Source organism: Heteronotia binoei, chromosome 21 (assembly GCF_032191835.1).
Source record: "Heteronotia binoei isolate CCM8104 ecotype False Entrance Well chromosome 21, APGP_CSIRO_Hbin_v1, whole genome shotgun sequence".
Taxonomy (NCBI): domain Eukaryota; kingdom Metazoa; phylum Chordata; class Lepidosauria; order Squamata; family Gekkonidae; genus Heteronotia; species Heteronotia binoei.
The window spans coordinates 165,552,808-165,624,896 of record NC_083243.1 but is presented as its reverse complement, the minus strand read 5'-3'; the positions used below and the strand labels follow the sequence as shown (position 1 = coordinate 165,624,896).

Genomic DNA, 72,089 nt, shown 5'->3' with positions numbered 1-72,089 from the left:
GAGAGAGAGAACAAAAACAAAGATTTTAGGAAACACAAGCTCTTACCGCCCACATGTTCCCCTCATCCAGCTGTGTGGAATGTTTGCACAACTGGCTTGAATGTTTTTTACCGGGAATCCTCAAGGGATCCCTGAATCTAAAGATCTCCAGTTTCAAAGAAGGGATACAAGGGAAGGAATACAGCATTATATCATAGTCAGCATGAAATAATTTACTTTCACTACAAAATAAGTACAGGGAAAAGGACTGACTAAAACTAGGGAGGGAAAAAAGAGCAAAATACAAGAAGAGATTGGCTAGGGTTCAATCTGATCATGCAGATCTGGTTGGGGAGAGAAGGGGAGAAATGGTGAGGTTGGGGCTAGAGTAGGGTTCCCAATCCCCAGGTGGGAGCAGCGGATCCCCTGGTTTGGATGCCCTCCCCCAACTTCAGGGTAATCAGAAACTGGGAGAGGGAAGGAAATGTCTGCTGAGCACTCCATTATTCCCAGTGGAGATTGATTCCCATAGGGGATAATGGAGAATTGATCTGTGTGTATCTGGGGCTCTGGGGGGGGCTGTTTTGAGATAGAGGCACCAAATTGCACCATAGCATCCAGTCCCTCTCTCCAAAATACCATCCAAGTTTCAAAAAGATTGGACAAGGGGTTCCAATTCTATGAGCCCCAAAAGAAAGTGCCCCTATCCTTCATTATTTCCAAGGTGTGTGGTCCCTTTAAATGTGATGACCAGAACTCCTTTTGGAGTTCAATTATGTTTGTCACAACCTTGCTCCTGGCTCCACCCCCAACGTCTCCAGGCTCCACCCCAAGACTCCTGGCTCCACCCCCAAAGTCCCCAAATATTTGTTGAATTGGACCTGACAACCCTAGGCTAGAGAGAGAGAAAGGACTGTTTTTCAAAGAGCCGAAAGTGATTTGATAGATGAATTTTTATCAGTAGTAGTAGTGTACATACCATTTATATCTGGTCAAACAGGGTTAGCATGTTTTTGAAACTCCATTAAAACTAGCCACATTGAGAGAAGTGCATCCCCTCTTCAATATGTATGCCCTCTTCAATACTAGAAGTGGGGGGGACTGTCTCCAGTTTAACCATCCCTGGCCTCACTTGAGAGTCTTTTAGGATTTTACCATAGTGCCAAACTCAAAGCTAACTTGGATGTTGCTACCTATCACAAGTCATGTGCCTTCACCAGCAGCTACAATTAACCAGGGGAATCTTTTCCTATCTGGTAGATGTCTTTCACTCAACTAATTAACCAAGGCAGAGTAGAGAACAAACAGTGAATGGTCCTTTCCATGTGCTGGTGGACAAGAGAAATGGAAGTAATGGTATATCTTGTAAAAATATACAAGTTTTTCTAAAGGGCTTCTTTATAGTAACAAGATTTGTGTTATACCATCTGAAAGCTAATTTAGGCAAAGACATAGCTGTATTTTTCCTACTTTATTTTCATAAAATATATAAATGGAGCTGAATAAAAATACCCAGATAACTTTGTAAAATCTAGATGGAGATTAAGTATGCATCTGAACATTCCCTTTGGCAAAGATTTCTGAAGCTGATTCACCAGCCTTTGTCTTGGACATGCTTTTGACTCTGTGTGCCTAACAGAGTGATCATTTCCCAGCCATTTTTCAACTTGAGCCTTGTGACCCATTAATGACTAACAGATTTACACTGCAGACTTAAGCAGAACCATACTCTTCTGTTGAAGACAAAGGAATTAGAAGGGTGTAACTCTGCTTACAATTGCACTGTTATTGTGATATATAGGATTCTGTTGATTAGAGTCCATTTCATCATATGCATGAAGTGCCACATATAAGTTGGGCATATGGAAACAGAGCCAGCTCACGGTATTTTGCCACCCCAAATAGTGTGGGTGACAACATGCATACAAGCTGTGTTATTGCCACCTCCCAGCCCCCACACCATGGTCAGCTGGGAGCAAGATGAGCGGCCAGGACTCTGGAGTTCAGCTTTGGGGTCAGAGGTGGCTGCATGGTTATGAAGCAAAGCACAGGGGGATCACCACACCCATCACCTTGTTCCACCTCACTTGTACCCGAGATCAAGACAAGCTCCAACCAGCTGCATATATTGTTGAACTGCAAGGACAGTTAGGTTGCTTGAGGAGAGAACCAGCGCTGTACAAAGAAGAAACTTGTCAACAGGACCGTTCTGCACGTAGAAATGTCACAGACTGAGCTTCTTTCATTTTGTGGCTTTTTGACCCCACTCAACATTCTCTGTGTGTGTGTGTGTGTGTGTGTGTGTGTGTATGTGTGTGTGTGTGTATGTGTGTGTGTGTGTACCAGCTGAAGATAATTCTTTGTGCAACTGATGAAGAAAGTTCTATAGTCAACAATTGTGCTACAATAAACTAGATTCTTTGTTGGCTTTGCTGCATCAACTTAACATGGCTGCCCCTCTGGAATTTATAGCATGGAAACTGGTTGTAAGATAACTCCCCTAAGGCTACCCAGTGAATCTCACGGCACAACAGGAATTTACCAGGAAAGAGCCCTCTCTCCTCAGCCCCCATCTTCATATGTCAGAGGAAGAAGCCAGGAAGAAACTGCTGCCCCAGTTCAGGGAGGTGCTTGTCTGCTGAACCTCTTTGCACAGCAGGGAGCCTGTGAAGCTTCTGGAGAAAACAGCAGAGCAGCAATAAGGCCAGTTCAGAAATATCGCATGGTATAGATCACCTAGAATTGCACCAGTTCTTCATTCAGATAGGGAAATTTCATTTTGGATGCTTCCTCCCCACTATTCCCTGCATAAAGAAAGCTAGCATGTTAGAGAAAACAAATAATCTCCTCAGAGAATTTAGAGAAGATTTAAAAGAATAATAGTAGTGCCAGATGGTCAGTGTTTTTGTGGTGCTTTGCATGTGATGTGTGTTAAGGTAGCACAGTTTTTAATACAAATGGTTTCTCTATATGAGATATATAATAGACTTTCTTTTGCACCATGCACTTATCTATTAAAGGTTCTAATGAATATGTAGAAGTGGCGAAAATACTATATTGAATGTATAATAATGATGAAACCAATGTTGTAGTAAAAACAGATTAGTTATGAAGTTTGAAACTCAAAACTTAAATGATGAATACAGTTGTACCTCAACAGAAGTAAGAATTACTGTATTTTATAGATAATACCTTAACATTATAATGAAGGGAATGAAAAGGAAAATATTCTCTGATTGTCTTTGACAAGCGTAATTACAATGTATAACATTTTTTTTAAAAGATGCAGTTTTTAGCTTGAACTTTTTTTAAAAAACTGGCTGGAGGCTGGTACATGAAACTTGGCAACCCCATACTTTTCTTCCTATTGGGGACTCCGAGTGTTCCCTTAGCCAGCATCTTATCTCCACCATAACAGCTCCGTGAGGTAAATCAGGCTAACAGAGAAAGTGGCTGGCCTAACATTACCCAGTGAGCCTTCACAGCAAAGTGTGTGTGGGGTGGGCAGGGGGGGGGAGGTGTTCAGGCCTAGTTCTCCAGCCAAGACCCTAGTTCAGCAGACTAACTACTACCCAATACGGCAGCTGGATTTTCTCCAGTCTCCCAAAAGGGTATGATACAGGGTCAGGGAGCATTTTGTGGACATTCTGGCCAACTGATAAGAACATAAGAGAAGCCATGTTGGATCAGGCCAACGGCCCATCCAGTCCAACACTCTGTGTCACACAGTGGCAAAAAATTTTATATATACACACACACTGTGGCTAATAGCCACTGATGGACCTGTGCTCCATATTTTTATCTAAACCCCTCCTGAAGGTGGCTATACTTGTGGCCGCCACCACCTCCTGTGGCAGTGAATTCCACATGTTAATCACCCTTTGGGTGAAGAAGTACTTCCTTTTATCCGTTTTAACCTGTCTGCTCAGCAATTTCATCGAATGCCCACGAGTTCTTGTACTGTGAGAAAGGGAGAAAAGCACTTCTTTCTCTACTTTCTCCATCCCATGCATTATCTTGTAAACCTCTATCATGTCACCCCGCAGTCGACGTTTCTCCAAGCTAAAGAGCCCCAAGCGTTTCAACCTTTCTTCATAGGGAAAGTGCTCCAGCCCTTTAATCATTCTAGTTGCCCTTTTCTGGACTTTCTCCAATGCTATAATATCCTTTTTGAGGTGCGGCGACCAGAACTGCACACAGTACTCCAAATGAGACCACATAAGATTGTTTTATCCAAAGGTACCACCTTTCTCACATAAATACCTATTATTTTTTTTTTGAAGCATCCTTCTAGAGCTGCAAAATCCAACAGAGCAAGAAGTCATGACAAGGTGAAGAGGGGGAGATGTTCCCCTCCCTTCATCTGATCCCAGCACCATCACCCCACCACGGAAGAAAGATAGCCCGAAACCTATCGTATGAATCATAGGTGGCCACACTGTTCCTTAGCAAACATTTTTTTAAAATCATGGAATACCTTTCCTTGACTCCAAGCAAACTAACCCAATGCAGTTTGCATGCTTTCAGAACCTTTCATCATGCTGAATATTCACAAGTGGGGGTGGGGGGAGAGACCTTCCAGGAAATTACCTTCAGGCCTCTTTGTCTGCATCTTGGGTAGACTGCTCTACTGTCTTCAGTGGGTAAAGAGTGTAGATAGTGCAAAAAATGGAAGGCATCCAATGGAAAATATTAAAACCAGCACTTAGGAGAGCCAGTTTGGTGTAGTGGTTAAGTGTGCGGACTCTTATCTGGGAGAACCGGGTTTGATTCCCCACTCCTCCACTTGCACCTGCTAGCATGGCCCTGGGTCAGCCATAGATCTCATAGACTTTCTTCTCCTGTAGTGGTTAAATGTGCAGACTCTTATCTGGGAGAACCGGGTTTGATTCCCCGCTCCTCCACTTGCACCTGCTGGAATGGCCTTGGGTCAGCCATAGCTCTGGCAGAGGTTGTCCTTGAAAGGGCAGCTGCTGTGAGAGCCCTCTCCAGCCCCACCCACCTCACAGGGTGTCTGTTGTGGGGGAGGAAGATAAAGGAGATTGTGAGCCGCTCTGAGACTCTTGAGTGGAGGGCGGGATATAAATCCGATATCTTCTTCTTCATCTTCTTCTTAATAACACTTAATAAAATGTTGTGTATACAATCACATCCCTCTCCTTTTGAGGTCAAGCTGGTGCGTTCTTGTCACCAAGAAAATGCTTGTAAAAATCAGGCTAATCTCATCCTATCCTAGTGCTATGTTATCATGAGAGTGAAAATAAACTGTTAATAGTAAAGCTCACATGTTGTCACAACCATCCTCGTTTATGCTTTGGAGCCCTCTAGTGGTACATCTGCATGATGCAACCTAAAGTGTGGAACACTAAAACATGTTACTATTGTTACTCTTACCATGGCACAGAGTGGTAAAGCTGCAGTGCTGCAGTCTGAGCTCTCTGCTCATGATCTGAGTTTGATCCCAGCAGAAGCTGGGTTCAGGTAGCTGGCTCAAGGTTGATTCAATCTTCCATCCTTCTGAGGTCAGTAAAATAAGTACCCAGCTTGCTGGGGGAAAAGTGTAAATGACTGGGGAAGGCAATGGCAAACTACCCCATTCAAAAAGTCTGCCATGAAAATGTCGTGATGCGACGTCACCCCAGAGTCAGAAACAACCTGTGTTTGCACAGAGGACTACCTTTTTACCTTTTTTATTGTTCTCTAAAGGAAAGACAACGAGCCTTTGTGGAACTCCCTCAGTAATATTGTTTTATTGTGTTGTGTTAATTATTCATTTATAGCTCACTTTTCTTTCTGAGACTTAAGAATACAAAATAATCAGAGAACTCCAATTAACAGTGCAGTAGGACTAGGGTTACGGAATCAGACAGCGATGCAAACAAAAAGGGGAAAATATCAGGCACAATATACCATAAGACACAAAGTATGAAAGGCAGAAAATAATGTAGTAACAGTAGGGTGATACATGCAAAAAACACTGCAATAGACTATTACCTTTTCCCTCATAGAGCAACTTCCTGCATTGTTCCATTATGCTACAGCAGGGCTTTCTTTGTAGGGAAAAAAACCAGCAGGAACTCGTTTGTATATTAGGTCACACCCCCTGATGTCACCATTGTTTCACACAGGACATTTTTGTAGAAAAAGCCCAGTGGGAACTTATTTACATATTAGGCCACACCCCCTGGTGTCACCATTGTTTCACACAGGACATTTTTGTAGAAGAAGCCCAGCAGGAACTTATTTGCATATTAGGCCACACCCCCTGATGTCAAGCCAGCTGGAACTATGTTCCTGTGCGTTACTGCCCTGTGCTACAGTATAAAAGAGTCCAGTAGCACCTTAAAGACTAACAAAATTTGTGGTAGAGTATGAGCTTTCATGAGTCATTGCTCACCATTTCAGATACAACTAGAATGTGAGTTCATCTGTCCTATACATTGGAAAGAGGGGTGACTTCAAATGCCAAATGACATTTGCAGGCAAAAGACAATAGAAGGTGTAACTGGATTAGGTGTGATTAGGTGTGATAGACATGATAGGTGCGACTGGATTGGTTGTGATTGGGTGTAATGAAAGTGGAAACCTAGGTCTCGATTCAGTCCAGGTGGATGCATTGTCTTAAGCTTTGTTATCAGTTGCAATTCAGCAGTCTCTCTCATCTGCTTTTGAAATTCCATTAAGGTAACTGCTACTTTTCAATCAGCAACTGAATTCTCCTGGAAGGTTAAAATGTTCCCCTACTGTTTTTTTTTTTTTTAAATATTGTGGTTACTGATGTTAGACTTGTAATGTCCACTAATTTTTTATCAAAGATACTGGTCCGTTTGTCCAGTGTAGAGGGTAGAAGGGCATTGCTGACACATGATGGCATAAATCACATTAGCGGATGAGCCGAAGAATGAATCTGAGATGGTATGGCTGATGTTGCTGGGTCCACTGATGGGGTCGCAGATTCTACATGAAAACAAAGCTGGCATGTTGGTTTGTTATAGGCCTTGATACCAGAGACCTTGGCAACAGAGTCCGAGCAAAGCCCTTCATGGCCTTGGTCCCTCATATCTGCAGGACTGCCCCTCCCACTATGTCCCACCATGACAGCTTCATTCGTCTGCGCAGGGATTTCTGCAGTTGCTAGCCTGTAATACAGCAAAACCAGCAACTGCCCATACATGTGCCCTCTCCCCGGTGACCCCCACCTCATAGAATGGCCAGCCCGAGGAGGTCAGGAAGGCTCCCTCTCTCCTGGCTTTCTGCAAACTGCACAGAACTGAATTATTCAAGAGGGCTTTTCTATGCAGGCAATAGAGTCCCACTGTACTAAATGATTCATAAACTTACTTGGGAAAATTATTAGGACCTGCAGTCTATGTGTGTGTTACATGCTGGAACTAGGAGCCTACTGTAATTTTTGTATCAGTTAATGCGTCGTGCTAATACTTATGCTTTGCTTCAGCTCTTTCAGCTTTTTCAGATTCCTGATGCTGGTGCTGCAACATAAATCCTGTTGTATTGCTTATTGATTGTCCTATCCTGTCAACGAAATTGGCTCGCTCTGTGTAATCTGCCTTAAGTCCAAGAGAGAAAGACAGGCTATAAATAAATTTATTTTTTTATTTATTTTAGTAAATTTCTATTCCGCCCATTCCTCGTACAACATATAATAAAACAATGAAAAACAATAAAAACATTTTATAAACAGACAACTCAACAGCACTCAGATCACCATGACATCATTTCTTCCTCTTTCCTCTGCAGAGTTGGTTGACCCATCAAGATGGTACATCCCAGGCCCTTGATGGATTGTGATGGCTTCCTGATTGCACTTGGGGATTTCCCCACCTCAGCTGCTGCAGATTCTGTTGGGGCTCTGACAGCTCTCTGAACTATGGCGGTTAGCAAAATCACCACTAAGTGCCCTCTTCTCTCCCCCCCCCCCCACCAAACAGATGCCAAGCAATCTCATTGGTTTACAAGAAACCAATGGGAATTAAATAGGAGGGATAACAGCTGGAGCATTGCTGGCAGAAAACTAAATATGGCATAAATAGAGTCCACATTAGAGCCTATTCCACAGTAAGTGATAGCTGCAAAAAAGCAATGTTTCTCAGTCACTATTGTCACTGCATATAATCATCCAGTGGCACTGTTCCATGTGGTTTGGGGGCTCTTACAGTATACCCCAGGGAATTGGACTCTGACTATATGATGGCCTGCTGTGATCAATTTGCCTCTTACTTTACAGACACATTTGCCCAGATCTGCTCTTGGCTAGATGCTGGCGTGGATGTACTGCTCACTTCTGATGATGATGTACCTTTGGCATCCACTTGTCCAATTTATAAAGATACTTTTCAGCTTGTGGTTCCTGATAATGTGGACAGTATCTTTGGTGAGGTGAGGCCTACCACCTTGACCCTTGCCTTTCCTGGCTGATAAAAGCATCAAGAGGAGGGCTGGCAAAGTAGGGGAGAGGAGTGGTAAATTTTTCCTTGAGAGCAGGAGTCGCCGGTGCCTACAAGACAGAGGTGCTCTGGGTTAGTAGAAAGGTAGATTAGGGACTTGAGATCTCTCCTGTTTTAGATGGAGTTACACTACCCTTGAAAAGCCAGGTTTGCAGCTTCAGAGTCACCTTAGAAAATCAGTTGGCTGTTATGGTTTGGAATGCTTTCCCCAGCTTTGGCAAGTGCCAGAGTTTGATCTAGCCATTGTGATGGATGCCTTAGTTGCACCTAGATTGGACTATTCCAATGCTAGACTCATTTGCCTATTAGGCCACACCCCTTAACACCAAGCCAGCCGGAACATGCAACTCCCTGTTGCCATTTCAGGTTAGGAAAACAGCTCATGGGGAAGAATTAAACTCCCTTTCGCTTTACTGATATGCATCTGACCCCTGAGCAGGAGGGGGGAGGGATACTAGTAGCTCTGTCATGAAACTCCAGCTATCCCAGTGCTGTGTGTAACTGAGCCTTATTTCGTGGGAAAGGCTCAATTCCTCTTCGGCTGTAAAGCTTACTAAGTGTTTCCCCCCTTATCACAAATATTTATCATCTAGTCTATTTATTTATTTACTTTATTAATACCCTGCCTTACTCTCCACTGGGGACCCCTAGCAGGTCACATCATTCTCTTCTCCTCCATTTTACCCTCACAACAACCTTGCAAGGTAGATCAGGCCGAAAGTGTGTCACCAGTCCAAGGTCATTCAGCAAGCTTCCATAGCACAGGAGGGATTTGAACCTAGGGGTGGTTTCACACAGGAGATCTGGCCCGACCTAGCCCTGCCTCCCATTTAGATTAAAAGTACACAATCACACAAGCACATCTGCCCTCTGAGCTGCACCCATTCTCGCCCTGTCTCCATAAGAACATAAGAACATAAGAGAAGCCATGTTAGATCAGGCCAATGGCCCATCCAGTCCAACATTCTGTGTCACACAGCGGCCAAATATATATATATATATATATATATATATATATATATATATATATATATATACATACACACACACACTGTGGCTAATAGCCACTGATGGACCTCTGCTCCATATTTTTATCTAACCCCTTCTTGAAGGTGGCTATGCTTGTGGACGCCACCACCTCCTGTGGCAGTGAATTCCACATGTTAATCACCCTTTGGGTGAAGAAGTACTTCCTTTTATCCGTTTTAACCTGTCTGCTCAGCAATTTCATCGAATGCCCACGAGTTCTTGTATTGTGAGAAAGGGAGAAAAGTACTTCTTTCTCTACTTTCTCCATCCCATGCATTATCTTGTAAACTTCTATCATATCACCCCTCAGTCGACGTTTCTCCAAGCTAAAGAGCCCTAAGCGTTTCAACCTTTCTTCATAGGGAAGGTGTTCCAGCCCTTTAATCATTTTAGTTGCCCTTTTCTGAACTTTCTCCAATGCTATAATATCCTTTTTGAGGTGCGGCGACCAGAACTGCACACAGTACTCCAAATGAGACCGCACCATCGATTTATACAGAGGCATTATGATACTGGCTGATTTGTTTTCAATTCCCTTCCTAATAATTCCCAGCATGGCGTTGGCCTTTTTTATTGCAAACGCACACTGTCTTGACATTTTCAGTGAATTATCTACCATGACCCCAAGATCTCTCTCTTGGTCTGTCTCTGCCAGTTCACACCCCATCAACTTGTATTTGTAGCTGGGATTCTTGGCCCCAATGTGCATTACTTTGCACTTGGCCACATTGAACCGCATCTGCCACGTTGACGCCCACTCACCCAGCCTCAACAGATCCCTTTGGAGTTCCTCACAATCCTCTCTGGTTCTCACCACCCTGAACAATTTAGTGTCATCCGCAAATTTGGCCACTTCACTGCTCACTCCCAACTCTAAATCATTTATGAACAAGTTAAAGAGGATGGGACCCAGTACCGAGCCCTGCAGCACCCCACTCCAGACACCTCCTATCCGAATTAAAAAACTACCTGGATTTCCCCAGTAGCATCCCCCTGAATCAGATGTAGGTCGCATAATCGGCTGCTGTCTGAATGCCCCAGGGTGACTCATAAGCGGAAGAGTTGTGTGATGGTCAAGGTTTTTTCCTCCCCCTAACCCCTCTCAGAGGAGCGTTTGTGCACTTCTCTGCTTGAGCATGCACACAGGGGACTTTTTAAAAAGAACAGCCCTTTCTGCAGCGGGTCCATGGTTGAGCCACACTAGCAGTGTGAATGGCTCCTGTCTGATAGCCTGGAAATGGACCAAACTCAATGGTTTTTCCCCAATGGGACAATATTGTCAATTTCACAGTGTGAAAGCAGCCTAGGTCTCCCAGCTGCTAGTCTGACACCTACTGACTACACCACAGTGGCTCTCAGTCTGTGGAACAGATCACATGTTCAGTTGCAAGCAGGGCTTTTTTTGTAGCAGGAACTCCTTTGCATATGAGGCCACACACCCCTGATGTAGCAAATCCTCCAAGAGTTTACAGGGCTTTTAGTGCAGTGCCTACTGTAAGCTCCAGGAGGATTGGCTACATCAGAGGTGTGTAGCCCAATATGCAAAGCAGTTCCTGCTACAAAGAAAGCCCTGGTTGCAAGCAATCAAGTGATGTGCATTAACATAATGAGATGCTGGACTGAGTGATAAACATGCATGTGTAAATCTGGCCTGAAAGGGTATTTGTTTGTTTATTCATTTATTTGGAATTCCTGTTATCCAAAAAAGAAGAGCCACTTGCAGCAGCTTCCAATAACAGCAACAGCAAGCCTTTATTGGCATAAAACAGATTTAGCAGTAAAATAGCAATATAGATAATATAAAATCCTAGATAACAGAGTACGTAGGGAGCTAATATACATAAAATAAGTAAAATATATATGAGTCAAGTTTAGCCAAATTAAATAATTAAAACAAATAAAATGTGGTCATTCCAGAACCATTCTCTGTCGTATTTCCATGGCCTGTTGAAGAAATCTAGCAACCGTTAAAGTTACCTCAGAACAAGTGTCATTTAAAAGTTTGTAGACTTTGCCTGAATCAGCACAGCCCAACATATCTGCTAAAATCTCTTTCAGGTATATACAATGAATATCATCATAAAGGGGACAATTCAATAATACATGGGAAATAGTTTCAATACACTTGGGATTACAAAGACAATGTCTATTAGAGTACTCAATCCTGTTAAATCTACCAAATAAGATAGCAGATGGTAATGCATCACATCTCGTTAACGAGAACGCACGCCGTTGCTGTGGAGCTTGCAGAGAGGAGAAATATGATGCTAATTTCCTCACTGCAACGAATTCTTCAGTGCTAACAACAGCCTATGATTCCCTAGTATCTAACATTCTTAGTAAATAAATAAATAAATTAGTTCACTAATTGTTAAACCTAAAAATGTAAAAAAAGGAAAGAAACATAAAATCTCTCCAGCCCTGGTTTGATAGAAAATGTAGAGCCGTTAAAACTCTGTTGCGCAACACCTACAGATGTTACCGCAACTCTGGGGCTTTGTCTTTACCATCAGAGTACTTTGATCTTAAAAATCAGCTGCCCCAGGTTATTATAAGCAAAAAGAATGATTATGCTAAACTTCAATGGGAGGAGCTATACCAGGCCATAATCTTAAAGAGCTCTAAAAAATTCTGGTCTATTGTATCAGGTGCCCATAGAGCTGATGCCCCTTCTATGTCTGCTATTTCCCCCAATGTCTGGTACCAATATTTCTTCTCTATGTTCTCTTAAAGTAAACTATACACTTCTAGACCTTCCAAACTTTCTCAGGTAGATCTTCCAAAGTGGCCCTCTGTGACCTCTGATGAAGTTAAAGATCTAATTTTGCAATTGAAATCAGGTAAAGCTGCAGGACCAGATGTTATTCCCTCTAAAATCCTAAAGTTAGATACAGAATGGTGGGCTACTCCACTCGCATCTCTTTTTACTAGTACTGACAGAACAGGCATAATTCCTAAAGCCTGGCTTAATTCAATAGTGGTTCCAATTTATAAAAAAGGAGATCACGCCATTCCAAGTAATTACAGGCCGATTAGTCTCCTATCTACCATTGGTAAATTATATTCTAAGTATCTGCTGAGGAAACTTGAACAACGGATGACACGAGAAAAAATCCTTGGTCCGGAACAACTGGGTTTTTGTAAAGGCAAAACTACTCTCGATCATTGTAATACTTTGTCCCATCTAATTTCCAAATACACTATTGGGAAAAAGATGAAATTGTATGTAGCCTTTTTAGACTTAAAGGGAGCATTTGATTCAATTGACAGAGACCTGCTTTGGGCCAAACTGGAACAAATAAGTATTGATAAAAGACTCCTTATGCTCATTAAAAAATTATATACTTTCAACTTTTGTCAAGTCAAATGCTCTTTATCAGGCAATCTTACGTCAAAAATCCCATTAAGAAAGGGGGTTAAACAAGGTTGTGTGTTGGCCCCCTTTTAGTTTAACCTCTTTCTTAATGATCTTGCTCCCTTTTTGTCAGATACTGACCATTATAGTCCAAAACTCGGTGCCAGACACGTTCCCTTACTGTTATATGCGGACGATACAGTCTTACTATCTTGTTCCAGAATTGGATTAAAACATTTGCTTGTTCGCTGTATCACCTTCCTTAACAACAATAAGCTCCTATTGAACTATGACAAATCTAAAATTGTTGTATTTTCCAAATCTTGGAAACCAGCTAAATGGTCAATAGGCGGCAAAGAGATAGAACAAGTAAAATACTATAAATACCTAGGAATTCATTTCCAATATAACACACTTTGGACTAATCACCGTAACTGTATAATTAAGTCAGTCAATGTTAACGTTGCAGCTATCCAGCGCTTCTTTTATAGCAGAGGCAATCAGTTTATTCCAGCCGCGCTAAAAATCTTTAAGGCTAAAGTGATACCACAGCTTTTATATGGGGTCCCAGTGTGGATCACAGCCCTGGATAACAACATTGAAGGTGTCCAATCAAAATTCCTATGGAAAATCCTGTGATTCCCAAAGTGCGTACCATATGCAGTTTTATGTTTAGAAACAGGGACAAATCTTGTGGAAACACAAGCATGGCTAATGTCACTTAAATATTGGTTACGGCTACATTTCCACTCTGATTCGGAGAGCCTTTTATATCAACTGCTCTCAGAATCTAATATGTCAAATTGGCTAGTATTTATTGAGAGGAAAATTAAATCTATGGGCATTGATTTAGATTCACTTCTTATGCTATCCCTAAAAGATGCATTTTTGAAACTTAAGCTCAGAATTCTAGATATTGAAATGCAAACGTTATATAGCCTGGCCAACAAGTCTTGCTCCCCGCTGAATTTCGAACTTCCTCTCTCAGCTTCCAATAAGAACAAAATAAAACACAAAAATGCATGATACAACTCAGCTAAATCAGTAGAATCAAAATCAAAATGGAGAAGGGCCAATGGTAGAGCATCTGGTTTGTACAAGGATTGTCCTGGGTTCAGTCCTCAGCACCTCCAGTTAAAAGGACCAGGCAGTAGGTGATACAAAAGACCTCTGCCTAAGATCCTGGAGAGCTGCTGCCGGTTTGAGTAAGCTGTACTGACACTGATAGACCAGTGGCTTCACTATAAAGCAATTTCATGTGTCCAACACCAAAAAATAAAACCAAAGCATAAAATTGCCTTAAAACAATACAGGAACAGCAGTCAATAAAAATCAAACAGCACAAGTGGGTGGTTGTTGACATGATCAACAAAATGTCTTGGCAAATAAAAAGTTTCTCATGTGTTGCCTTAACCTTAAAAGACTAGGTGCTCGGCACAGCTGAGACCCTCTGGTTGCTGCCCACAATAGTCCAGATAGCCTAGCTTAGCCTGAGCTCATGGGAACTTGGCTGCTATGCAAGGTCAGTCATGGTCGGTGCTTGGATGGAGGACAACCAAGGAAAGTAGGACTAGCTATGTATAGGAATGCAGTGGCAAACCACCTCAACTTGACTCTTGCCTAGAATGCCCCATAGATGGGGTCACTATGAGTTGTCTATGACTCAAAGGCATGTTTTTCTGGTTGATGCCCATTTCCTTCAGAAAGTAGGGCACACATAGCAGGGTCTTTGATCCTGACAGCAGATCCATACAGCGTTTGTTGCGCAAGCCCCAGGAACCAGAGGCCACAACATCCCAGCTCGTGCCATGGAACAGTTTGGGCCATGGAAGGCCTGTGTGGGCTGGTTTCAGGCCAGCGTGACAAACCCCTCAATGACTTGGTGGAAAATTCCAGCTCCACTTAATCCCTGGGCCTTCCGAAAAACTGTGACATTAAGCATAGATCCAAACAGGAAAGAATTAGCAGGAGAAATGCCTTTCTTCTTGCAACTGCCACAGCTGTGCCAGGAGTAAGCAGCAGCAGCAGCAGCTGAGGGTCCACCCCTGCTTCCCCTCCCCCGACTGCCTCTCCAAACACGCAAGGCTTACTTGGAAGATTAGGAGCGAACATAGCAAAAGACAACAGAGTTCCTTTTGTAATGGGAATGGGATTAAAGAATCAAGTGACCAGTTGCAACTCCCAAGTGGTTTTCCGGTTTCTTAGAGCCCTGTGTCACTGTCAGGTCCAGTCCCCGACAGGCCACAGAGGTGGCAAGAGGTAGGGTGTGGAATGTGCAGATAAAAAACTCAACCAGGACTCATGCCAGGCCAGGCTTTGGAAGTCCCGGAGCCTTCTTTTGTAAGTACCGCTCTACTGATGCTGATGAATCACGTGTGAGATTTCTTTTTAAGTTAAACTCTTATGTTTCTGCCTTTTGTGTCTGGGTATCTTTTTCAGTTTGGTGGCTACCAATTCCAAATATTCAATGATCTCAGGAAGCATAACATGAAGAACAAATAATGTTCATAACTGAAAGTCTCTTCAGACTTCCATTTCTTAGGCAGATATGCATTTAAGTTGGTAACATGCTGCGAATTGTATCAGCTGGGGGGTGGGGGCTCTTTGACTTATGTTATATACATCTTTTTTTATAGTGTGCACCGTGTTAAGGTTAGCTTCCTATATATATATGGGCTTATAGGATAGCTCAGTGCCGATTACGTTTACCAGAGTAGGGCTGTATGCCTTAACATCTGGGTGAGAGGCAGCCATATGCTGGGAGAAATTATGCACTTTGCTACAACACTGTGATATGAGATTGATTTTTTTTTCTCAGATTAATAGACTGATTCATAGCAATGCTGTGCCTAATATCAGCCACTCAGGTTTTTTAGGTGCACATGCAGCTACACCCGAGAAGTGAGTGATTTTGTTCATTAGGTTCTAATATTCCACATGCAGTACAGAGTTGTTCAGTACATCAGTAGATTTTCTTCTATATCAAAGCACTTTAGTATGATACAATAAAAAGAATGTCCTTGATTCCAGTACACCCAAATACCACTGGATTCCATTCACCAGAGGATATACCACAGTATATCTCGCCTGATTTTAGAATTCCTCTGTGGTAGCACCAAACATCACCTGGCAGGGCTTGGAAATGTTAACTTTTCAGTTTCTTCCAGGAATGAGCAAGACATCCAGGAATCCATTTTAAATTGCAGAGGAGGGAAAGGCAAAAGAGGACATCATGTATAATATAGAAGAACAGAGAGGCATTATTTACACAGAGGGGATTTAGATTTTTCCATGTTTGGTAAAGATGTGTTCTGCATTTCAGTTGCATAAGAAAAATATCCACTACATGCCATGAAGAAACAAAAGTTGTTTCCATTGTAAAGAACTTAGTAATATGTGCGTATTTCTGATATCTGTTCCATACTTGGGGGAGAGTTAAACTCATCAGAATCTCACTCTGCTGTGGAAGAGTGCTGGGTGATCTTGAGACAGGGTTGTTGTGACTGTGAGGATAAAATGGAGGAGAATGATGCAAACTGCTTTCAGTCTCCACTAGGGAGAAAGGTAGGTTAGAAGTAAAATAAAATTTAAACTATAATCAACTATACAGTTCCCATACTTGGGCCTCAGTTGCCCTGATCCTGCAAAAAACAATATCTGCCCATGAGCATTTCTTTTTGAATGCATTGCAAGGGCAGATGCACATCTGTATGCTTATCCCCATGCGCACAGTTGTGCTTATCTGAGCTGTATTATATTGCTGGGATGGGTCTTTTGATATTGATGATGGTGAATGTCTGATGCCACCAGATGTTCCTTATGACCAGTTGTCTATGACTACAGTTCAATGGCTTGACCTGAATATCTCAGGTTAGCCTGATCTTGTCAGATCTTAGAAGTTAAGCAGGGTTAGTATTTGGGTGGGGCAGCACCAAGGAATACCAGGGTCACTACACAGAGGCAGGCAATGGCAAAACACCTCTGAATGCCTCTTGCATTGTCACCAGTTTGGTGTAGTGGTTAAGTGTGGTTAAATGGTTAAGTGTGCGGACTCTTATCTGGGAGAACCGGGTTTGATTCCCCACTCCTCCACTTGCACCTGCTAGCATGGCCTTGGGTCAGCCATAGCTCTGGCAGAGGTTGTCCTTGAAAGGGCAGCTGCTGTGAGAGCCCTCTCCAGCCCCACCCACCTCACAGGGTGTCTGTTGTGGGGGAGGAAGGTAAAGGAGATTGTGAGCCGCTCTGAGACTCTTCGGAGTGGAGGGCGGGATATAAATCCAATCTCTTCTTCTTCATCTTCTTCATATGTTGGCTGTGACTTGACAGCAAAAAAAGAGAGAGTTCAATCAGTGCCAGTATGTTTACCAGAGATGTGGTAACAATGCAGAATGTATGTGTTATCTCAGAATCCAAGAACTGATGTCAATTGTCAATCCAAACAGGCCTTTTCCTTTTACTGAATATAGTCTTTGGGGCTGCAAATTCAAGGAAGAGAACAATACATTGAGGATAAGGCCATTTGAATTCTTCCCCTGCTGTTTTCCCGCTAATCATCCCCAAACTGCTCTTATCCTCACTGTGGAAAACTTATGGAAGAGGTAAGCAGAGTTGTTTAGATTAAGAAATGAAAGTAGTATGGCTGATCTGACTGACGTGATTGCCATTCATAGAGAAAGAGAAGGAAACCACTGTCCATTTAGGTATTCATGAATGCAAAATGTTTCAAGTGTTAAATTCCTGTACACCAATCGTGAGGACAAGTGTTTTTTTAAATCAGATTGCAAAATTACCAAATGGCAGCCTCAGATAATGCTGGCCATTCTCTTGCTCTCAGCTCAATCAGATATGCAGGAACCACTTCTGGGCATGAAAGGAATTAACAGTTCAGTACATAGCATGCTTGGTCAAGGCCTGAGCCATCCATGAGTATTATATATATAGGAGTGGCCAAACTTGCTTGACATAAAAGCTACATTGAATAAACATCAGATGTTCGAGAGCTACATGACAGATGTTTGAGAGACAGGAGGGAGGGAGGAAAATAGATGGGGAGGGGGAAAGAAAGCAACTTTAACTTTAATTGCATTCTCCAAGCTGCCAGCTGGCTTGGAGAAGTGATTTAAAGAGAAAAACATATTTTCCAAATCAACCAATACGGCACTAGGGGCTTCAAGAACCACACAATATGTATGAAAGAACCACATGTGGCTCCTACACTGCAGTCTGGCCACCCCAATATATAACCAGGGCTTTTTTTGTAGAAAAAGCCCAGCACGAACTCATTTGCATATTAGGCCACACCCCTTGATACCAAGCCAGCCAGAACTATGTTATTGTGTATTCCTGCTAAAAAAAAAAAAAAGCCCTGTATATAACCTTCCTTCCTTCCTTCCTTGGAATAAGTTTTAGGAAACATGTGGACAGAGATACAGCGCAAAAAACATCAGGATATTGTAAGGACTGTCCATCATGTTGAGCAACCCCAGGCAGTGACATGACTGAGTCAGGAAATTCACCTTATACTGACATTATAAAACCTACATGATCAGAAATGTGCCTTAGGGTTCCATTGTCTTTCAGCAATAATGCTTGCACCTTGGACATTCCATTCTGCGGGGAGTACTCCATGCACCACAGAAAATGGACAACAGAAGATGTAGAAAGAGTCTCTCATCCCCTGCTGTGCTTTACTCCCTGTCCCTTTGGCATCTCCCCTCCCAGTCACACCAGCTAAGCTCAGCACTAAACACGATTGTTGATGATGTTCTGGTACAAGGAGACAAGATCCTTCTGAGGATCAACATTGCTTTAACGTTCCCTTTAATGTGTAAACTATCTCCTGGGCAGCAGCCCAAGAGTTACGGTATTTCTTAACAAATTATGTTTATGGACATCTCACCCCGCTCCCTTCTTCTTGGTGTGCTTTTTCCTCCTTTAATCTTTCCTCATGTTTCCTTCTCTCAGTTCTAGTCTTACCTGTTATTAAATTTCTCCGAAATTAGTCAAAAATGCCTTGATGTAGTCTTATCATAACTTAGCTCTGTGTCCCATCCACAATAACAACAGCTCTGGATTTCTGAAGTACCACAAACAGGGCTTTTCTTGAGCAGAAACGAACAGGGACACAGTTCTGGCTGGCTTGGTGTCAGGGAGTATGGCCGAATATGCAAATGAATTCCTGCTGGGCTTTTTCTACAAAAAAAGCCCTGACTACAAACACATGCTAAAGCTGTCCAAAGGTACATTTGTAAATGCACATAAATTGTTTATCTGTGCATTTATAATCTGGATTTCCTTCATTTTCTGGAAAAGACTGTTTTGCTAATAGGATGGAAGCCTCCTGGGGCCAACTGAAACATAGTACTTCCAATCATTTCCTCTGAGTTCTTCTATTCTGCAAGCTGCTAAGGTCTTAAGGTCCCTTGTCTCTTTAAGAGCACCTCAGTCCTTATCATGCTGTTTGTTTCTAGCAGGACTTGTGATGACAGTGACATATACCTACCGCGTAGCTGATGCTCACCTAGGCACCTTCTCACAGCTTCTGCTCCAATGGAAAGGGAGCATCTACAAACTCCTCTATTGCGAGTTCTTAATCTTTATCTCTTTCTACTTTGGCATCAGCATTGTCTACAGGTGAGCATCTCCTGAGCCTGACATATATCTCTAGGGCCTCTCTGTATAATCACTGGAATCCTGTCACCAGTATACTTTGCACACAATCTTTGCAGAAGTGACTGTTCAGTAATAATAACTCAATATCACACCCAGATATAATAGATGCTCTTGAAGAGGAGCAGGAGAGTTGTACCCCTGTCCAGTGTTCCCTCTAAGCTGAGTTAGTGGGAGCTAGCTCACAATTTTTTAGCCTCCAGTTCACAGATTTTTGTCTCCGCTCCGGAAAAATGGCCCTAGAGCAAACTAATTTATCCAATAGCTCACAACTTTAAAGGCAATAGCTCACAACTAAAAAGCCAGTAGCTCACAAAGTAGAATTTTTGCTCACAAGACTCCACAGCTTAGAGGGAACATTGCTCCCGTCCCTCTTTTCTGGCTAAATGTGCTTCTCTTCAGGAATGACATATGTGGGCCGCAAGAGATCATAGATGCCTTTAAAAATATGTTTACCACTAATCCTTGTTCTCCCCTTGCCGCATGGTTGTAAATAAACAATATAGTTGTATGAATCACAGGAAATTAATTGTCAAACAATCATAGCATATTGATGCCTTAGTATAAGTGTGAGTTTTCTTTTTAAAGCTTTCGTGCTGTTTTAAATAAACAGATAAAATACATACCACAAGTTAGGAAAGGCACAAACAGGCATAAGAAAAGGCCTGCATGGTTAACAAACAAAATAATGGAAGCTGTAAAGGGTAAGAAGGACTCCTTTAAGCGGTGGAAAACCAATCCAAGTGAGATTGATAAAAGGGAACACAGGCTGTGGCAAATCAAATGCAAGACTGTGATCAGGCAGGCAAAAAGGGACTATGAGGAGCATATTGCAAAAAACATAAAGACCAACAATAAAAATGTCTTCAAATATATTAGAAGTAGGAAACCAGCCAGGGAGGCAGTGGGGCCCTTGGATGACCATGAGGTAAAAAGATTACTGAAGGAGGATAGGGAAATGGCTGACAAGCTGTATGCATTTTTTGCCTCCGTCTTCACTGTGGAAGATGAGAACTTTTTGCCCACCCCAAAACCACTAATTTTGGAAGGGGTGTTGAAAGACCTGAGTCAGATTGAGGTGACAAAAGAGGAAGTCCTACAACTGATAGATGAATTAAAAACTAATAAGTCACCGGGTCCAGATGGCATACATCCGAGAGTTCTGAAAGAATTCAAAGTTGAACTTGTGGATCTTCTAACAAAAATCTGTAATCTTTCATTGAAATCTGCCTCCGTTCCTGAGGACTGGAAGGTAGCAAATGTCACCCCCATCTTTAAAAAGGGTTCCAAAGGCGATCCGGGAAATTACAGGCCAGTCAGTCTGACTTCAATACCGGGAAAGTTGGTAGAAACTTATCAAGGACAGAATGAGTAGGCACATTGATGAACACAGGTTCTTGAGGAAGACTCAGCATGGGTTCTGTAAGGGAAGATCTTGCCTCACTAACCTGTTACATTTCTTTGAGGGGGTGAACAAACATGTGGACAAAGGAGACTCAATAGATGTTGTTTACCTTGACTTCCAGAAAGCTTTTGATAAAGTTCCTCATCAAAGGCTCCTTAGAAAGTTTGAGAGTCATGGAGTAAAAGAACAGGTCCTCTTGTGGATCAAAAACTGGCTAAGTAATAGGAAGCAGAGAGTGAGTATAAATGGGCAGTCTTCGCAGTGGAGGACGGTAAGCAGTGGGGTGCCGCAGGGCTCGGTACTGGGTCCCATGCTCTTTAACTTGTACATTAATGATTTAGAGTTGGGAGTGAGCAGTGATGTGGCGAAGTTTGCGGATGACACTAAATTGTTGAGCTGGCTACCTGAACCCAACTTTTGCCGGAATTGAACTCAGGCCGTGAGCAGAGCTTGGACTGAAGTACTGCAGCTTACCACTCTGCACCACAAGGCTCCTAGTTTGCATGCTACCCACAAAAAATTTCCACTGTCTACCCACGCAAATGCTATCGCACACAGAGCCGAGCAATGTTACTACCTGGGGTAAATGTATTTGTCCCAAGAAGAAAGTATTATGATTAGTGCACAGGAAATGTGATGTCCATAATAACAGAAGTGCTATACAAGAAGACAACAAATAGAAACAAATGTGCATTTATTGAGCAAAAACATATCAACTGATTATGCAGAATGGTCTGTGCAGGCAGCCAAGAGTCCAAGTTCAATATTTTCAATCAATGAATAATCTTTCTTACAGTTTAGAAACTGGGAATATTTCCCTTTTATTCTAGGTTTATTCTGAGTGAAAGCCAAAGGCTGATGTTTGAGAAGCTGGCTCTATACTGCAATAGCTATGCTGAACTGATCCCTGTATCTTTTGTGCTAGGTAAGAATTGATAACAATATGAAGCTGTATGAGAACATACTTGTTCTTTTGCAATCTTCCATGAAGACTCCACTCCCTGTTCATCTAACATTTGAGCTGCAATTGATGAATGCATTGGCAGGGCTTTCTTAGTAGTGGCAACAAAATAATGGAATTCCCATACAAGGGTGGTTTGTCCCATCACTGCTGGTCTTCAGATGGCAGACTGGGAATGTTTTATTCTGGAAAACATTTACTATATTAGTCCTGCGTAGGCCTTTCCTATTTAGACATGCTGCCAATTTGGCTGTGATACTCAGGGCTTTTTTTTGAACAGGAATGCCGTTCCGGCTGACTTGGTGTCGGGGGGTGTGGTCTAATATGCAAATAAGTTCCTGCTGGGCTTTTTTCTACAAAAAGTGGGGCACTGGTGATGTCAGGGGATGTGGCCTAATATGTAAATGAGTTTCTGCTGGGCTTTTTCTACCAAAAAAAAGCCCTGGTTATACTATATTCATTATTGTCTTGGTTTTATATGTGGTTTTCATACCTTTGTTGGCTACCCTGAATATCCTGCTTTTGAAAGACAAAGTATAAATATTTTTCACAAATAAAGAAATCAAAATACTAAAACACTAATCTAATGAAAACTCTGTCTCACATCAACATAAAGGATGGTCACTTCATAAAGTATGTTCCAAGAGAACCATCTTACTAAAGCATCACATCTGAGATATTTTGGGGTTGTGTGGTATTTTCAAGGCTATATTAAGACATGTTAAAGTCCTACATTATGGCTAGTTTAAGATTTATTTATTCATTTATTTATTTATTGACTTTAAATTTGTATTTCGCCCACTCTACATACGGTCTTTGGGCGGCTCACAGTCATAATCAAAGAGGCCATATAACATTATCAAAAATTGTGTATTATCTGACATTGAATTTTAGTTTTAAACATTTGTATGTAGAGGTCCCTCTTAATTTTTTAAATTTTATTTTGTTCTCGCTGTAGCGTGTTTTAACTTGCTGGGTTTGGGATTGATTATTCTAATTTTTTAGAATGGATATTATATTAGCTGCCTTGAGTAGTTTCAAGGTGGAAAGGCAGCAGAAAAATATACTGAATAAAATGAATAAATTAAAAATGATATATGTATGTGCAGGTGACAGACAATTATATCCTTTTCTACCTCATTATGACTAATATGTGGTTTCCACTCTAGGCTTTTATGTCACCTTGGTGGTATCTCGCTGGTGGGGTCAATATGAGAGCATCCCTTGGCCTGACCGCATTATGAACCTGGTTTCAAGTAGTGTGGAAGGGAAGGATGAGTATGGGCGCCTCCTGCGGCGAACCTTGGTACGCTACATCAATCTGCTGAGTGTGCTGATCTTGCGCTCTGTCAGCACTGCTGTCTTCAAGAGATTTCCAAGCATAGACCATGTTGTGAGAGCAGGTATGAGCCACAACTCTGGCGAAGAGTAGGACGAAACATACTTGAAATAGACACACTCCTCCATGTCACCAATGAAGATATGTTATGGTTTGGGAGATTCCCAAAGCTTATCGAGAGCCAAGATATGAGTGGGGGGTGGGGATCTATGAAGCCTAAGGCTCAGCTACCTGTGCTGGTGATAGTTGTGCTCCCTCTTGAAAGTAGGGTTGCCAAGTCCAATTCAAGAAATATCTGGGGACTTTGGGGGTGGAGCCAGGGACATTATGGGTGGAGCCAAGATCAAGGCTGTGACAAGCATAATTGAACTCCAAAGGGAGTTCTGGCCATCACATTTAAAGGGACGGCACACCTTTTCAATTCCTTCCTTCCATAGGAAATAATGAAGGATAGGGGCACCTTCCTTTGGGGCTCATAGAATTGGACCCCCTAGTCCAATCTTTTTGAAACTTGGGGGGCATTTTGGGGAGAGGCACTAGATGCTATACTGAAAATTTGGTGCATCTACCCCCAAAAACAGCACCCCTAGAGCCCCAGATACCCGCGGATCAATTCTCCATGATTTTCTATGGGAATAAATCTCCATAGGGAATAATAGAATTCCCAGAAGACATTTCCTTCCCCTCCCCCCGCTTTCTGACGACCCTGAAGCGGGGGGAGGGCCTCCAAACTGGGGGATCCCCGGCCCCCACCTGGGGATTGGCAACCCTACTTGAAAGCTATCAAACCAAGTGCAGGCCAGCAGTCTTGCTTGGTGACCAGACAACTGTTATGAACATTGGAAGCTGTCTAACAGCATTGTTTCACCTTTTTTTTCCCCTTGGAAAAGGTATATGTTACACCCCCAGACACTTGCGTGATGTGGCTCACAAAGTACAAAGAATATAGTAAAATAATTTTAAAATCTCAAAGATAATATCAGTTTTAAAACAAGCCATAAAATGGCAAAACATCAGACAAAACTCAGCAGCCTAAAATGGTATCTCTAAAACAGTCCTCAGGCAAGAAACAGACCATAAAAGTGGGTTTTAAAAAGAGGGAAGCCCTCAGTTAAAAGCCTGGTAGTTCAGTGTTTTCTCATCTGACTGGCAGCATCTTCCAGGGTTTTAGTCAGAGACAAATCTTGCCTAACACTTGCTATCCCTTGACTGGAAATAGCAAGGACTCATATACAAAGCATGTGGTGGTCCTATCTATGTAGTGTTTCATAACACACACATCTTTGCAGGCAGGAAAATAAAATAGGATATTTAGTCAAGCCCTATGAGTAAGCTGCACTCAACTCAGTGGGCAACAAGGTTGCACATTTCTTTAGAGGAAGACGCAAGGCTATTTTAAGATCTACCAATATTCGCCTCTGCAAAAACACCCATGTTGCAAAAGAAGCAGTTGCCAAAATAACTATCAGACTTGTCCAGAAGTTGCACTGAGTTGCACTGTTTCAGATAAAGCAGCATTCTTTACCTAGTAAGATGGAACCAGCCTGCTCTATCCTCTTTTAGGGAAACAACGACACTGAGGAGCTGATAATGGAAAAGCCAGACAGAGAGCAATGCTACTTCTTTCTAGTTGCTTTTCAGATGCATGCTGCAGTGGCTGTGCTTGGCTCATTTCTGCCTCCCTATTAGGGTTGTCAGTCTTCAGATGGGACTTGGAGATCTAGAATTACAAATTATGTCTGGAGCCCAGACAACAGAGATTAGTTCCCCTGGAGAAAATGGGTGCTTTGGAGGGTGGACTCTAAGGTGTTATATATACCAATGAAGTCCCACCCCTCCCCACACCCTGCTTTCTCCAGGCTTCATCCCCTAATTCTCCAGGTACTCCCCCAATTGCAACCCGGAGCTGGCAATTTCCTGTTTAGCCCTCCCTATTGTTTAGTCCTCCCAATTGTTGAACATCCTATAGATGGGCAGCACAAGTATCTCCACATAGCACTGATGCATCGTATGAGACAGAATGCAACATGTGAACACCAAGGGATCTTCCACCCTAGAGTGGGGAGTTACCTTGCTGATGTTAGATACAGGAACGGAAGATTGGAAGCACTTACCATTAAGTTTCCTTCTTGGTGGTTCCAGAGTGGCACGGTCCCTCACAAGTGGGTATAGGCTCCTCCTCCTCAGAACAGGGTGGGGTTCTTTAATCAGTCCAGTAGGGGGAGTGGCCTATCCCCTGGAAACATCCCAGTTGTAGCCAAGCTGAATTCCCCTGGAAGTTCCTAGATGAGAAAACTCAGAACAAAGCATGCACCATGCCAAACATAGTAACAGTATCAAAGGCTTTAATAAAAAACTTACAACACCTTTCTATAATACCAGAATTGTAAAAACAGATCTCAGCATTTATTTAGTTAGTATAACTCCCACTCACCAAACCCTTCAATTAACTATCTGGAAGCCCTTAAACCTGGGTGGGTTGGACCATCCCACTCCAGAACCACCGAGAAGGAAGCTTCACAGTAAGTGCTTTCAATCTTCCGTTCTCCAGTGGTTCTAGGAGTGGGACGGTCCCTCACAAGTGAGACATACACAAGCTATATGCCCCAGGGAAGGAAAGGCTTCCCTTTTCAGAGTATATGTGAAGCACTCTACGGCCAAAAGCCACCTCTGCTGAAGCCCATTTATCCACCTTGTAATGCCTAGTGAAAGAATTCACCAACCTCCAAGTTGCAGCTCTACAAATATTCTCCAAAGTCAGGAATGCTCTATATGTGGCTGAAGTCACCACTCCCCTTAAGGAATGAGCTGTAATTCCCCCCTCGGTGGATCCATACCCTGTGATTTGTAGGCTACCTGAATACACTCTCTCAACCATCTACTCAGCGAGGAGGTGGATACCGGCTTTCCCAGGGAAGACTGACTAAAGGACACAAATAACATATCAGTTTTTCTATGCACTTTAGTTCTCTCCAAATATAAACTAAGAGCCCTTTTTACATTCAAGCAATGCTACTCTTTTTCCTTCACATGCTGTGGATTGGGGCAAAATGAAGGAAGAACAATTTCCTGGGACATGTGAAATACAAAATTGACCTTAGGGATAAATGTGGGGTCTGGCCTCAACACTACTTTATTAGCATGAAAAACACAAAGCTCCTTGTCGACCGACAGAGCTCTCAACTCAGAAACCCTGCGCGCTGAAGTGATTCCTACTAAGAACACTGTCTTGAGAGTTAATTCTTTTGCCCCACAGATTGCCATAGGTTCAAACAGTGGCTTGGGTACTTGCTGGAATCTCAAGGAGGGTATAGATTCCAGTTCCAAGGCATAGCCATGAGTAACCATCTCCAGCACCCACTTGTCGGACACCGACTGGTTCCATTGGTTTGCGAAGAAGCGCAGGCAACCCCAATCCCCTGCGTTTCTAGCCTAGTCTCATAGTCATTGAGACCCTCCTTTTTTTGTATTACTTTTGGTGCCTTGCTCAGACTTCCTGGCATAAGCTGGAATCCCTATTCCTGGGCTGCCATTTACCCTTGAAGGGCTTAGAATTGGAGGATCTAGCCAGTTTTTTAGAGTCCCGAAAGGACTGGTAGCGTCGTCTCTGTTTGGTGTCTCTTTGCTTTGAGGGAAGTACCTTCTTTTTGTCTCTAGTCTGTCTCCAAAGAGCTTCATGCCTGTGAAGGGAACTGCTGTAACCTTGGCCTGTGCCGCCGCATCCACGTCCCAACTTCTGAGCCAGATGTTGCAACAGGCTGCAACACTGCAGGCCATGGCCTAGGCTGATAGCTGCATCACATCAATTGCCGCATCTGCTATGACTTGCTGGTAGGGGAACACCAGTTTCAGCCACTCCCAGCTTGGCAGCATTTTTCCTGACCCTGTAGGTAGGTCTGGGTCCACTTGTTCTTTGGGAGTAGAGTTAAAATATAGTGCTCTTAGAACTTTAGGTAACAGCTTGTGTAATAATCTAGGTTAGACAACCTAGACTGTATCATGGGTATCACCGCCTCCTCCTCCAATAATCCCCCCCCCCTCTTTATCAGACAGGGAATTAGAAGCCTCAGAGTCCTCATCCACATGAGAACTAGCAATGGGGGAATCCACTCCTAGGGCCAGCCTCCCTTGATTAGGCCTGGTTGAAGAAGCTGTGGGGCTGTATGAAACCCTTCTCTTAAGTTGTGCCCTGCTATGCCTGTCTTGGGTAGAGGACTGCATCCCAGTTTCTGTAGGGTGTCCCATCTCTTTGAGGGGCTCCCCTTTCAGCCGCTGTAACAGGTTAGCCTTGGCATTCTCCTCTGAGAGGTCTGTTTTTGTCTCCTCTGAAGAAGACTGGAGTATTTGGGAAGCTGTGAGGGAAGCCCTTTTACTGCTACATGGGGAGTTCATCATGACTTTTCCCAGCTCATCCACCATTTTGGTTAGCTAATCGCTGAAAATGAAAGTAAAAGAGGGGAAGAATATATATCAGGAGCCAGTTACCAAAATGGCTCCCATTACTCCCTGGCAGTGCCCAGAAACCTTCCCTGGCTTCCTTCCTGGGCATTCTCTACTCCCTGTGTTCTGGGCCTTGATTCTGCATTAGGTGGTCTGGACACCCCCATGCCAGCCCACCCTTATCATCTCTTAGGTTTTCTGGGGCCCCCAAAGCCTCGGCCAAGGCCTCACAGCGCTTATTGTCAGCCCCTCTGTCTGTTGCAGACACTCAAGTGCCTCAGTCTGTTGCAGACACTCAAGTGCCTCAGTCTGTTGCAGACACTCAAGAGTGCCGAAGTAGACTGCCCTTGACTCCACCACTTCCCGCTCTCCTCTTAGGGAGTGGGGGGGAGGTCCTGCACCGAGCAGGGCCCTCTGTGGTAATCCGCTGCTCTGCCGCGTTTGTTGGGATGATTCCAACGCTGGTGGCTCTCCATTCACCGCCGACCATGGTGAACATGTTGACTTTGTTTCGGCGGTTATCTTCCTCACTGCCTCTTCCTCTCCCTCCAATGACCTGGATCATTGCGCTCCCTGAGCACCAAATACGTCCTGCTCCTTCAACAGGGCCAGCGAACCTGGGATGTTCCCAGGGGATAGGCCACTCCCCCTGCTGGATTAAAGAAACCGATGCTGTTCCAAGGAGGAGGAGCCTATACCCACTTGTGAGGGACTGTCCCACTCCTGGAACCACTGGAGAATGTGAATCCACAGTTCCACCTTCTGTGATATGCTGATCGCTGGGGTCAGTAATGCCCAAACTAGTTCACCAAAGCAGTGTTTATGTCCCTACAGACACCTCCTGGCTTACAGGAGAGAAACAGGTAGCCAAGACAGACTTGTTCCTACCCATATTTCCAATCCCACTTCTGAAATCCTTGAACCTCCTAATTAAATTCTGGGCTATTCTCAATAAGCCAATTGCACTACATAAAAAGTTACTTACTGAGTGGCTTTAACAAGCATATCTCTCCCAAAGTGTGTGCGCATTCCATACTACTAAAAATCCTCCTCAGTGCTTATAAAGATACAATCATGTGCCCTGACAACAAGTGAGATAGGCATGAAATACCTCATTCCAATGCCCTTTCTGATAGAGTGGATCTAGTGGCCATTTTGGATTCTGTTTTTGGCATCTTCCCCCCCTCCCACCCCAAGTTTGTCAAACTGGTTTTGAAAACACCAGAATCCCCCCATGATGTGTGGCCCTGTGGTAAAAAGCAGCAGCTGAAAAATTGGATTGGCCACACAACAACCAACCACAGGCACTAACAATTCTGTAGTCAAATTCAATTCCATTATAAAGACAGAAATCTAAAATTAATTGAAGTTTTAAAGGCAGGTTAAAATAATTTGAGAGATGGTTTGCTTCCAAGGGCATGCACATGTATTTTTGTTGTAATCACAAAACCTTACCACAAACAGCCCCTCCCCCCAAAAAACCAGTGAGTTCACATATGACCTTCATTCTCTGGAGTAAACAAAAAATGTGGTCCAGGTTTAGACTATCATAGCGCAAACAACATTGCATGACACCTAAAAAGTGACATATGCTTTTGTACCTTGGAGACCACTCTATAAGACGCATGAAGTTCCAAAACACCAACAATTTGATTGGTGTATTGTGGATGCACAAGGGCTGGACATGGCCTATTCATCATTCATGTTCCTATTTTTTTCCTCAGATGAATAAACCACATCATCAACTAGGATTTGGGGGTTGAACTAACTCCATATGCCTTATCCATGCCTGTAAAGCCTTTTCAATATAAACAAAGTATGGTGGTTCACAAAGTAATTAGGTTTCCATGGAGATCTCTATAATTATATGTGGTACACCTCTTGGAAATAGTTAGTCATCCTACACCAAAGAGATGGGCACTTATTAATACTATTTTGCTTCATTTGAGTAATTATATTGGAAGTAACTCATTTATTAAAGATCTCTTGAAACTGTCCCACTAAGCAAACTAACCAAGAAATTAAGTCCTTTTAAACTCAGATGAACTTACTTCTGAGTAAACATTTATAACGGCTGCAATGGTCTGCCTCTGTAAAATCCTGACCCTGATTACTGCCTGAGCCAACATACTTTTGAAAGACAATGAAACTGTTCCATCTTATTTCTACATTAATTGAAGTCTGGATTAAGACTGAGCTGGTTCGGTTCAAAGATTTGTGACACCAAAGATTTGTAATACTTACATGTTGGCAATAAGCTTAAATACAAAAATGTCGGCACAAAGATTTAAGTTCAGGGCACCCAGACTCCAGTAATACGTGGTCACTTGTCCCTCTAGCCCAGTTCTGATAACTGCTGCAGGGGTCATTTAGTAGAAAAAGATGTGCTGGAGCTCATTAGCATAACTCATTTGCATATGCCACACACACCCTGATACCACTGTAAGGTGTACTAAATTCTATCAATTCAGCTTCTTGAATTACAATTGTCATAATAAAACCTCACTCCCATCATACTTTTTAAATTACTTTCTCCTATATAGCCAGAAGGGGCATGATGAAGATTTCCATCTATCTGCTTGGTATATTTTGGTTATTTTCCCATTTTCTGTGGGGGGAAATATTAGAAAGTTTGTCAAAGTTCAGCAAAATTCTCACAGTTACTGAAATTTAATGTAGACCATTTTTTCACATCACTCATGTCATTTTTCAAACAGCATTCCACCCAAACACAAAGCTGCTATTTGTTCCTACAGAGGGACACATACAGGCATCCGTCTCTTTTGACCCTCAGATTCCATTGATGGATTCTAGGGTTTGGCCTTGGAACTTTCTGCACACCAAGCATATGCTTTATCACTGAACCTCATTAATAAAGGGGTGGTAACAGTTCTCCACAGATATGTTACTGTTTGGGGCACTGTTCTGATTGGAAATCTAGCAACTTTTGAAATAATTAGGCTTGCCATTCTCCAGGTGGGGCCTGTAGATCTGCTATAATTATAACTATTTCCAGACTACAGAGATCGGTTTCCCTTAAGACAGTGGCTGCCTTGGAAGGTGGACTCTATGGTATTATACCCCACAAAGGTATCCCCCCGCCACTTTCCCCAGGTTCCTCCCCAAAATCGCCAGGAATTTCCCAACACAGAGTTTGCAATCCTACAATAGACTGCAATCTTATTCTCTTATAAAAGTTACCACAGTCAAATATAAGTAACATTTCCTCTTTAAAAAAAAAAAAGCCAGAATATTTTAGGTTCAGTCAATGCATAGCAATGAAGTTTAAGAGTTTGAGATTGAGCCAAATTATATTCATGATATTTCAAACACAACCTTCTCTCACATGCAATGACGCATGAGCCATCAGAAAAACTCTTTGACATGTTGAGTGTTAATATGAGTTTTTCCCTCAGGGTGGATTTGCCATGGACTTTAAATTCTGTAGAATTTCCGAAGTATATTCACATTTCAAGCAAATACATGGATATGATATGAATATTTTCTTGCGGCCTAAGTAGGGTTGCCAAGTCCAATTCAAGAAATATCTGGGGACTTTGGGGGTGGAGCCAGGAGACATTGGGGGTGGAGCCAGAGCAAGATTGTTGACAAGCATAATTGAACTCCAAAGGGAGTTCTGGCCATCAGATTTAAAGGGACTGCACTCCTTTTAAATGGGGAGGGACGGTGGCTCAGTGGTAGAGCATCTGCTTGAGAAGCAGAAGGTCCCAGCCCAGGTTCAATCCCCGGCATCTCCAAAAAAGGATCCAGGCAAATAAGTGTAAAAAACCTCAGCTTGAGACCCTGGAGAGCCACTGCCCGTCTGAGAAGACAATACTGACTTTGATGGACCAAGGGTCTGATTCAGTATAAGGCAGCTTCATATGTTCATATGTTCAATGCCTTCCCTAATAAAGGATAGGGGCACCTTCTTTGGAGGCTCATAGAATTTGACCCTGTGGTCCAATCTTTTTGAAACTTGGAGGGTGTTTTGAGGAGAGGCACTGAGTGCTAAGTTGAAAATTTTGTGACTCTACCTTGAAAAACAGCACCCCCCAGAGCCCCAGATACCTGTGAATCAATTCTCCATTATAATGTATGGAAATCAGTCTCCGTTGGGAATAATGGAGTGCCCAGCAGACATTCCCCCCCACACTTTCTGATGACCCTGAAGTGGGGGGAGGGCCTCCAAACTGGGAGATCCCCTGCCCCCAACTGGGGATTGGAAACCCTAGGCCTTAAGATTACTTGACTGATAGAAAAGTTTCCCACATTCATAATACTTATAAGGTTTCTTTTCAGTGTGAATTCTCTCATGTATGAATGTGTGAATTCTCTCATGTTGGAGCAATTTGCAAAACCTTTTTGACACTGAACATCAAAAGGATTTTTCTCCAGTATGGTTTATTTCATGGATCTTACATTTTGTAGACGTATGGAAGCTTTCCCCACACAGTTTCACTCCAGTGTGATTTGTGTGTGTGTGTGGGATTTAAGTTTAAGGGAACCTAGAGTTGGCAAGCTATTCCTCATCCCTGCCACAGCCAGCAAAATCAGGAACCATGATGGAAAAAATAGTAAAAATTATGTGTCTGCATAATTTATGTGAGCAATAGAATTTTAAGAACAAAAAAATGCAGAGTAAACACACTTGTTTAGTTCTAGGTAATACACAAACCTCCTACAGAGGCAGCAATGCTCTTTGATTGTGCTAGGGCCTCCTCTCCAACACTAAGTCCAGATGTTTCATTTACAAGAAAATGTATCAAGTTAGTGCATTTTATCCCACTCTTTTCTCAGGGACATTTTCATCATTGGGTCCCTAGAGGTCCCTAGATGTCCTCCCTGCTGCCCCCATTTTGTTTCCAAGAGTAAAATTCTCTGCTTGCTATGGCTAGGATCCCTGGGTTTACAAACCCGGGAATTTCAGGTACAGAATTAAAGTGCTATAATTTTCAGGTTCCAAAAATTGTTCTTGAAACTAATATATTTACCTTTTTTTTTCTGCCAAAAAAATCACTTGGGAGGACAGACTTAGGTACCTTTCTTTTCTCCACCATATGTGTAGGGCTGATGACCCCAGAAGAGCACAAGAAATATGACAGCCTGAACTCACCTCATAACAAATTCTGGATCCCCTGTGTCTGGTTCTCAAATCTGGCAGTGAAGGCTCGCAATGATGGGCGGATCTGTGACAGCGTGCTGCTCCAAGGCATCTTGAATGTAAGTAATGAATATGCTACACCTTTTAATGTTGATATGTGGTTTTAATTTTAATATGTTGTTTTACTGTTGTAAACCGCCCTGAGCCCACTTGCAGGATAGGGTGAGATATAAATCGAAAAATTAAATTAAATTAAAATCCAAGAACTGGATCTGGTGGTAATTTAGAATGAAGCAGACTGCTGAAAAGACAAAGTGATTGATGATTTCCTACTTCTAAGGGTAGAACAGATTTTGAGTCCAGTGACCAACAAAAGTTGTATGTTAATTTGCTGTTCACCTACGTAGAAGCATCTGCCTGCATTTGTGAAACATTAGCTTCCATTTCCATGTATCTGAAGAAGTGTGTGCGCACATGAAAACTCATACCTTGAATAAACTTTTGTTGGTCTTAAAGGTTCCACTGGACTCAAAATACATTTTACTGCTTCAGACAACATGACAGCCCACCTGGATCTAGCTCTAAAGGTGGTGTTAAAGGTGTTACACTGGCTTCCACTTGAGTACTGAGTCAGATTCAAGGTATTGGTTCCAGACTTTAAGACCCTGAGCGGTCTGGGACCAACATATCTGCAGGACTGTCTCCTCCATTATGTCCCTGGTAGAGCATTACACAACACTGGTAATAGCGTTGTGGTGATCCCGGGCCCTAAAGAGGTCCACCTGTCCTCAACAAGGACCAGGGCCTTCTCAGTCCTGGCTCCAACCTGATGAAACTCTTTTCCAGATGACATCCGGGCTTTGCAGGACTTTATGCAATTCCACAGGGCCTATTAAGCAGAGATGTTCCACCAGGCTTTTGACTGAGGACAGCAATGGCTGGCACCTTCCTTTATCCCCCGTCCCCTCCCCGCCCCCGAGGTTTTTCCTCCCTCCCACCACCCCCATTGGTCTGACAGTCTGCAGGAACAGCACTCTTAGCAGGATGCCATCGGGATTTTTGAATCGTTTATTGTTTTAGTCTATATTGTGGAGCAGCTTTCATCTATGTATTATTCCATTTGATGTGCATCACCCAGAGCCTGGACTGGGCTGGGACTGGGCAAGTCAACAAGTCTGATAAATGACAGCAACAACAACAGCAGCAGCAGCACTGTCCTATGATCCCAGTTGTACCAGTGGCTGCTAAGACCAGTGTAATATCAATATATTGTTGTTGATATCCTGTGTGTTAGCTGGAGCTGGCAGTGTGTAACTTGAGGGGCGTGTCCTTTAAAATGAGGTCCATATGAGTTAAGAAAGGAAAAGCTATTATTTCTTGATAAAGAAATCCATACTGTTACAGGAATGAGGAGACAAGTGTTCTAGCTATGCGCCTAGATCAAGATATGTAGCTGTGTTTTTAGTGTGTCTGTAGAAAAGAGTCACTCGCACCTGCTCTGAATAAGTAAACAGTGACTCATGAAAGTTCATACCCTACCGCAAATGTTGTTAGTCTTTAAGGTGTTACTAGCTATGCTCCTGTTGCCCTCTTGTAGGTAAGAGGGAGAGGGCAGCCAGAAGGAAACAAGTGCCTAAGATCAGCTGTTTGGCAATAAAGGGATAACAGCATAACAAACTTCTAGTTCTACTCCTCCCCACCATGAGGAGCTGTCTTTTTAAATGAAGTTCAAAATAACTGGTTTAAACCAGTTCTAAAACAAAAGCTTCGGTTGTTCCGTTTACAGTGTAAAAGGCTCCTGTAAGCTGAAATATAAATTCATTCTCTGAGTGAGTACTCTTTATGATCATAAGCATGACATCTCCAACAGTATGGGTATGCTTACAAAGAGACATTGCATCATCCTTCACTTCCAACACTAAGCCATTCCAGCAGCTCTGCTGAAAGAAAAATAACACATCAAACAGGGAATGTAATGATGCCTACAGTACCAATCACAGTGCATGGCATATTGATGCCAGCCCCCTATTAGACATGTCTGGAAGGAACCAATGCACGCTCAGCAAAATGCAGTGCCTTTATGACTTCACTGTCTCCCACAATATGGACAAACAAAACCCAGAAGAAGCAACAAACAAACAAACAAAAAACACCACTCCATCATTAGTAATGTGAACTGCTGTGGAGTGGACAGCAGAATAACTAACACACTGTAGGCACATCCCTAAAGATGGAGGAATTGAATTACTTTATATCATACATGCAACCTGTAAACAACAACCCTATGAAGTGAAAACACACAAGGACACAGAGAAGGAAGGATGGGAATTCCCGACCCATTTTCCAGTAAACTCCACAACTCACTTGAGAAGGAATGTACACAAAGAGCAATAGTTTCCCCTGTTCTAAACTACCTGACAGGATTGTTGTGAGGACAAAATGGAGCGCTCTAAGCTCCTTGGAAGAAAGGCAGGTTAAAAATGTGATAGACAAATAGATAAACAACAACAATAATTCTGTCCTTGACTCAGAGCAGGCAGAATAAGAGGGGAAAGAGAAAGCAGGATGATGTGAATCCATGAGATGCTTGAGGAACCTCCCAGAAGGAAGGTGACCAGGAGACTGTCTGCCTTCTGCCCTCATCAGAGTGCAAAAAGTTGGGGGATTAGCTTTGTAACTATTCCACGTTAGGGACTCTGGGCTCACTCAGATGGTAAGAATCCTGACAATATAGACAGAAATATCCCGCTTTGGACAGCTGTAGTCCCATTTGGAATGTGGCAGGAGAATATTTGCAGAAAGGAATGTTTCAGGATGAAAACAGTTGGAAGAAATATAATGGAAGGGTTGTGAGCTGTTTATATTAAAAGCTGTAATAAAGAAACTTCAGTTCTATGTTCTGAGTAATTTAATAAATAAAACACACTGTATAATGTGGGGTGATTAGAGTAGACACACATATATAGAAGAAGAAGAAGAAGAAGAAGAAGAAGAAGAAGAAGAAGAAGAAGAAGAAGAAGAAGAAGAAGAAGAAGAAGAAGAAGAAGAAGAAGAAGAAGAAGAAGAAGAAGAAGATATTGGATTTATATCCCGCCCTCCACTCCGAAGAGTCTCAGAGCGGCTCACAATCTCCTTTACCTTCCTCCCCCACAACAGACACCCTGTGAGGTGGGTGGGGCTGGAGAGGGCTCTCACAGCAGCTGCCCTTTCAAGGACAACCTCTGCCAGAGCTATGGCTGACCCAAGGCCATACCAGCAGGTGCAAGTGGAGGGGTGGGGAATCAAACCCGGTTCTCCCAGATAAGAGTCCAGACACTTAACCACTACACCAAACTGGCTTTTTGGTTTTGGTGGTTAGGGTACACATACATATATTTGGGTTTTGCAAGAGTTCTAAATACTTTGTTAAGGGGTGGGTTGATGGAAAGAGGAAGGGAAGTTTAAAAAGGTGGGTTGAAATCAGGCCTTAGTTTTAGCTGAAACTCAGCCTTGAAGCATGTTTTAATACAAAGGATTACAGACTTGGTCCACTGAATAATAGCAAGGAGTAGAACGTGTCTGAGCATGTACAGAGTTCCTTCATACTCTGTGGAAAATAACAACAGCCATCCTCCACACAGTTGGGTTTTCAGGGAGAGCTTTGGGGATAGAAGGCATAATTTTCTTAACTCACCGGGAGGCAGATTAAGATCTTGAGATGAGGTGGGGCACTATACAGGATAGGAGTGTTGCTTACTGGAAACTACTTGTTTAGAATTATCAGTTACTAAAAACTGGTGCAGATGCCTATAATTTCTATGTGGCTCGCTGTGCTATGCAACCAAAATATCTAATGCACTCCATAGCAATTTTGATTCAGAGACATACGAGGCTAATAAGGTAGACAGATATAGTGAGGCTGAGGCCTGAAATCATGGATAAAGGAGCAGAAAAGTAAAAGTAGGTATTCTCATAAACAGTGATGGAAACCCTGTAGGTTTTTTTGGTCTATAATTATTCCTTATTCTGCCAGGAAATGAACACTCTGCGCAGTCAATGTGGGCGACTCTATGGGTACGACTGGATCAGCATTCCTTTAGTCTACACTCAGGTGAGAACCTTGATAAGCATTTTCCTCCACGATTGCAACCAGAAGTATTATATTATTTCAGAGCAATGAGCAGAAACAGGTCCAGTGTGAAATCTAGAGTACACTATTTGGATGTCTCCTGCTGGAAGCTGGATCCTTACGTTGATTTTGAGTGTGATTTAAACACGCCAGCTACAAATTCGTACCCTGCCTCCATGATCCCCTTCATTCTTTCACACATAATCCACCCAGTCCTGATATAATTCTCCCACACAATCCATTTTTTTTTTTGGAACCACAATCCATTTTTTTTAACCCCATAAGCATACCTACTACAATTTACCTAACAAAGTGGGGTGGATCTAAAAGCAGGCCTGTAACTAGGGACAGCTGAGGGGGCCTTGCCTCCGACTTCCTGATGAGGGCCCCGATTCAGGGCCCTCAACCTGCAGTCTGCCCTCCCTACTGCTTGAGGACTGCTGCTGGCCCTCCCCCCATTCAAATCATGCAGGAGGGGTGGCAGGAACAGCCGCTGGCCTCCCACAATACTTAAAGGGCTCGTCAATCAACTGATTGGCGCGCCCTTTAAATTGTGCGGGGACTGGCAGCTGCTCCTGCCACCCCCTTGTGAGATTTGAATCATGAGAGAGGGGTGGGCAGTAGCACCGGCCCTCAGGCAGCAGGGGAAGGCTGTGAGTCCGAGCAACCGTGGTTCCAAGCAGCCTCCTGAGTGGAGGGAACCCCTGACCTCAGGCTGCCTGTCTCTGCGCCATAGAGGAAGTGGGGGCCAGATGGGTGGTGGAGCATGCCAAGCCTGGCCAAGAGAGCCAGGGAGGATCCCCATCAAGTGGAGGCAGTATGGGTAAAGGCTGCAGTGGAGGGGAATCAGCTAAGTGCCCCTTGAAAAATTGAAATTCCCCCGACCCAAGAAATCCTGGCTACAGCCCTGTCTAAAAGTTCCTTTTACAAGCAGCAGTTCCATTTATAGAAAGTTGGGGGTTTCACCTATTTCTTCCTTCCTGCTGCAGACCTCCACATTTATTTTATTTATTTTAAAACATTTATTAGTTGCCTTTCTACCTTGTGGCACTCAAGCAACTTGCAATATAAATAAAACCGTTATAAAACACATAAAAGATGACAGTTTAAAATCTCAATTAGGACAGCCAATAAATAAAAATTAAATTAGTCGAATGCAGTCCTATATAAAAGTGTCCTCATCTGCCTCCTGAAGATGGAAAGTGAAGGGTCAAACACACCTTTCTTGGTGGTTGCTTAGCAATTGTGGGCTGCCACTGCAAAGGCTCCTCTCTTGTGTCCACCAGATTAGCTTCTTTGATTGGCAGGGCAGTCAGGAGGGCCTCTCCCTGTGATCTTAATTTCCAGGCAGGAATGTATGGGAAAATATGGTCCCAAGATAGTCTGGTCCCCAGCCATGTAGGGTTTTGAAGGACAAAAGCTACACCTTGGACTGGGCTCAGAAGCAGATTGGTAGACAATGCAATTACTGTAGTCACATCCTCCTGGTAGCTGCCCCCACCCACTAGTCTAGTCACAGCATTCGGTACCAGCTGCAGCTTTCAAATGCTCTATAAGGGTAGCTCCATGTAGCCCTAACCTGAACAGCCCAGGCAAGCCTGATCTCGTAAACGAGGCAGGGCAAACCCTGGCAAGTACGTGGATGCAAGACCTCAAAGGAATACCAACAGCTGAGATGCAGAAGCAAGCAATACCAAGCCACCTCTCTGGAAGTCCAAGCACCACTAGGGGTTGCCAGAAGTCAACCATGACTTCCAGGCAGGGATGTGCATACGCACACACACAAGGGTAGCCCCAAGTAGAGTGCATTGCAAAAGTCCTGTCTAGATGTAACTAAGGCATGGATTATTGTGGCTAGATCTGACTGAACCACAGCTGACGCACCAGCTGAAGCTGGGCAAAAGCACTCCAAACCACCACAGCCATCTGGTTTTCTAAGGTGACTGCTAGATCAAGCAGCACATTATGAATCCGGCTTTTCAAGAGAAGTTTAACTCTGTCCAAGACAGGAGAGATCTTAAGCCTTTCTACTAATCCAGAGCACTTGCTTCCTGATGACCACTCTCTGTGGTCATCATATATTCATATAGATATTAAGCAACACAGTGGATCAGATCCAAACCTGTGGGGACCCACAGGGCAAGAATCCCCCAACACTGTCTTCTGAGACCAAGTCCCCAGACAGGACTCGAATCATCGTAACATAGAGCATCATGTTTCTGAGATGTGAAACGCAGACAGGAAGTTTTAAACTTCTACCAGATTTATGAAATAAGGCCAAGCAGGGGTGAGGTCAGATGTTCAGAAAATCCCACTACGGGCATGATCGGGAAATTGGTTGTGCGGATTATAATAGAGGCGCGTTGCAGATGGATTTAATGGTGAGCGTGTCCGCACCCCAGGAAGGGAGATATTTCCACTTCCCAGAGCTTTACAGACCATGTGTGATTTTCCTGCACACTTATTGGGATTAAAATAACATAAAGTGAGATTCAAAGGAGCAAAATGCAGAACAACATCTGGAAGAATCAAAAGGGAAGAAACAATCAGAGTAGCTCTTGTGTGGGGAGAGAGATGGGTGAGTTAAGAACCGGGCTTCTCAAACTCTTAGGCCATTTGCCAGCTAAAATTCCTTTTCCATGCAGAGCAACCTGGCTTTCTCTAGTGTTTTCCACATGGGAACAGGCTTGCATGGTTTCTCACTTGCTGTTGTGGCTGCTGATGCAGCGCAAAGTAGTAATGGGGCTTCCACATGGCAGGTTACTCCACATATTCTCTGCCCTACATCCCAGGACTTTTTTCATTTTTTAAAAATCAGCAGTTGCATATTGTTATAATGATGAATTAATCTGTGTATCAGGTGCTCTGGAATGCCAGCTTTCATTTAAACAGAAAAATAAGTCTTTAGCCCGTCACATCGTGAGGATAACAAAAGACAAGACATATCTCTGAACAGGGGTCATTTTATAGAAAAATAGGTGGTGGAGCTCATCCAGGGGTTGTTATGCAGCTGCACATACTATTCAACGGACAAGAAGGTGGAACTCTCAGAAAGGCTCAGGAGCTCTGCTCCTGTGAGCTCCCACTGAATCTGAGGCCTGTCTCTGAATGAAAGGGACAACAGACTTGCTGTTTAAAAAAAAAGCTGGGAATTCTGAGAACCTGATATACAGATTGTTATAACACTATAACGATATTCAGTTGTCAATTTCTAAAAGCCCTTTGGTGGTGGAGGAAAACGTTCCCCAGAGCAGAGGAAATTATGCCCATGTGGGCAAGAACTGCCTTTCTCTTTCAGCTAGGTGCCACTCCAGCTTGGCTGCAATCTTCCCTGAAGTATTGCTGAATTGGTTTGAAACAACTTGGGAGGTGCCTAGAAGTACTGCAGTGTTGTAGGTACGTAGTGGGGGGTGGGGAATCACTTTCCAATAGCATCCAAGCCCGGGCAAACAAGGTGATGTGAGTGACCTCTGCTTTAAGCCTGGTTCACACATGCAGGAAATGATGTGGCAGAATCTTAAGGGCTCAGAATGGATTGCACCATTTCAGACTGCAGGTAACAGAGCCTGGCTTTGAATACTCCTTTGCAAAACAAAACTTCCTGGAACTAGCACAGGAGGGAGAAAACACTTTGCTTACTATGGCAGTTTTCTGTTTGATGGGCATTTTAAACATGCCAGCTGCAGAATGAACGTTACAATTCATTCTCCCACTCTGGCACTTCATTGCCACCATGGCACTCATTACAGGCATGAACTAGGCCTCAGTGTTTTACTGGTACTAGCCACCTCACAAAATATCTCCATCTCCTCATAACAGAAATAAATTGTATTCAAGTTGCTGCATCAGGGTTTTTGCTTGCTTTATTCTGTTTTAAACTGCGTAAAGTGTGCGGTCCAATAATAGAGGATCTGACTTAATCTGCCTTCAAAGGAAGGAGGAAAAGAACCAGGGAAAGTTATTAGTATGAAGTATATAATAAAGGAATAAAAAGGAGGGGGACATGTGGAATGAAAATAGATGGCCAGCTCAGGGCGGCATCAAGCCGCCCCATAAGTAAGCCAGTCAGAAAAGGAGTGGCTGGAAGCTTCCTGACAGCATACGGTCCACCCCCGGAACAGGGACAGGGTGCGTGTGCTCTGGAGGAGCTTACAAAGTGCTCATGCACCTCTTGGCTGCTCCCTGGGCGCTTCCCAGCTATCTAGATGACTGGGAAAGTGCCTTGGAGTTGTCTCAGAACTTACAACGTGGTGCCTTTCTGTGGCGGCTTCGATCCAGCCCTGAATGGGCTGCGTGCGGGACAGGGATGGCAGGCAGATGTGCAAGTGCGTATGTGCTTTTTTGATCAGCCTGCCTCTGGTCCCCGGGGCGGCTCAAACTACCTGTCTGTTATCACCCATGATACCTTGCAGTGATATTATAGGCAACACTGTCCAACGGATATATTGTCAAAAACACTTCACATAGCAACACAGCTATAATACAGGCATAGTAGTTGAGGGAAAGAATCAGAGAGCACAATTATTTTGGTTTAAGTTCCGACAACTGTTATTCTGTAGTAACAGAAATGCTTTTGAATTTAAGATGTGGTTCTAGCAATGCTTCATGGTTCTCCTCTCCATTCCAAAAAAGCAACAATGTCTTGAAAGGCTCTAACATCTCTTTCTCTCAGGTGGTCACTGTCGCTGTTTACAGCTTCTTCTTGGCTTGTCTGATTGGCCGGCAATTCCTGGACCCAGCAAAGGCATATCCAGGCCATGAGATGGACCTCTTTGTACCCATCTTCACCTTCCTACAGTTTTTCTTCTATGCTGGATGGTTAAAGGTCTGTTCAAAAGAAAGAACCTCAATCCTCAGAAATTTCTCTTCACCAATACAGATAATCAGAAGTGGGTTCTTGAGTCACCAAAACTAAAGTATTTATGGCCATTTCATGCAATATATGTAGACACATCTTTGTACTAGGATTAGCCCATTCATTTGCAAAGCTAGAGTTCAGGGTCCTGATCTAAAAGCTCAAATGGGTGGGTGCTCCTGAACCATCCAGCTGCCCTCTGCCTGGCACTTTCCTCCTGACCACACTTCTGTACTAGGAAAAAGGATCTGGAGCTGAGTCCTGTGAACAAATAGCTGCTGTATTTGTGATCTTTTCCAATCATTTCACAGGTAGCTGAACAGCTAATTAATCCATTTGGGGAGGACGACGATGACTTTGAAACCAACTGGCTCATTGACAGAAATCTGCAAGTGAGTTGGAGGCCTTCACCAGAAGGTCTTTTTTTACATCTCCTAAGTGGTATCACCTTCCCCTTTGAACCACTGGAGACTGTGGCAGCCCTCCAAAGTTCTGCTGTTGAAATAAGCAGAGTATATATTAAATGCTGCATTTAGGCTTGGATAAAATCTCTGCATTTTCTGTCAGCAGCTCAGGCACAATATGGTGGCCTCTGAGTGTGCAGCACTGAAAAGGAACTTCATATTGTATCAGTAGTCCTACTAATCAAATTCATGCCTATCTTAGTGTTCAGTTCTATTATCATACAGAGCTGGGTGTTTATAACTTCAATAATGGCTTTTAGGATTAGATTTTAATTTGTCCATTTAACAACAACAATGATGATGATGAAAAATTTAATTTTTATCTTGCCCATTTCCCAAAATTGGGCTCAGGCACACAACATATCTCATCATTACAGAGTAAAAACATAAATAAATATGGATAAAATAAACAATAAGTACATTTAATCCAATCAAATGGTGTCACACATCTTTCTTGCAAGCAACTGGGGTAGCTAGTGTAACTACATATTCCACTGATGTGAAAGTTCTTAACCAAGGGGTATGGAAATAAAAAGATTGGAGAAAAAGACCCCTAGGAGGCCACTGATCTCACCAGCCATCACTGTCTTCAACCATATGCCTGGCTCTTCAGAACTGAGTCAAGTTCCATAGGGCTCAGATCTCACTAGGAAGAGTTTCATCAAGCTGGGGTCAGAGCTGAAAAGGCCCTGGCCCAGGACAACTGGACCATTTTGGAACCCAGGACTACCAACAAGTAGGTACTGGTTGAATATAAAGCACTCTGAGGGGTGTATAGGGAAACACAGTCCCACAGATACAATGGTCCCAGATCATTTAGGGCTTTAAAGGTAAGAACCAAAACCTTGAACTTGATTAGGTTTTCAATCTGGAGCTTGCGCAGCTGATGGAGCGCAGGTTGTATATGCTCACTCAAGGGATCTGTTTAATTTGGTAGCTGCCTTGGTGGCCCTATGTAGGCAGAAAGATGGGGTAAATTTTTATTAATAAATAATACATATTTCTCTGTGTAACCTTCCTAATTCCTGCATATCAAAATATTTTTTAATGTGGAAGCCTCCTATGCTCACATCTCACTGAGCTTTCTCTCATACTGTTGTTCTTGTACTTTGAATAGGACATAATATCTAGATCCTAGCACCAAATGAAATGAAATGTTGATTTTAATTATTGAATGTATAATTTTTTATAGAATGTACTATTTTTATAATATGTATTCTTTTAACTATTGTGATGTTTTTATGTTGTGAGCCGCCCTGAGCCTGCTTCGGCGGGGAGGGTGGGATATAAATCAAATCAATAAATAAATACAATTTGATCATTCCCTCGCCACCCATGAGATGATGCTCCTTCCTGTGCCTCAAAGATACCTCCTTTGGCAGGTCTACACACCTTCTGACCCAACATGCTGAGTACAATGCAGAAGGAACTCAGTAACTACCACTTTATTCCACATTCCTGGAATAGAGAAAAGAGAGGGGGCAATAAATAACACATGGTTATCTGGGCTGCTGCTCCATAATTGTCATAAGCTCTCCCACATATTCAGTCATTACACCAAACAAGTCCAACTTTTCAATTAGCTTTTACATTACAACCCGTCCCCAGTCATTAGGAACTTCTATTTTTATCCAACATAGCAGCAGAAGGGAAGAACTTTTACAATGCTAAGATAATATATATGCAGTTTTTAGCTCATTATGCCTGACATGCATGTCCTCTCTTGACAGGTCTCTCTTATGGCTGTGGATGAAATGCACCAGGATTTGCCAGCTCTGCAGAAAGATCCATACTGGAATGAATCAGACCCACAGCCACCCTACACAGCAGCAACTGCAGAATATAAGCGGCCATCTTTCCTCGGCTCAACCTTTGACATCAGGCAAGTGAAGTTGCCTAAAACCAGGGCTTTTTTGTAGCAGGAACTCATTTGCATATTAGGCCACATATTATGTTAATATTCAGCGCAGCATTTTATCGTTAATATAGTATTTTAGAGCAGGGGTTGTCAACGGTAGCTCTCCAGATGTTTTTTTGCCTACAACTCCCAACAGCCCCAGCCATTGGCCATGCTGGCTGGGGCTGATGGGAGTTGTAGGCAAAAAACATCTGGAGAGGTACCGTTGGCCACCCCTGTCTTAGAGCTTCCGGATTCATATAAACTGCTGTATCTATTAAACAACAAAGATGGGAACACAACATGCTATGGTAAAGTTTTTGCAGGCTGCTCTTCTTATACACAGTAATGTACTGTAATTTAAATTTCTATTAGACAGATTGACTTATTTTTGTTCAGATTTTAGACCCTTTTAGAATGTTCTTTTGTCATGTTGGCATGTTTTATCTATTTGTATGCATATGTGTATATATCTATTTTTTTCTTTCCTCTCTTTTAACTCTCTTTTAATGCCAATAAAGGTAACTGAACTGACTGATATTAGGCCACACACACCTCCGATGTAGCCAATCCTCCTGGAGCTTACAGTAAGCCCTGTACTAAGAGCCCTGTAAGCTCTTGGAGGATTGGCTACAGCAGGGGTGTGTAGCCTAATATGCAAAGGAGTTCCTGCTATTAAAAAAGCCCTGCCTAAAACAGTACCGGCAGTCTCTTGCCAATGAATGATTATCCCACAATATATGTTGTCTATACTTAAAGTTCCACAAGGCTTTTAGCAATTTGTAAAAACTTACATTCCCTGAAGTTCAGACATTTTTTTGTTGAGCTACGTCTACCCATGTTTTTTGCTGTTTTGATTCACTGTGAAGCTGTTATTATGGCTTTCTGTATAACCTTAGTCATCCAAACCTAAGGGCTAAATTGTTTGCAGTGCCAAACCCCACCCTTCTCTTCAGCAGCAAGATAAACCCCAAATACCCTGTGGCAACAAAGTTAGTATCATTGCCCAACATAATTGAGGTATTTGCTGCCAGATAAGCAGTATGTACACACAATTTGGTAATACATGAGGTGTCCCTTGGACTCTTAAATCATGTCTGAAGACATATTAGTTGTCACATAATTCAGCTTTTCTTGGTGCAGGATAATTCAGCTTTTCTTGGTTCAGGAAATGGAGATAGAAATGTATGCTGTAAACAGAGTATACATCACTGACTCTGTACACTCCCCCACTCTATGAGATCTGTGCTGGCAGTGACTGACTAGGAAAGAGATCTTGGGGTTACAGTAGATAGCTCAATGATAGCAGCAAATGACAGCTCAATGATAGCAGCAAAAAGGCAAACTCCGTTATTAGGGAAAGGATTACAAATAGAATAACAGGCACTGCAATGCCTTTGTAGAGATCTTTTGGAACACTGCATATAGTTTAGCCCATCTATTTTAAAAAGGATACCATACAGTAGATGAATTTTGTTCTTGTTTGGCTCTAGGAGCCAACCTTAAGAAATTATAAGTCTAAGTCATATTCAAGTATTAAGGTTTTTTTATTTAATGACCATATTTTCTAATTAGTGCTATCACAAAATCTATTCTTAACTTCTTCATAGTGTCTCATATTTTGATTAAAGCTGACTAAAGTGTTACAGTATATAAACAAATATAGGGATAACCTAAAGGAGACCACAAAAAACTAACATTTAACTCTAACCTAACCTCCCCAGTTTCTCATAATTACATTGCTGCTTTTAAAAGCTCAATTTTATTAAATATTGCAGCTAGTACAGAAAATACCTAAAGATATGAAATCGTCCACCACCACCACCACTAAATGGTGTAAAGTTAAATTTGTATATAAACAATTATAACTTCATGCCCATTTATTTTTGCATCATAAAACAAACGATTCTGGTACAGAATAACAAATATCCTTTGTACTTCATGGTAAATAGCTGCAAGATGCTGTAATAAAATAACAGCTAAAAATAAAAGCTGCCACAATGAAACTTTTAACACCATGATCATCTGGGGCTTGGGAGTTATCAAGCCCTGTTAATAGGGTTGCCAAGTCCAATTCAAGAAATATCTGCAGACTTTGGGGGTGGAGTCAGGAGCAAGGGTGTGACAAGCATGATTGAACTCCGAAGGGAGTTCTGGCCATCACAGTTAAAGGGACCACACACCTTTTTAAATGCCTTCCTTCCACAGGAAATAATGAAGGATAGGTGCACCTTCTTTTGGGGCTCATAGACTTGGACCCCCCCGTCCAATCTTTTTGAAACTTGGGGGGTATTTTAGGAAGAGGCACTGGATGCTATACTGAAAATTTGGCACATCTAGCTCAAAAAACAGCCCCCCAGAGCCCCAGATACCTGCAGATTCATTCTCCATTATTTCCTATGGGAATCAGTCTCCATAGAGAACAACAGAGTGCCCAGCAGACATTTCCCTCCCCTCCCCCTGCTTTCTGATGACCCTGAAACGGGGGGAGGGCCTCCAAACTGGGGATCCCCTGTCCCCATCTGGGGATTACACAACAAAAAATGCAAGCTAGTGACCAATTTACTAAGAAGTATATAGAAATCAGTCCAAATGTCCAAAACATGTATATTCAAGTCCCAAAGTAGTGTGGTGACAAGCCAATCGATTAAGTACTTGTTTCTTTCCAGTCTTCATCAGACCTGGGACCAATATTGACTCAATTATATAGATTTTTTACACAATTTTCAAAAAAAGAGGGACGCAGAGCGTCTCCAGAAGCAATTTCATATCGGCTACAGCTCAGTATGTGGTTTCTTGTGAAATTGCTGCTGGAGACGCTCTGCGTCCCTCTTTTTTGAAAATTGTGTAAAGAATCTATACTTCTTAGTAAATTGGTCACTAGCTTGCATTTTTTGTTGTGTTACCCATTATAGTGACCTCTCTCAGATTGCATTCTATCCCAACTGGGGATTGGCAACCCTATCTGTTATAAAGCAGAAAAGGTTAGTCAAAATAATGAAGAGGTTGAAGGACATTCTCTAGAAAGGAAAGGCTAAAAAGTTTGGGACTTTCAGTTTAAAGGAAAGATGATGGGGGGCATGATAGAGGTTTATACATTGATGCATGGATCTTGAACATAGTGTTCCTAACAAAATTTAGAGGCAATAGATTCAGGCCAGATAGAAGGGGATTTATTTCACACATTAAGTAATTAACTGCTATAATTCAGTGACACAGAATGCAGGGATGGCCATTAATTCAGATCGTTCTAAAAGGAAAACAAACAAGTTCATGAAGGAGAGGTTCATCAGTCGGTATTAGCCAAGTGAAACTAGATAAGTGAAAATTAAATGAAATTTCTCTGTTCAGAGACAATAAATCTCTCAATACCTGAGCTGGGAGACTTTGCCTTGCATGAAGTCCTTCCAGAACATCTGGCTGGCTGCTGTGTGTAACAAGATGCTAAACTAGATGGACTACTGGGCAAATGCAGCTACACTGCACTTATACTCCAATGAAGCTAGCTTACCTGAGTAATTTTTCAGCCTCATCTACCTCTAAGGTTTGTTGTAAGGATAAAAAGAGGGCGGAGACGTGTTGATCTGAGCTTCTTTAAGGAAGAGTGGGATAAAAATTGAATAAAATTTCTTTTGCATATATACGTATGAGCTTAGACTCACTCTGTGATTTTGCTCTTCACTCACTATATGCAACTGCCTATCTCTTTTCCAGCATGCAGAAAGAAGAGATGGAATTCCAACCCCTGGAAAAGATTAAAGAGAATGAAGAAGCAAACCACTCGACACCATTGTTGGGACACATAAGCCGCTTCCTGAGTGTCCAGTCCCCCAGTTTCAATAGAGCATCATCAAGAATGAATCTGATGCGTCGGAGAAATGAAAATATGCCTTCCTCCCCATATTATGCATACCCAGATGGGAAATCTGGCAGCCCTACTAGCTTTAATCCACAAAGGTTTCACACAGGTTTCAGTTCCCAGGATCAATGGGACAATGAAGACAGCAGACTGAGGGAATTTGATGCCTTCATGTCAACTCCATTCTGTGAGAGGCCTGGTTTTTACAGTGCTCCACAAACACCCATCAGTTCCATTCCAATGATCTTCCCATCCAGACGTCTAGGCTGCAAGAAGCCTCCTGCTCTCTCCAGTATTGTTGCCTGCTCTTTGAAGGACAACTCTGCCAGCCAGTCTCCTTGCAAGGCTAGTGATAAGGACAGAAGCCAGACCTCTCTTGGTTCAGGACCTAAAGAAACTTCTGCTTCGCCAGCAGAAAAAAGCCCAATGCCAGACTCCCTAGTAGTGACAGTAGAAGAAAAGGAAAAACCCACAAGCCATAAATCCAAGGATGTTGTTCCTCTTGGAAGCCCAGGGGCCTTGTCCTTGGGGGACTCAGAAAGTCCCATTTTTCGTTTCTTTCCTGAGTCCCCAGGCCCTGAGTGGCAGGCTAACAGCAAGAACACTCTGAAAGGCTGCCGTCATCCATGGCTGACTTCAGATAACACAGCAAGTCCAAACCCAGATCGCCCTACCTCCCTTCATACCCATGGCATCAGGACCCCTAGCAGCAATGGCCCTACTTTCTTTTCATTCACACCTTTGACATCCCCAGCACTTGAGAGATCCCATCTGAACAAAACAAAAGCTGCTGTGAGGCCTAGCGCAGATGATGCTTCTGGAATCCCTGAGCAGGATCCTGCAATGGTTTCTGCCCATGCAAAAGACATGGGGAGTGGAAACACCAATGCTCATCACACTAAAGACCACAGAAAGGCAGCCAGCTCTTCACCAAATGACTCTGGCATTTCTCTAGCAGAGGGAGACCTTGTAGGATTAATGGAGGTGATCATGGAAACCAGCGAAAACACAGCTGATGAAGGGAAGATGGACAGGGACAACTAAATCAAAGGGGCTCACAGATTCTTTAGGATGGTGTCATTGTTCTTTAACCAAGCTTCATTGGTGCTCAGTCTTTTAGCACATTGTGCCAGAGGCATCAGAGCTGTGCTCTAGAAGCTGAAGAATGCTTGAGAATTCCAGCACTTAGGTTGAGCAGTCAATGTGTACTTCCGTCAACCAATGTGTTACAAACACTATTCACTGCAGTACTAGGAAAACAGCTGCAATTCCAGCAAGACTTGTTAAAAGTGTTTTAAGTTCAAGACTTTTTGATGTGTTTGTAAGCACCAAAGAATGGAATGATGTCACTAGTTTCAGCTGTAGATTGTCAGTTTTGCATGACTGTTTCAGTCAGCGATTTCTTTCCCACCTGTAATGTTTCCTTGGAGAGCACCTCCACCTGAGCAGCCAAGCAGGCTAGAGAACAGATGTCTTCACACAATATCACGCAACTTCAATACAATGATTACAGAAGACTATCGCACTCTGTTAGATACTTGTTGCCTGAATCGGTTAATTCACAAGGGCTCAATTATAGTAAACATGAACGTTTTATCAATTTCAAAGCCACATCTGTCTTCAGTGCAAGGACCCTATGGCAGCAGTTTCCAAGCCACATGCTCCAGGACTAAATGAAATGTACCTTTAAAAACCAGCAGGTTGGATTGGTTCACCATTCTCTGCACAGTAGAGTGAAGATGAATCATGCTGCACTAAAATCTGATTTACTGTCAAAATATGGGAGGGATCCCAGAAACTTCACTACTGGCCCCAATCTAACCTCTGACCTGAAAGACTTATGGAGTAACAGGAGGGCAGAACACTAGCAGGCAATTTTGAATTGGCTCTCCTGCAACAAGGATGCCCCAAGAGTGAAGAATGCCTCTGATTTTAACATGAAAAAAACCTGAGCTCTAGGTGAGGATAAAATGGAGGAGAGAATGATGAAGCTGCTTTGGGTTCTTATTGGGGGGAAAGGTGAGATATAAATGAAGTAAATAAATGTTTGAGAAACTTGCTCTACAAGTATAATTGCCTTTAGAAAATAAACACACTGCATAGCAGAATGATAGAAGCCATAGTGTCCCTACTGGGGAGAACGGCAAGGCATAAATGAAGTTAAATAAAATTAAGACTCAGACATTAATAACTCCCAACCCAACAAGCATTTGTAGTTTCAGTGAGCTATAGCACAAACAAAGGTTTCTTATACTATAAAAATGCCTGACATTGTACACTAATCCTCCGCTCAGCAAGCAAAAAGAAAATGGTGTCATACTTGTTAGGTTCTCATGAACTATGACTATCTCATGACTATGACTATCTCATGACTATGATTCACTTCTAAAAAGCAGGTGATAGAAGCCACCCATGAAGAAAACATTTCACTTCCTCATTACTTAAATAGTATCAGTAAAAGTAGAAACAATGCCGTTTTACCAAGTAAAATTAAATGGGCTGTTTGTACTTTTTATTACACCTTCAGCAGCTGGTAAGACCCAACACACTCTGCGTACTCAGGAAAAGCTTTTAATTGTCAAAATTACATCCAAGTTGGTATGAACAATAACTCGGGTCCAACATCTGCAACTGAAAATGCTTTTCCATACTGGAAACCTGAAATACCACATGAGAATCACATGGCCATTCTCACTTCTCTGCTGCCACCAGTGTCTACATAACAAGGAAATTCCCTTGACAAAAATAACCTGCAACCTTTTTTGGTATAAGCGCAGTTTGATTGGCGCTAAAGAATCTCTACCATGCACTTAACTGAATATACTGTTTTGGCTACAATACATGGTTGTTTCCATCCATGAAGCTAATATACAAGCATGAGGCAGAACTGTGTGCATTCCACACAATCATAGATTCAACATGAGCTAACAATATTGATTTTAGAGGAAAAATTCCTAGCCGTTCTGCTCATTGTAGAAGCTAGTGTGCTGCAACTATTTGCTGTTATTTTTAGTAGATTACAATCTATTGCAAACAAACGACTGTCCAATTCATTAGGGGAAGTTATGTCATCAGGAAATTATCCAACCACCTTGCAGGACTCTGGCTCATGACCTGGAGAGCCAGTTTGGTGTAGTGGTTAAGTGTGTGGACTCTTATCTGGGAGAACCGGGTTTGATTCCCCACTCCTTCACTTGCACCTGCTAGCATGGCCTTGGGTCAGCCATAGCTCTGGCAGAGGTTGTCCTTGAAAGGGCAGCTGCTGTGAGAGCCCTCTCCAGCCCCACCCACCTCACAGGGTGTCTGTTGTGGGGGAGGAAGGTAAAGGAGATTGTGAGCCGCTCTGAGACTCTTCGGAGTGGAGGGCGGGATATAAATCCAATATCATCTTCATCTTCATCAATCCCAGCAGAACCTGGGTTCAGGTAGCTGACTCAAGGTTGACTCAGCCTTCCATCTTTCTGAGGTCATTAAAATGAGTACCCAGCTTACTGGGGGGAAAGTGCATGACTGGGGAAAGCAATGGCAAACCACCCCATAAAAACGTCTGCCATGAAAACACTGTGATGCTACTTCACCCGCGTCAGAAACAACTAGTACTTGCACAGGGGGCTACCTTTACCTTTTACTGTAGCCAGTTACAGCTTAGGGGTTCCCAAAGCATGACTTATCACTGTACTAGCAGACACATGTGGCCTTAAAATCACAGATATCTACATGTTTAATTACCTCAGGATGGACATAAAATGACATTGAAGATTAGTAAAGCTTTGCATGAATGTCATCAAAACTGGTAGTTGGAAAGATGAAGCCGTAATGAACATAGTTCTGATTTCTAGTTGCCTCAGAAGACTATTGGTTTGTCACTCTAAAGTAGCACATGAACTGTATCAACTAATGACAGCCATGTTAAAATAATCCAATTCCATGGTGAAGTATCTGTTTTGCTGGCAGAAAGTCCAAGGTTCAATGCCAACATCTCCAGTTGAAAAGTCTAGTAGTAGCTGATGTGGAAGATCTTAAATTGGGATCCTGGAAAGACACTGCCAGTCTGAGTAGACAACAGTGATTTCAATAGACCAAAGATCTGACCATTGTGTGTATATACATACATGTAGCTGCTTTTACACATTTCAGCAATTGCAGAAAGAATAGTCTTTCAGCTATGTCTTAACAAAGATCTTGCTCCATAAAATCATATGCTATAGTAGGTTTGTTGATCTAGGATGCTATCTGAGCCTTTTTTAGTTCAAAAAGTGAATGGTTTAATGGGAAAAAGATTACTTGTGCATTTGCAATGAAAAAGCTTGAACATGAGAATTAATTTAACCCCACTAACTCACTGGTACCTGTCAGTAGCAAAAAGTGAGAGAGTTGTTGTGCATGCACCAGATAATGCTCCCAGTGAAGTTACTGGAGAGCAATGGAGACCTAGAAGCTGTAGTAACTTCAGGAGACATACTCTACTGCATGATATATTTCACTGGCATGTAGACTCCCTACATATGACAGCACAGCTGAAACCAACTGGAACCAAGTCAGTTTATTGGGCATGAGATACAACACAAAAAAATTGAGTTTTTTACAGTCATGGACAGTGTTCGGGATTAACCAAAGACACATGCATGGTCAAACAAAATGCTCAAGTTTCAGTGAGGCGTTAATGGCAGGCTTCTAGTTCTCATTGTCACTTTCTCCCAAGGTGTGCTTGTCAAATAGGTACTCTGCCATTCCAGATTTTGGTGCCCCCATCTTGCGCAGATTGGTCACATGATCACCCAGCTCCTTGATAGATTTGACCTGCTCATCCAGATAGTGTGTTTCAATGAAGTCACATAACTGGAAGGAGAAAGTGGTGTAGGTTAAACAGCAGCACACAAATCCAGCCCACAGATTCCCAGCCAAGAACCCGCCAGGGAATCATGCAAGAATACAATGATCTAAAGAAGCAGTGTGGCATCATTAGTCTGGATTTCCAACTCAAACATGCTTCTCTTCCTTTTAGTCCACATTTTCCCTGCACAGATAGAATTACTAGATTTAATAAACTCCATAGATGGGAGCAGTGAAGAAATCCAAGGATATAATTTTAACAAAAGGTGTATACTATATAATTTGAAAATGGATTCTGTGCAGTTGAGACAAAATAATAGGGGATAATTCATGTAAAGAACTTATTGTAGAATTAAGTTTTTGAAAGTATTCATATGCAAAATAATACCGGAATGTATTGTGTACTTTCCTATTCCCCATCCCTGTCTTTGCTTGAAACTAATAAAACTTTTTTTGGAAAAAAGAAAAAAAATCCAAGGATATTATCGTTGACCTCAGGGCCTGTAGAGTTCTGTAGTCAGGTGGGCATGGTCTAAGTTCCAAAGCAATAAAAATGCATCCTGCCTGAGGACAGCCCAATGTCATTAGATCACAGAAACTAAGCAGGGTTGGCTGTGGTTAAAATCTGAATAGACCATCAAGAAGTCCAGAGTTGCTACACAGAGGCAGACAATGGCAAACCACCTCTGGACACCTCTTGCCTTGAAAATCCCATAGAGTTGCCATAAGTTAAGATGCAACTTGACAGCACTATCCACCACCATCCCATGAATCAGTTATGCAAACTTAACAACATTTTGATTTGTATGGTTTACTCTATAATTTGCCAGTTTCTATAGTTCTGTTTTGCTAGTATGAGCTGGACAGAAAAACTGGAGCCGTAGCTACAGAATGACCTTATTCAACTTCCAGATTAAAAATTCAGCAGGTATTGCTTATACTTTCAGATTTATTTTTCGAGCCATTCCAATTATTTACTGGCTCCCATTTCATTTACAATTCCTACTAATACTGTTTGCAAATCTATTTCTAAAGTCACCCCCCTCTAACTACATCCCATTTTTTCCCTAAGGGTACAGCAGAATAAATAGGGCACTATTCACAGTGACACAGCACAAAACAATTGGTCTGTACTACAATTTCCATTTGAGCATGGCATTTTCATTAGCTGCAACTTACATGGGGATCATTTTTGTCAGTTGCCAGTTTATGAAGTTCCAATAGAGACTGGTTCACATTCTTCTCCAAGTGCAAAGCACACTCCATTGCTGTCAGTCCACTCTCCCAATCATCACGATCTGGTTTCTAATAAAAGAGAAGCAGCAAATTTTCACATTGGAGATCCAAGCAGATACTCCACACAACACGGTATGCCTGTCGACAGCAAACCTTCTTCTGTGCCCACACTTCAAGATACTCAGAATTTTTTCTCTGACATAAGACATTTGCTTAGTTAGTATCACCTAGGAAACAATGACTTACATGCTACTTACATTTAGGCAAGAATCCCAGTTTATAAGCACAATCACTATCGGATCAGTATGAACTACAGTTTCCATGACAGTCAGATTCTCAAATTGTGTTTTCAATGCACCACAGTTCTGGAAGGACTACCATTTGGCACTGAGATACCAACTCTCTCCATGAGCCAAGTCTATCCAGAACACTTTTAATCATGCATAGCCGAATAGCAGCAATGGCTGGCAATCTTGTTCCTCACTGAGAGACTCTCCCCTCCATGAACACCAGAACAAAGGTTGAAAACTGCTGCCTTGAGGGTAAGACACATGATTGCTGCTGAACTGTACCATGGGCATGCACGCATGTGTGAATACTTTTCATAGAGGTCCTTCTACGTACATGACCACGATATGAGGGGGAAGGCTCTAAGTTCACCTCTTCCAGAATACTAGTTTTGCATATGCACAGGATACAAACAGAAATCTCATTAGGAGGAAAGGCAGGCTAAAACGGTAAAAAAATACAGCAAGTCCCACCCCAGAATACAGCCACATGATACAACCTTAATTCTTCAGTCTTCCACAGTACAACTGACCTTGATGTCCTGTAGGAAAATACGACCACCCCTCTGGTTCTGCAGCTTCATAAGTTTCTCTGCATGTTCTCGCTCCTCATGAGACTGGTGCAAGAAGTACTTAGCGAAGTTCTTCAGCGCCACATCATCACGGTCAAAGTAGTAGGACTGATGGGGGGGGAAATCCAAATACTTGAATTACAAGACCCAGTATTTCAGCCATTAATACTCAGCCAACTGTTTCTAACTTTGTAATGGAACAGACAGGCAGATGTTTTCTGCTGTAGAGTTTACTAAATGCTTGATTTTTATCAAGCCTGGCTGTACTCAGGTTTGGAACACTCAGTTTAAGATATAACACAAAAGATATAAAACTACGCCTTTCCCCATATACACCCCAGAGGTCGTTGCGATCGGCTACACAACACCTCCTGACCACTCCTGGCCCCAAGGACGCCCGTCTTGGCTCAACTAGGGCCAGGGCCTTCTCGGCCATGGCCCCTGACTGGTGGAATCAGCTCCCTGTAGAGATCTGGGCCCTACCCGAACAACTGCCATTTCGTAGGGCCTGCAAGACGGAGCTGTTCCGCCGGGCCTATGGTTGAGGCAGCGGGCATCCTATTATTCCATCATTTGGCCTCCCTTGCAGTGACATTACCATCATTTAATGTGGGCCTATAACTGGTTACTTGATATGCTGTGGCCTGTCCACCAGTGGTGCATTTTATTTATTGCTTTTACAGTTTAATTCTAATGTGGTGTTTTAACTTTGATCTGTAGTTTTTTATTGTTATTTTATACGTTGTGATCTGCCTTGAGCCTGTTTATGGGAAAGGGCGGAATATAAGCCTACTAAATAAATAAATGAATAAATAAATAAAATAGTGTGAGATCTAATGATGCATCTGATTCTCTGGTACAGTTCAATACCCCATGGACCCCACAGCAATACAGAAATCATACTGCTTGGGAATTCAGCAATTATTTGCCAGTATAAAAAACAACACTAGGATGATAAAACCCGGTTTGGAAGTCATCACAGCAATGGGATTGGAGTGCTTGAAACATACTTCCCCCAATTTAACTATTAGGCTACTACAAACACTACTCAACAAATTGTCCATTCTAGCCCAATCCCACATAGCACACACTTCCATCTTTGCGAAGTTAAGAAAAGTTCAGGGACAGAAGTAGAGGTAAATATGGTATGGGAAATCCTTTCTCTGTTTGGGAACCAGAGGTCATTAGCACCAGAATCCCCCCCCCCCTTTTGCTCTCTTGGGAGGCCTCTAACAGTAGAAAACCTGGTTTCAAACCTCAGGCATATTTTAAATACATGTGCCAGCTTTCAACAAAAGTCATTCAATGTGGACTACTTGAACACACCCAGAACCATAATTTCACCATTTACTAACAAAAATTCAGGACACCTCTTAAATAAGTAAATGATACTGCACTGAACATCGCACTGCTTTGTTTTGGAGCATATGTTAAGTATTCACCTGACAATACACCCTGGCTGCGGGTTCTAAGGAAGATTCATGCACAATAAAAGTTCTGTTGCAAAACTTTTCACATTCTAATCATTGGACATACTTCTCTGGACCCTGGAAGAAGCCAAAAGATGACTGCACTCACACCCTTAACTGCATACTGTTCTCAAGCTGATAGGTATACTGATGATGCTGACTGCCAGAACACTTACCCCACACCCAGATTATGTAGTGGCTGGAAACAAGATGAATTTATACTATTTCACCAAGCCTTCTGACTGCCCAGTCCAAAGGCTTTAGTAACACCAATGAATACAAACAAGCATTATTTCAGGTCCAAAGTCAATCGAAGTACAATCCTCCTGTACTAGAGACAAGCTCTGGAGACTCTGCACCCCAAGCATAGTTTACTCGCAAACTGGAACCCAATCACATTCTGCCTCCTCCGAGCGGGCCAAAGTCCTATAAAGGTTCCTTCCGCCTCGCCAGTTTCAACGGAGCCTGTTTGGTTGCGTCACTAAAATGCTCCTGTGAGCCAAAGGCGCAGGGAGCCGCCAAGAGGACTCTTCGCCTGTGGCGCAGCAGTTCAACACATCCTTTAAAGTTGCATATCGGTTAATGATAATAATAAATTTATTTTTATATCCCGCCCTCCCCCACCAAAGGCAGGCTCAGGGCGGCTAACAAGACATGGTATGCACCATGATTACGGTAATATACAATCATTACTATAAAACAATTAAAATAGTTAAATTACATTCATAAATTAAGTTAAAATTAGATAGACAGTTAAACCATTATAAATTATAAATTTCGGTGCTACAGTTCAGACTATGTGTAGGATGGCTAGATGTCATTTCCCGGGTTTCATCTTAAAGCGAGCTGAAAGAGGACAGTTTTGCAAGCCCTGCGAAACTGATTTAGGTCTGGCAGGGCTTGCACCTTCTCTGGTAGTTGATTCCACCACTGGGGAGCCATCGTTGAGAAGGCTTGCGCCTTCGTTGTTTTCAATCTAACCTCCCTTGGTCCAGGGACTTTTAAAAGATTTTGAGAACTAGATCTCAGTGCTCTCTGAGGAACATATGGGGAGAGGCGGTCCCTAAGGTAGGCAGGTCCTCGGCCATATAGGGCTTTAAAGGTAATAACCAGCACCTTATAGAGGAGTCAGTATTCGAAGAGGAGGGCAGCGCATTAACGGTACACGGCTGCCAACCTCTTTATTGCTGTCGCGCCTAGCTTTATTGGCCGCAGGGAAGAAAAACAGTAAAAAAAAACAAAAGTGGCCTCGCTGGATCGACACAAAAGGTCACCTAAACCTGCACTTCCTTACCAAGGCTGCCACTGCAGTTAAGCAAGGCTGCAGGCCGCTGGTGGCCTCGCCCCCTACCCATCCAGCGCCTAGAGCAGGCCGGCAAGAACCTGAGTCACTCTGGGGCAAGAACGAGGAGAAATGCAACGGGTCTAGCGAGGCGCGACTGTTTACCACGATCCTGGCATCCGGGGACTCCTCCCTTCCTTCACGCCTGCGGGGTGCAAATCCAGAAAGGATACGCCGCCCACACAACGCAGGCCTCAAGGACACGCCAAGGCAGGCGCGTAAGCACCGAAGGAGATGGCGGCGGCTGCCCCGCCACAGCTTCCATGTTCTTCCTCAGCAGCACCAGAGCGAGGACGCCGCGCAGGGCGGCTAACCCTCCTCTCGCCCCTTCCGAGCCGCAGTCGCTGCTCACCATGCTGAGGTACACGTAGGAAGCGTAAAGCTCCAGGTTGATCTGCCGGTTGATGGTCGCTTCGCAGTCCTGATGGTAGTTCTGGCGCACCTGGGAAGGAGACGAAGCCATGGCAGCGCGGCGGTGAGAGTGAGTGGCGACGGGGCTCTGCGGAGGAGGCGAGAAGGGGGGGGGAGTTCCGTCCAATCACTGTTGAAGCAGGAACCTCCTCAACTCGGTCTCGCAGGTCGTTCTAAACGCAGCCGCTTTACGCGCCTCCTGTATATAGCGCGAGGTTACGTCATAATCAGAGACGAGAAGCCACGCCCGCCGCCGTGCAAGCCCCAGGGAGGAGGGCTTCAGAGGCTCGAGTTTGGGCCCCTCCCTCGCCGAGAGGCTCGTAAGCAGTAAGCATGAGTCGGCTGTTCTTCCAGTGCTCGTGTGCCTGGCTGACCCTCGGGGATGGAGGGAAGGGTGGTGGCGCTGAAGACATTGCGGCTTGTGTGTCATTTATATTTCGTGCACAGGAAAAACCCCTCCGCACGCAAGAGGCGATTTTCTAAGATGAGAAAATTCTAGCATTCCGACCTTGACAGTAGAGAAAGGGCCTGTTTCTTATTGCCCTCGACCCAAACAAGCACACACACCCTGTAAGGTGTGCAAGGTGAAATCCAAAGGAAGTCGGTTACTGTAAGGCATGCTGTTCCTGACATTCCGCACTGCAAGGCATGGATGCTATTCCCTGATATTCCATGTGGTTTTGGAAAATTGCATGTGTATAGTGGTTTTTTGGAATATATATATCGTTCCGGTATACACACACACACACACCTAGAACTTTTCAGTTTTGTCCACATTGCCCAAAGTTAGGCCCCAAACAATCCTACATCAATAATAGGTAAGGTAGCTGTAATGTACTGAGTGATGAGACGTGTTGAAGGCAACATGCTTTATTAGCGAGTACATCACAAGCAAGCAATGCAGGCCGGGTCCCGATTATATACATACCCCGGAACAACCCTCAGTCTGGCCAGTTCCAATCCTGGCCAGTTAAACTTCCTGCCACAGATCTTGATTGGTGGAGCGTATTTGCAGAGCTACAACCGGGGACCAGTAGACGTCCACTGGTCACCTCCGTAGCGTCTGCTGTGTTGTAATTTCGGGACTGAAATGCAAGACACAACAGTAGCTGCATCAGGTAATTCTATGTGACAAGTTATGTGTCTGAAATTTTTTGGCAGGAACTTTTGTAGCTCAGTCTCTTAAAAAATCCTGTTCATTCAGACACAGGTCCCACTTTATTCAATAAGGCTTACTTCCAGGTAAGTGTGCACAAGCTTCATCAGCAACAGATCACATTGGCTTATCTAGATGAAGGGAAAATACAGTTTTATAAATTGGCTAATTTGTCAGCTCTATATGAGCACTGGCATTAGGGCTGAGCTGTTAGCGTTGTAATGCAATGATGTTCTGTGATGACTTATTGGCTGTTTAAAAAGTTTTAGACTGATTGAAGATAAGATAAAAACAGAAGAAAAGCCCTGCTTTATCCAACTAAAGGTCCGTTTAGTCAAGCATCCTGTTTCCTATAGTGGCCAAGCAGATGCATTCCAGAAGCTCAAAAGTGGGGCATGTTGGCATTCGCTCTCCTTGGCTGCTTTGTGACTGGTATTCAGAAGAATACAGCTCTCAAACTGGAGGTCCTGCTTAGTTATGTTGGCTAACAGTCTTTGATAGAGCTCTTCTCCAAGAGTATGTTTAATCCCATTTGACAGTCATATAAGCTAGTGGCTATTGTGGTGAAACCAGTTTCCTCATTTCCTCATCAGTCATTTGGACTGATCTTGCAGGGCTATTCTGGCATTCACTCTTTGACCTCTCCTTTTCTCCTCTGTAATCTTTAAGGTCTTTGACACCTCTACTTTTGTTTGGCAGAAAGAGATAAGCAAAAATGTTTCAGATGCTGGGGGGAATAGTAAGCCAGTTCAAAGCAACTGTTGAGGCAGAACTTCATATGATTTCAGTGCATTGGGCAAATCTTTGGCTGCAGCTCTCTAGCTCAAGGAACAGCATTTTATTAGGGTTTGTAGAATCTTTCGGGCTCAAGTGCCGTGTTCTACTGGAGAAAGTTTTTCTTCCAGACGTTTCGTTCTCGGCTGCAGAGAACATCCTCAGTGGCGTTGCAGCCGGAGCAGGCGCTCTGACCTTCTTGTCTGCTGTGCATTGAGTGAGAAATACAAAGAAATACAGCAGCCAAGAAGGTCAGAGTGCCTGCTCCGGCTGCAACGCCACTGAGGATGTTCTCCACAGCTGAGAACGAAACGTCTGGAAGAAAAACTTTCTCCAGTAGAACACGGCACTTGAGCCTGAAAGATTCTACAAACCCTAATGATGATGCCAGCCGTGAAAACCTGGAATCTTTCATAACAGCATTTTAGCTAATATTGAATGGCTTGGAGCAGAAAACTTTATGGATCTGAGCATATCATGTCTTTTGGATGGAGAGTGGTTTTTCATGTTATACATGATAATTTTTTTCTCCAGCAACTGGTTTTAAAGCTGATGTCACACATGAACATAGTCTTGCCAGGACCAACTCAAGAAATATTTGGGGGCTTTGGAGGTGGAACTGGGAGCAAGGATTGCCAGGTCCAACTCAAGAAATATCTGGGGGCTTTGGAGGTGGAACCGATATGTGACAACCATGACTGAACTCCAAAGGAGTTTTAAATGCCTTCCCTCCATTGAAAACAATAAAGAATAAGGGCATCTTCTTTGGGGGCTCATAGAATTGGACCCCCTAGTCCAAACTTTTTGAAACTTGAGGAGTGTTTTCAGGAGTGGCACCAGATGCTATGCTGAAAATTTGTTACCTCTACCTAAAAAAACCAGCCCTGCCAGAGCTCCAGATACTCACAGATCAATTCTCCATTACACCCTATGGAAATCAGTCTCCTTAGGGCAGGGGTGTCAAACTCATGAGGGTTGGATCAGACATAAATGAGACCTTGTTGGGCCATGCCATGTTGGGTTGGGCCATATGTGTAACTATTTAAGATTAGGTAGCTGAGATATAAACTTCATAAAGGACAAAGACAAAGATTTTTTTTTAAAAAACCAAACCTTAAAATAAAACATGCTTAAAACATGCTTAAAACATTAGCACTTGTTGGTCTTAAAGGTGCTTTCTTTGTATTTCTCCCATGGGATCCAGGGAACTGGGCAAAGGAAGCTCTGTCTCTTTTCTTCCTTTCCCAGGGGACCAGGAGGGGGAGGAGCCTCAGCCAGTAGAAGAAGGAGAGGCTTGGCTCAGTAGCTCTGCTGTGCGATTGAGAGAGCCTAGCAAAGGATGTTCTCCCCCCCCTTCCTCCCCAAAGGAGGAGCCTCAGCTGATGGAGAAAAGAGAGGCTTTGCTCTGTAGCTCCTGTTTGATTGAGCAAGCCTGGCAAAGCAAGCTGTGATACAGAAGGAAGCAAGAGAGAGGGAGAAGAAAGCAGATGACAGCCAGTTGCTTGGAGGCCTGATAGGAGCTCTCCGAGGGCCTCATTCGGCCCACACTGGGCCACATGTTTAACACCCCTGCCATAGGGTATAATGGAGTGCCCAGCAGACATTTCCCTCCCGCCCCCCTCTTTCTGATGACCCTGAAGCAGGGGGAGGGCCTCCAAACCATGGGATCCCCTGCCCCCAACTTGGGATTCAGCAAACAAAGGAGACGTGAGGTAATTATATGGCCAAAGAATAAAATAAGAAGACGACGACTGCAGATTTATACCCCTCCCTTCTCTCAATTCATCATGCATGACGCAGGAGTGTGCATCAATAGGAATGTGCGACAAGAGACTCAGAGCAGCTTACAATCTCCTATATCTTCTCCCCCCGCAACAGACACCCTGTGAGGTGGGTGGGGCTGAGAGAGCTCTTACAGCAGCTGCCCTTTCAAGGACAACTTCTGCTATAGCTATGGCTAACCCAAGGCCATTCCAGCAGGTGCAAGTGGAGGAGTGGGGAATCAAACCCGCTTCTCCCAGATAAGAGTCTGCACACTTAAGCACTACACCAAACCACTACACCAAAGCCCCAGGGTGAGAAAAGACTTAAGTACTTAACAAAACTTTAAGGTATTTAACATCTGTAATTAAGAACAATATATGAAGCTACAAAGCCCACTATAACAAGGAAAACTTACAAACAACAAAGCAATACAAAATGCAGTGTGACACAGTGTAGTAACCCAATGCCGATGCAGGTTGCTCTTAGCAAATAGATGTCAAGTTAGTCCAAAAGTGTGGCTCAGCCAACAGTATTCTTCTCTGGCCACTTCAGTCTTGACCACCCTGAGAAAGCAGAGCTGTACCGGTAATCGATAATGTCCAGTTTCGAGTAGCCTTAGTCTTCAGCTCGCATAAATCTCAAAGCAATGTCCCCATGTCTGAAATAAATTCCCAAAGAGGAAAAAACATATTCTAGCTGTTGGGACGTCTATTGCCTTCCTTTGGATTGAAATATGCTCCTTCTGCTCAGCATCCAGGACTGAGATTTATGTGAGCTGAAGACTTTTCCTTCATTCTTTATCCAACTAGGGATTGGCAACCCTAGTATAGAGGCACTAGTGGGCAAACATGCGAGTTGCTTCTTTCAAAAGATAGAGTGCGGTATGCAGTAGCTTATTAGAAATGATGCAATGCACTAGCAATAATGAGGAAAAACAAATAGAAAAATGTCACTGGGAAATTCCTACAGATCACTTAGGCATTAGGACAACGGAAGCTGGGAATCTTTATTAAGACAACTCATAGTAGAGAGCGAAGTCATGCTGTGGCTTAGACAGTAAGAGATCAGCTGGAAATGGGACCTCAGCACTGACTGCTTTATGTGGTCAGTGATTCATCATGCATGACGCAGGAGTGTGTGTCAATAAGAATGTGCAACATCTTTATATCTCTAGTCCATTGACATAGCAAGATTTGGAAAGGTAACACTTGCTACCGTGCTCTATGGGGAAGGGAGAAGCTTTTGTTGGCAGTTAATACTTCCAAAAGAAGAGGTCAAGGTACAGGATCTAAGCCTTTCAAAGATGAGGAAGATATTGTGCTTTTTGTTGGACATAGGCCCATTATTTCAAAAATCCTTATTAACTTGATGATCAAGTGGGCCATTTCTGCTTCTCAAAAGCAGAGATGCTCTTAGGGAGGCTGACCTTGCACTCAAGTAAGGGGCAAATTAGTATTTATTCAGATGTCAAGCATCCATTCTGTTATAACGTGAAACAGGTGCCCTCTCTAACCCTTCTACTCCACTGTTTTATATCATTGGTTCTCAGGCTCTCAGAGTGATTGTAGGGACACTTGTCTCAAGCACCTGAGCCAGCCACCCAACACACACCCTCAGTGAACCAGGCTTGGACAGTCTTCCAGAAGAGGGTGGTCAGGCCAAGGTGCTACAGTCACCATTTTAATCCACACTCACTCCCCACCCCCCTTCTAGGCTTCCCAACCCTCCCGCCCTGGCGGGGGACCCCAGGATTTCCACTCTCTTCCCCCGCTCCCCCAAAAAACGGAAGAGGGGGGAGGGGGGAAATGACGCCGGGGAGCATGGCGAGCCGCCCGATCCTGGAGCGGGCGAGGCCGCCGCGCCGCTGCTGCCCCCTCCCCGCCCACCGCAGCTGCTCCTCCAAGATGGGCCCAGGCTGAGCCCATCTTGGAGGAGCAGCCAAGAGGCGGCAGCAGCGCAGGCAAAACCAGAGAAGGGGAGGGCGAGCAGGCCAGGAGCATGGCGAGCCGCGAATCCGGGCCCTTCTAGGACCCGGACTCGCGGCTCGCCACGCCCCCGGCCTGCCTCCACCCCCCCTCCGATTCCACCCCAGAGGCGGAGCGGGCGAGGCCGCCGCGCTGCTGCTGCCCCCCCCCCGCCCCACCGCAGCTGCTCCTCCGAGATGGGCTCAGCCTGAGCCCATCTCGGAGGAGCAGCCACGGCAAGCGGAGAAGAGGCGGCAGCCGTGCAGCGGCGTCGCCCGCTCCGAGACGGGGTGGCTCGCCACGCTCCCCGGCGCCGTTTCCCCCCCTGCCCCCTAGCTCCACCCCCCTGCCCCCTAGCTCCACCCCAGTGTCTCCTGGCTCCACCCCCAAAGTCCCCAGATATTTCTGGGATTGGACTTGGCAACCCTACCCCCTTCTCAGTTTTTATTGAATGACTGAATTAAATTGAAAGATGTACAGAACATGCAGAATTATGCTTACAAGATACTAAACCCATAATCCCCCCCCACAGAAATTTAGAATTACTCTTTACAATCCACGTAGGATCACAATCACACAGGCATGGTTAATAAAGTAGGTTCAGTACAAAGGTAATATAATGTATTCAGATAGGCATAGTATGCAAATAAAATACATAGCGACTTGGAAAGCAATAAGAATTGCCAGAGTCTGACAAACACATTGCACAGAAAAGCACAGGGTGAACAAACTTTCCTAGTTTTGGGGGGAAAGAAAAAAAAATCAAAACCATATTACAAAAGTGAGGGAGTATCTCTGCTTTTAGAAAAATATCAGACTATTGTAAAATGTGTGGGTTTTTTTGGCAGAATGTTGAGATCAGAGAGTTATGCAACAAGAGGGAACCAAAGTTCTACAAAGGTTTCCTGAGATTTAGGTGAGAGTGCCTGAGAATTATGAGGTTAAATTTACTTGAACCAAGTATCCCTAATAGCTTTTGCTAATGCATACAGCAGCTTGATGTACCTCAGCCCTCGATGTAGTGCATGAAGTGGTGATCCACATCAAATACAGTAAGTGGAGAGAAGCTAATGTAGTGAATTTTATATAGGGAATGGCTAGATGAGATTGAGCCACGCTCCTGATAAATTCTGGTTGCTAGGGAGATTAGGGAATGCTGGGGAGTGAGTGATAAGTGAGGGAAAATGACAGTTGAGAAAGGCTCAGTTGGGGGAGTTGATGGAGAGAAAAGTATGCTTCAAGGAGGAAGAACTATTCGAAAGAATGGTGTATAGGTGCCCTTGATATGGGACCTGGAGCTATGCTGACCTGTGGGCCTCCCAAACAAACAATGCTTTGATGTCTTTTTTTTCAGAGATGGTCAAATTATTGGGAGAGGCTTTGATATGTTTATTTGGGAGTACCTGGATGGGTATTCCAGAGGTATAACTAAAAGGCATGAATGTGTGATTGCTTGATGGGAAAACTACCAGCCTTGAAGTGCTAATTTGGAGCAAATGGGAAAGAAAGAAAGCCAAAACCAGAAAATATTTTCCCTGGTTTCACTCTTGTTGGCATCCATTTTGTGTGCCATTTCAGGATTAACAATTTTATCATTATTATTTTTAGAAGTGATATTAATATGAAGGGCATTTTCTCTCTGTGTGTGCTAACTGTCGGTGCGGGTGTTAGCAGTGTGATGTGCTCAACGGTGAGCCCCAGGAAAGAAGTGAGCCAGACACCTGCAGCTAGTGCTAAAGTAGTGTATTTACAATATATACAACTCGTGCTCACTAGTGCAGTCAAATACATTAAACACAGGACCAAAGTGCTCCGCCAGCAAGTGTACTCTCGAAGAGAGACCTGTGCATTGCAAGCACAGTCCATTTATAGTTCTGTCAGCCAATCCTGGCAGTCCACAGTCATGCTGACTCAGCAGGTCCTTTCCACCTGTCTTCAGCCGGCTCAAACCGGCCTGTAGATAAGGTCACTGTGACCTAGCATGCCAGCTAGATCACCTGCTGTCATAACAGAGCTGTCAAACTGTGTTAAGATAGATTCCATTACTGACAAACCTCCTAATCTATCGTACACAGTAAACCCAAACACAGTTTACATACATATTTGATAACTGTATATCACACACAATGTTATGCCATGTTACACTCACATGCTTTCACATTGTTTCCTTAGACAGCAGTATTACACACTTATCCCAATTACAGGTTCACAGTTTCCAATCCAGGAACTCATCATCATCCTGGTCAGCCAGTTCCTTCTGGCGTTTGGCTTCAGCCTCCCTGTTCCGTGCCTCACACTCTGCCACCCAGACATTCCACGCCTCAGCCTTTTTTCTGAGCATTTCTTGGAACCCTGGTGGGTCTCGTTTAACTACCAGTGTAACATAAGGCACCTTGTATCTAGCAGGAGGGATACCCTTTGTGGCTCTAGCAGATACCCGGGGTCCTGCACTTGCACCAGGCTCGGCTCCTTCAAGCTCACTGCATGCCACCTCCTGGGCTGGTTCCTCCTCCTGACTCAGAGGTTGCACCTCCTGACTTGGAAGTTCCACTTCCTGACTTTGCACCTGAGGCTCTGTGCCAACTTTGGGCTCACCTCCTTCTGCCTGTCTGCTTGCCAGCTCTTGGCCGGGAGATTGTTGTTCCTGCTTAATTACCCTTGGCAGGACTCCAGCACCGTTATCAGTACTTGGCAGCAGTACAAGTTCTCTTTCAGTAGCATGTAATTCTGGCCACCTGGCGCGCTCATTAAACCTGGCAGTTCTACTGAAAGTTAGCTTGGCCCTCTTATCGCAAAAGCGATAACACCTAGCTTCTGGCTTGTAGCCCAGAAAAGTTAGGCTCACTGCCCGGCCAGCTCCCTCCCTCCTATTCTCTGAGGGGATGTCAACCCAAGCTTTCGTCTCAAAGACTCTTAAAAACTTTAAGTCTGGAACCTTATTGTATAGCCTTCTGTAAGGCAAGTCATTCACAGCTTTACACCAAATTCGATTGTGCAAGTACACTGCTGAATACATTGCCTCGGCCCAATAAGAAATTGGCAACTTGGCATCTTCCAACATGCTATACATTAAAGTCTGCAGTATAGCTCCGTGCCGCTCTGCTAACCCATTTTCTTGGGGCGTGGCCGGGTTCGCTAACCTGTGGGCAATGCCCTTGTTCTCCAGCTAACGTTTAAACTCATTAGAGAGAAATTCCCCACCGCGGTCGGACTGAATAGCTTTGATATGCTTATCCAACTCCCTTTCCACCGCTTTAGCCCATTTGGTAAACACCTTGTATACCTCGGATTTGTGCTTCAAGGCAAACACCCAGGAATACCTGGTATGGTTGTTGGTAGCCACTAGGCAATACTGCCTCCCCGACAGACTCTTTGGCAATGGGCCAATTACATCAAGATGAATGAGTTCTAAGGCACGCTTACTCTCTCTGTTGCTCTGCCTAGCAACTGCACAAGCCCTGCTTTTAGTCTTTTTGCAGACCTGGCAGTCTAAGTAACACCTGCAGGGCTTTACCTTCAGACTTGGCACCAACTGTAGGGTCTTTTTCAATGCATTAAACCCACAGTGCCCGAGTCTTCTGTGGAACAGATGGATGCATTGATCGTGCACTGGCACATTTGACACTTGTGCAACCTGGGCACAATGACTCTGAACCACATACACATTCCCATCTCGTTTCCCAGTAGCAAGCAGCTTCCCCCCACCTCCTAAGATCTTACAACAGGCTTTTTCAAACTTTACCTGATAGCCATCGTCAATTAACATGCTTACACTTAGCAGATTTGATCTTAATGAGGGGACACACAAAACATGCTGCAATGTGCAATCCAAAACAGGAAACTCTATACAGCCAGAACATGTAACAGCCGCGGTAGCACCGTCGGCTAATCTAACATGACTGAGTTCAGGAATGTCAACATCTCTCAGCAGCTCCTTGTCGCAGCAGAGATGGCTCGTTGCACCAGAGTCCAATACCAGACAGACCCGGTACTCCCTCCTGCAGAAGTGACCAGCCGGGCTTCTTCCGCACATCTGCTGGTGGTCCTCTGCCCTCGCTGCCTCCGTCCACGCCGCTTCCCTTTCTCTGCCCCTCACGCTTAAGGTAGTGTTCCATTCGCAGGCTCCACACCGCGTAGTTGGCTGAGTTAAGCTTCTCGACGGCCACTGCAAGCTGCTGCTGAGCCATGATGCCGACTCCTCCACACAGCTGGCTGCCGTCCTCCCTCTGGCTCTTGGAATGAGATAGCTGGTACTCCTTTGTCCTTCAACTGGCGTTCCTCGCCTCCGGCTCCTTCACAACTCGGTCAGCTCAACACTCACGGTGCTCCTCTGCGCAGCGGAAGTGTGCTGGGCCCATAACCCTGTCGGTGCGGGTGTTAGCAGAGAGAGCTGTGTGATGTGCTCAACGGTGAGCCTCAGGAAAGAAGTGAGCCAGACACCTGCAGCTAGTGCTAAAGTAGTGTATTTACAATATATACAACTCGTGCTCACTAGTGCAGTCAAATACATTAAACACAGGACCAAAGTGCTCCGCCAGCAAGTGTACTCTCGAAGAGAGACCTGTGCATTGCAAGCACAGTCCATTTATAGTTCTGTCAGCCAATCCTGGCAGTCCACAGTCATGCTGACTCAGCAGGTCCTTTCCACCTGTCTTCAGCCGGCTCACACTGGCCTGTAGATAAGGTCACTGTGACCTAGCATGCCAGCTAGATCACCTGCTGTCATAACAGAGCTGTCAAACTGTGTTAAGATAGATTCCATTACTGACACTAACCTGCCCCTCTGCAGGAGGAGGGGCCTGACTTCTGACACTAGCTGTCCCTTTAATATGTTTGATCTACTGCAAATACCAGGTGATGTTAGATCCATGTGTTGTCTGAAGCAACAGAATAGAGTCTTTTTTGGGCCTGTCTTGTAACAGGTTTTCTCTGTTTCCTGACTTCATCAGGTGGATACTTTAGTTCAAAAAAGGTTTGTTGTAGATTCCCCAGGTGAGAATATCTGTAGGATTCAAGCAAATGCAGCTGTAGTGTAGAGCCTGGCTGTATACAGTGGATCATTTGATATGTTTAGGATGGTAGCTGGAAGCACGTAGGTATGTTTGTCAGTCAGTAGGTTTCTGGTATGTGTTGTCTATGGATCCATTGTGTATTTTTACAGTAGTGTCCAGAAACTATATTTCTTGCATAGATTGGTTCATTGTCAGATTGATGGTGGGGTGAAAGTAATTGAATGCTTGTTGGAATGAGCCCAGGGCTTCTTTACCATGTGTCCAGACAATAAAAATGTCATCAATATAGGTATAAGAGAGCTGGGAATGAGTGGGAGTCTAGGAAGCATTGCTCCAGGTTGCCTGTAAAGATGTTAGCATATTGTGGGGGCATGCGGGTAGGTACCCATGACTATACTATCAATTTGGAGGAACAGTTAATCACCAGATCTGACATTGTTGTGGGTGAGAACAAAATGGCACAGTTTGGCAGCAAAGTCAGCTGTGGTGTTGTCAGAAATTAATATTCTTTATGTTTGTAATACATCTTTATGTTTGTACATCCATGGTGGCTAAAATAGTACCATCTGGAAGATTGTTCAGAGATTGTATCTTCCTCAGAAAATCTGTGGTGTCAAGAACATAACTAGGAGCATTGGTGGCATAGGTCTTAGAATAGAGTCTATCCAGATATCACCTTGGTGATAATGCCTATGACTATAATGGGGTGTTCCCGGTTGCCAGGTTTGTGTTTTTTGGGCAGAAGATAAAAGGTGCCTGGCTGAGGTTCCTGTGGTATGTGAAAGGATTTGATCCTGAGTGTGCACTGTTAATTCCCTTACAACCTTGTTTAGTTCTTTTTTGTATGCCTTGCAATAAGTAGTATTTGAGAGTTGTTTTGACCCTCCTGGATGTCGTCTGATCTGTTCACGATGAAACCAAGTTATGTTATTTACCTCCCTTCAGCTGCCCATTTCTGTGTATCAAACCTTTATTATAGGAACAGGACATTTTTTCTGGCCAGCTGGCAACCCTATTGAACTGTAGACTTTACAGTCAAGAGCTGCAGCCTTCTGACATAAATAACTGCCACAAATCCAAAGCAAGGGCTGAGTTTGGAGGAAGCCATTTAGACAGTGTCCAGTAGCATGCACGGCTGAGAAAACAAAAAGCAGTGGGAAGATCTTGTAAGTGCTGGGTAACTATCTTGAAGAGACATTGAAATTGATCAGCTCCATTCTCCCTGTCTCTTTCTGCACTGGAAGGCAATGCAAGAGGATACTTAAACCTGGTGAATGGAGCTGTGAATGGGCAGGGCAGATCTCTCTATAAACCTGAACAAAGCTCCAGGCTTGCAGAAAAATCTGAAATCTAAAAAATAAAATAAAATAACCCAAAATTATAAAAAGGAGTGCCTGTAGATTCTGTCGGTGGCTCTCACTAGGCAAGCACAGCATTCCAAGGCTAAGTTTCGCTCTGTAAAAGGCAGAGGGAACGGCAGGTCCTTTTCTGGGCTGTTTTGGCTTCTGAAAAAAGACTCATCAGGCCTGACAGCAATTACTAGGAGACCTCCTCTTGTTAAGTATGTTGTTTACACATGTACAGAAAATGCAAATACATTTTTGGGGGGATTAACTCCCCCCCCCGTATACTTTTTCACATTTTGCTCCAAACCTGGGAAGTTCCTGAAGCTTGTTGGAAGCTTGTTTAGGGTCAGTGTGGCCCCAATCTGCACATTTAAATAACCGCAGATGACAGCCACATGTTGCTGTTAGATATATAGATGGTTAATAAAACTATAATAACAACTCAATATCTACAGTGGTTGGCAGAGCATCTTCTTAAGAAACAGTTTGCACGGTAGGCTCAGCAGGAAGTTGGCAGGCACTGCACTATGGGTAGTGTCCATCCTCATCTCTACTCTTTTTGGAGTGCTACTTGGCAACAGGCAAGAGACTCAAGGACAGTTAATGTTCTGGGTGGCCTCTGCACATAGTATGGACTACGTATTTCAGAGGGTAGCGTAACCTGGGCATTTATCTAGTTCTTATACCTGCCTGTCTCTCCCAAACCAAATGATTCAGCCGTTGGGGATCAGAGTTTTATAGAGTTCACCATTATTCATCTTTTGTGGGGAGTAGCACTGGAGTGTTCACTAGAGTTTCTGCTATGGGGCTTAGTTTCTATCCTAAGCAGCTTACTGGGTAGCTTTAAGAATGTACTGTTAACTGTTCGAGTTATATATAATTACTATCATTAGTTATCTGTGATTCAGTTGTTTTTTTGGATTTCTGTTTTGGTCATCATGTATTGTGCTACAGTAGTTTGAAGTTATGATGCTTTAAGATTTTGTACAACTTGGACTTTCAAAATGCTCTTGCATTCCTGTCTCAAAACAGTGCCATTCTTCCTACTGCCTACAGTAGTCCCACAGACAAAACATGAGCCTTCTTTGCTTACGCATGCTTTGGCCAGTTAAAGGCAATGCCACAGTCTTTGCTAACCACCCACTAAGCACCATCAGAAACAACTGGCTTCTTTATTCTTTCTAAACCAGCCATTCCATCTACTTAAAAAGTTGTTAGGTCTTCTTTCAGAGATGTCGTCTGATGCCTTTTAAGGTTTAAGACACAAAGAAAGGATGAGGAAGGGCCATATCTCAATATTAGAGCATCTGTTTGATATGTAGAAGGTGGTTCAATCCCTGGAATCTCTAAGTAGAAAGTTCAGGTAGTAGGTGATGGGAAAGATCTCTGCCCAAAACAGTTTAATAACTCTTCATTGTCAGCAGCATGTTATGCATGGAGCTCAAGAGAACACAGAGATAACATAATGGTTGTCCATCTATTCCAAGCAGGGTAGAGGTGAAGAGAGAGAACATGACTCAAAAGGTGTCATATGGATAGGAAAGGTGAATCCTCTTCTATGTTTTTTTGCAGAGACTTCCTACAAATTGCTAAATCATATGTTCCACAAGGCATAGTTTTGGAATGATGCCATGAAATTGGTTGTTGTGAGGAAAAAGCCCCTTTTCCGAAGCCCCCTTTGTTGTGAGGAAAAAGCCCCCTTTAGTCACCTGTATGGTTGCCAGGGCACCTGGAGAAGTGAACTCGCAAACCTCTGGCCAGAGAGTGTGGGCAAACCTATCCAGGGACATAAAGGACTTATGTGTACAAGCAGCCACAAGTAATAAAGGCACTCTAAACCGGTACAGAGTGCCTACTAGCACAACGGACGTCTTCCCGTCGCGTATGCCAGCCATGGAGCAGAAGAGACTGTGCCGCCAAGGAGCTATCCAGGCAAACGGTTATGAAGCGCTGACCATGGAATCCACTGTGGAAGGCTAACACCACACGTAGCC

General features: G+C 43.5%; 2 protein-coding genes across 2 annotated transcripts; one reads left to right on the top strand and one right to left on the bottom strand.

The window, feature by feature from the left end:
- The first annotated feature begins 17,292 nt into the window (after positions 1–17,292).
- On the top strand, positions 17,293–49,058 carry LOC132588774 (bestrophin-1-like). Its single transcript, XM_060261206.1, has 10 exons — positions 17,293–17,426; positions 19,302–19,461; positions 21,733–21,827; positions 23,033–23,266; positions 32,711–32,865; positions 36,759–36,836; positions 41,527–41,679; positions 42,021–42,101; positions 43,904–44,055; positions 47,785–49,058. Exons 2-10 carry the CDS (start codon positions 19,310–19,312, stop codon positions 48,971–48,973), a joined length of 2,289 nt encoding a protein of 762 aa, XP_060117189.1. The 5' UTR covers positions 17,293–17,426; positions 19,302–19,309; the 3' UTR covers positions 48,974–49,058.
- A 3,399-nt stretch (positions 49,059–52,457) lies between these two features.
- LOC132588773 (ferritin heavy chain) lies at positions 52,458–58,346 on the bottom strand. Its single transcript, XM_060261205.1, has 4 exons — positions 58,021–58,346; positions 54,819–54,965; positions 53,942–54,067; positions 52,458–52,768 (listed from the first exon to the last, which is right to left on the bottom strand). Exons 1-4 carry the CDS (start codon positions 58,129–58,131, stop codon positions 52,604–52,606), a joined length of 549 nt encoding a protein of 182 aa, XP_060117188.1. The 5' UTR covers positions 58,132–58,346; the 3' UTR covers positions 52,458–52,603.
- Positions 58,347–72,089: the final 13,743 nt, after the last annotated feature.

Excerpts from the sequence above, each read along its gene's own strand:
- LOC132588774 (XM_060261206.1), top strand. The coding sequence starts at position 19,310 with ATGACAGTGACATATACCTACCGCGTAGCTGATGCTCACCTAGGCACC. Across the intron at positions 42,102-43,903 it reads TCATTGACAGAAATCTGCAA|GTCTCTCTTATGGCTGTGGA; the intron begins GTGAGTTGGAGG and ends CTCTCTTGACAG. Across the intron at positions 44,056-47,784 it reads GGCTCAACCTTTGACATCAG|CATGCAGAAAGAAGAGATGG; the intron begins GCAAGTGAAGTT and ends TCTCTTTTCCAG.
- LOC132588773 (XM_060261205.1), bottom strand. The coding sequence starts at position 58,131 with ATGGCTTCGTCTCCTTCCCAGGTGCGCCAGAACTACCATCAGGACTGC. Across the intron at positions 54,966-58,020 it reads CCTACGTGTACCTCAGCATG|TCCTACTACTTTGACCGTGA; the intron begins GTGAGCAGCGAC and ends CCCCCCCATCAG. Across the intron at positions 52,769-53,941 it reads CTGACAAAAATGATCCCCAT|TTATGTGACTTCATTGAAAC; the intron begins GTAAGTTGCAGC and ends TTCTCCTTCCAG.